At 39.1% G+C, this 72,089-nt stretch overlaps 4 protein-coding genes across 9 annotated transcripts in view; 2 read left to right on the forward strand and 2 right to left on the reverse strand.

The window, feature by feature from the left end:
- Positions 1-2,129: 2,129 nt before the first annotated feature.
- Positions 2,130-5,322, reverse strand: znf706 (zinc finger protein 706). 2 transcript variants are annotated; one of them, XM_038724610.1, is made up of 3 exons: positions 5,168-5,322; positions 3,186-3,331; positions 2,130-3,026 (listed from the first exon to the last, which is right to left on the reverse strand). In XM_038724610.1, exons 2-3 carry the CDS (start codon positions 3,318-3,320, stop codon positions 2,931-2,933), a joined length of 231 nt encoding a protein of 76 aa, XP_038580538.1. In that variant the 5' UTR covers positions 3,321-3,331; positions 5,168-5,322; the 3' UTR covers positions 2,130-2,930. The 2 variants fall into 2 exon arrangements, with proteins under 2 accessions (XP_038580538.1, XP_038580539.1); XM_038724611.1 differs by lacking the exon at positions 5,168-5,322 and adding an exon at positions 4,857-4,977.
- Positions 5,323-13,504: 8,182 nt separating this feature from the next.
- Positions 13,505-31,319, forward strand: grhl2b (grainyhead-like transcription factor 2b). Its single transcript, XM_038725739.1, has 16 exons — positions 13,505-13,524; positions 15,340-15,529; positions 16,138-16,205; positions 17,026-17,404; positions 18,281-18,339; positions 18,570-18,726; positions 19,609-19,720; positions 24,464-24,558; positions 26,802-26,960; positions 27,904-27,961; positions 28,177-28,316; positions 28,492-28,529; positions 28,711-28,802; positions 30,047-30,132; positions 30,230-30,294; positions 30,381-31,319. Exons 1-16 carry the CDS (start codon positions 13,505-13,507, stop codon positions 30,493-30,495), a joined length of 1,833 nt encoding a protein of 610 aa, XP_038581667.1. The 3' UTR covers positions 30,496-31,319.
- A 2,413-nt stretch (positions 31,320-33,732) lies between these two features.
- LOC119907380 (neurocalcin-delta B) lies at positions 33,733-51,801 on the reverse strand. 2 transcript variants are annotated; one of them, XM_038725128.1, is made up of 4 exons: positions 51,607-51,801; positions 39,367-39,798; positions 36,706-36,811; positions 33,733-35,954 (listed from the first exon to the last, which is right to left on the reverse strand). In XM_038725128.1, exons 2-4 carry the CDS (start codon positions 39,742-39,744, stop codon positions 35,860-35,862), a joined length of 579 nt encoding a protein of 192 aa, XP_038581056.1. In that variant the 5' UTR covers positions 39,745-39,798; positions 51,607-51,801; the 3' UTR covers positions 33,733-35,859. The 2 variants fall into 2 exon arrangements, with proteins under 2 accessions (XP_038581056.1, XP_038581055.1); XM_038725127.1 differs by having other exon boundaries at positions 39,367-39,801.
- A 9,818-nt stretch (positions 51,802-61,619) lies between these two features.
- LOC119907139 (probable 2-ketogluconate reductase) overlaps positions 61,620-72,089 on the forward strand; it is a 17,010-nt gene continuing 6,540 nt past the window's right edge. Inside the window, exons 1-4 of one of the 4 annotated variants that reach the window (XM_038724760.1) lie at positions 61,620-61,659; positions 62,007-62,128; positions 70,212-70,590; positions 71,676-71,847. In XM_038724760.1, coding sequence (XP_038580688.1) covers positions 62,012-62,128; positions 70,212-70,590; positions 71,676-71,847 — 668 coding nt within the window. In that variant the 5' untranslated portion in view covers positions 61,620-61,659; positions 62,007-62,011. Of the gene's footprint in view, positions 61,660-62,006; positions 62,129-69,190; positions 69,711-70,211; positions 70,591-71,675; positions 71,848-72,089 lie in introns of those variants that run through there. The other 3 variants (XM_038724761.1, XM_038724762.1, XM_038724763.1) reach the window with 3 other exon arrangements.

Here is a 72,089-nt window from a genome sequence, read left to right on the forward strand (position 1 = left end):
CTAAACGTATGATTAGCTATTCAAGCAATCGTGCTGCAGAGAATGTACTCAATAATCAGGTTTTCAACAGGATGTGCCTCGGTCCATAGACATTGGGTGGGGTTTTAAGTTGTTCTGAAGCAGGCCAGTAAATTGCAGCAGATTTCTTTACTGACCTTGAAACACAAGCTAGTTTTGGGCTCAGACAGACATGATAATAATATAGCAGTACTGTTGCTATGGAGGCCACTGACCAATGTGGTTCAGAACCCTGAGCTGTTTTCCTGAAGAAAAAAAAATGCCTATAAAAAATTGTTCATAATTTTGGCTTAATTAGCCTTAGATGTTTTAAGACACTGGTACATAAAGCCAAAAACCAATGTTTCACAGGTACAGTGAGAGCACTCTCTGGCTTGCCATAGTTTTTGTCTCTTCAAACTGATATATGTGTCTGGAAATAGATGATCTATAGCCAGTGGGAATCTAATTAACTCCTTCACCTAATTAAGACCATCAATTAATTTTGTGCAAGTGCTCATCATTTCTCTGAGCCCTTCTCTTTAATATAATAATAAAATAAATTTAAAAAATAAGGCCATTACACATCTCTCACAAATGAGATCTTGCAGATGTTTGTGTGTGTCTACTTGTATGAATGAACATGTCTTGTGTTTTTTCATTCACAAGTTTACAGAAGGGAAGGAAGGAGGTGGACTATGTGTGAGGAGACAAAGGAACAATGTTGGCTATGACTCATCTAGTCGAGCCACGCAAACCACTGAAAAAACAGGCAGCGTGGCACTGGCTTTATTTTTGGTTCTACTCAATACTCATTATAAAGAGGAAAAAGGCTTGGTTATGACAAATATTCATTTTGTGACCTTTTTTATGAATGCAAGGAAAGCTTGTAACACCGGGAAATGCAAAGCTTTGTTTTTTTCCCTTTTGTCTGTATGGCAACACATCTTTTCAACCACTGAGTCTGAGCTGAACAAATGCACCTGTCACAGCTGGAGGAAATGAATGATCAGCTGGTCGAGTGACTTATGGGTTCAGACAGGATTCATAGTTTTTGTTAATTAGACACACTCACAGTTTGAGTCATTTCCTGTTGTCAGCAGTCAGGCTGGTGCAAGACTTTTATGACAGCTGGTATCAGGCTCTACATCACACTACTGACATTTATATTTTATCACAATTTAAAATATCCATTTCAGATTTGGCACTGGTATTCTTGTCATTTGCATCCTATTTTCCACGTGTAAACCTTTTCCCTTTCAATTTATTACATCTTTTGCATGTTTTTCATACACACCATGAAATAAGTTATCTGCAAGATGCTTTGATTTTGGTTTTATCTCTTATGTATAAGTTTTTTCTTTTGATGACGTTTTAAATGTAGTTATTTTCCTGTTCAGGAATGTTAACTATAACCTAATATGAACTTCAGTTTAGTTATTTAACCCTGAGAAAACCCCCTAAAAAAAAAAAAAAAAAAAAAAAAAAGACCAGCTGACACCAGATGTTAAAATGTCCAAGTGCAGCAAATGTTATAATATAAACTGTGTATAGTTGATCAATATGTCATCCTGGTGAAGAATAATTTATTATTATTACCAATTCTCAGAGAGTCTCTGAGTCAATTACTCAGAGTCTTCCTGTCTCCCTTTCATAATAAGGCTCCCGAGCGGCATAATGCAATAATGTGTACAAATATTCATCATCCATTAATTAATTGCTGCACATTTATAAGTGACAGCTGAAGTCCTTTGAAGAATTCACATTTACATAATGTGAAAAAGAAACATTGACACTGTGCGTGAGTAGAACTGTAGAGAAATGCAGTCAATTTGGAAATCAAATATTGAACCGTCAGTAAAAGTAAACAGGTGAAGACAACCTTTCAATCTCGACAGGGAATTTTAGTCCACCAGGCAAGAAAGCCAACACAGAGTATATGTAACTGACAGGCCTGAGTAAACTCCCATCAGGCCAGTTAGTAAGGATTCTTTCAAATAATATTACCTACTGAAAGACACAGTCTCTGTATGTACAATTTGTCTGTTTCATTATGCATCCTACAAAACACTATCACAGAAAATTTGGTGGTTTATGAAAAGAAACATTTGCAAGGAAAGAAAAAGCAGATCTACAACAAAGTAAAATTTAATAAAATGCTATAATACATCATTGGAGCATACATTCATTTTCCAAGTGTACAAATGTTGCCTTTAAACCGCCGTAAAATTTTCTTGTTAACTGACAAGTGGTGTCGCAGCTTGGAAATGGCTAGCAAAACTTCACGTTTTGTGACCCAACATGAAATTACGATTAAGTAGAAGACAGATCTCAGTAGAAGAGGGCAGACAGTGCTGTGAAGGAATTCCATATTTACCAACTGATATGAAAGAGGGAAAAAAAGTCTGCCTACTTTTGATTCAGTACTCAAATGATTAATAAAATAGATGAGGTCACATTTGCCATTGCCTTGATTAAAGCAAACTTAAAATCAGAATTCTACCACCCAAGCCAAATCCACACTTTGTTTAAGGACACTGTATGTGTTTACCCCATGTGGTAGTCTGGCTGTAAAGGGTTAATCGGACAATCAAGCCACCAAAGCTTCAGATAGAAAGATATAAGAGCAAGCAGCATGAAATATTCCTGTGTGCACAACACCTCAGGGCAGTGAGTAGTCTGTTGAATGAAGGGAGAAATCTTCATTCACCACTTGGTAACAGGGTTTAGCCCCACCTGTATTTAAACACAAGCGAAAACAGGACTGGATGGGAGGAAGCATGGCGTCAAAAGGCAACCTGGTCTGTTCAAGCCTAAATTAACTTAACTGCTTCATGTTGGTTACATAAAATGGTCCTTTGCTGTCAGACTGAGGTGAGTGCAGAATTAGTGCAGGGCCTTGAAGAACTGGGTTTGGTATCCAGGGTGGCAGTTTATGCCTCCACTCCCTCTAACTCAGGGGGCAGAGGGGATTTCGGGTGCTTGCTCTGGAAGTGCTGCTTGAAGGTTTTTGGGTCAGGCATCTGTGACTGCAGGAAGGGACAATATATCCAGCAAACATTATGTTATAATTCAGGGAAAAAGCACAAGCCTTGTATTTGGTTGGTCAACGGATTTTATACAAATCAAAAGCCATTTCCCATCCCGAGTCAGGTTTTGGCTCGTCAGAGCTGGGACTTCATACTCACCTTGCACACAAGGCAGGTGAACACTAGCGCTGCCTTTGCTGCAGTCTTTTGATCATGGCCCTTGGCCTTCTTTGCCTCAGCCTGCTTCTTGGCATTTTTCTGCTGAGACTGAATCTTCTGATGCCCACGTGCCATTTTGGCAAAGCCTAAAGAGGAGGTAGCAAGGACAAAGGATTGAATGATTACTGATAAACACCAGTACTATGGACATAGTTAACTTTGTCTTTGTTGATATACATCTACCATAAACAAGCCAGTTAGTAAAAGTCCCTTAGTAGTTATTTTAGTGGACACAGAAGGGTTGCATGATACCGTGTTTAATGTCATACCAAAGGTAAAGCATGAGTGACACACATGAGATCATCACACATTTAGGTCTATGAGACAGGCAACGATCTCATTATTTTCCATCAGTCTTTTGCAAGGCCAGTACAAAGCCTTTCGTAAAGGCAGCTAAAGGTTTCCTGGATATAAACACTGTACACTGTAAAAGCAAGCAAAGAATAAACAACAGCCAGTCAGCCAGCCAGAGCCAGGCAAAGTAAACAAGATAAACCTCCACTTTAACCTGAACTGAAATTCAGGAGCCACATGGCCATAAAACCTTGAGTTACACAAGGGTAAGAGAAATGTATTTCCTGGAAGAAATTCATGACGACGGAAACTAAACAACATACAAAATGCTTTTCTTAGTGACTCTACAGAGGCCGATTCCAGTGGGCAAGGTGTTGAACAAATAACTCTGCTGAGTAAAACCTACAGCCACTTTAAATTCAGCATATGGACCATTGCAAAAAAAAAAAAAAAACATGCCACAGTTCCAGGTTTTAATCAGCAAAGATAACAAACCAGTCTCTTGAAACAGGACCAGGCTTGGCAGGTTGTTCTACAGATTTATTTACAATTGGCATTTGTGAAAGAGTGGAATCAGGGTGGGGAAACAAGTTCTCTCTTGCCCAGAATTTAAATTATGGATTTTTACTGTGTGGTCTGATGAACTAGTTTCACCTGTCCAGCACGTACTCCATGGAGGGCACTTCCAATAAGATCCTTCCTTCCGAGGTCCGCTAAGAATGCAAGCTTACTACTAGTGTGGCCACATTGACCCATTAAAGTGCCCCAAGGGGGACAATTGAGCCATGAGCCCTTAGAATTTTATACACCTTATGTAATAATACAGCATCCAGCCTTAAGGCTCTTTACAGTTTATAAGCTATAGTGGGGCATTTTCCCAAATTACCACACTGATTGAGAGGGTGACCCCGAGGAGTTCAAGGCCCATGAAGGTCTAGGCACTTGGGAAAGTTAACCACTTTGCCTGTTGGTAGTCCAGCCTTGCTTTACTAGCAACTTCTATAAATAGTATGCTGTTAGTCAATGCAGCAATGTAGTCAGTGTAGCGTTGGTTAGCTTACGAAAAAATTCTGCTAGCCTGCTAAGCACTCAGTTTGTTAACTTGTGTCAACACCATATGTTAACTAGCTGATTTGAAAACGTGTTTTGTCAGTTGTTAGGAGATTGAGGAATAACATGTTGATAAGTCATTTCACTTATATAAGTAACGTTATTCAGATGTAGGGACAATGAAAACATACAGACGAATTAGCAAGTCAACAGTTAACATTAGCTAGCTAGCTACTGTTTTTGTCTGAGATTTTATTTCCTCTCCACCTCTTAGTTTACTGTTCAGGCAAGTCCTCCTGTTGTGCTGAAGTTACCACAGCACATCTGTCTCATTGTCGTCGAGGCCACATTAGTTTCTTTCCTCGTACAATAATCCAGGTTTTAGCTGGAGTCAAGCGGCAGGTGCCTATCAGCTGTAACGTGGGTTAGCCTACATGCTAGCCTTACGCTATCTCGTTAGCTAGCCGGCTAACCGTATGATGAATATTTCCTTCAGCCCATGAGTAACGTTAATCAGGAAAAGTACCGGCGATATGTTACAACTTAAAAAAAAACTTTAAAAAGGCAACCATGCTTACCTCACAAAATAAGAGTACGCGTCGTTTGCTGGGAAATCACACTCAAGAGTGACAGCTGCTCAGTTCACAGACAGCTGAAGACTATTGCTGCATTCAAAGACACTCGCAAGATTCGGGGTTTAAAGTAATTGGACAGTTTCATGGGTTACAAAACGTGTAACTGGACTTTCATTTTTTTTAACCATCTTACAAGGTGAATAAAATAACATGTGTTTGGAGCAGTATACCAAACTGTGAATGTAGTGAATGACCAGATAACACAAATAACCTATCAACATAATTGTTGTCCTCATTGGCGGAACAGGTAATGCAATCTAAGTTTTCATTGTCAGACAAACTGCTTTTATCAAATCTAGGGAGCAAGGTAACGTATGTAGGGATAAACCAAAAACTGTGTAAAAGGAATAAACCCATATTTACGATTATGAGGGTAATCCGTGAATGCACTGATGAATGGTTGATAGCTGACGGCATGCTGCAAATACATGACGTTAGCAATGTTGCCCCCAAGTGGCAGAGTTTGGTTAGTACACATCCACAAATACTGGTAAATCTAGATTGCAGTTTTTCTCAGTTGCTTACACACGTTTTTCTGAAAGCATTTTTCTCATTTTCTTAAAACCATAAATACAAAAACTCATACACAAAACTCCACAAAATGCTTGCAAAAGCAAACACGGCATTCAAAACAACGTTATGTCTTCTCGAAATTAAATTTAAATCAAAAAGAAATCTGGCTGCAGCTGTCTTCTTTTTCAGCCTAGCCACAGCACCTCAACATCGCAGGAAATGTCCTCCCTGGCCAAGCAGCAGAAGAAGTATCAGACAAGCGTGTACTGCTAGATCTGCACATGCATATTCCCATGTCTGCAGAAGGTATACATGTATGTGGATCGTGGTCATAGACCTTCCATCTCCAGGCAGTAAATACTATAAATATTGTGTAGGTAGGAATACAGTTCCCAATCTCATGCATACAGTAAAACACACTTTCTGTTTACAGGACTAGTCCACTTTCAGTATTGTACTACAAAGATCACTGAGTACTGTATTGATATGCAGTACTACAATACTGAGAGAGTATATTTCTAATTCTCATTTTGGAAAGTCTGGACTACGAATGCTATTGCAAACCCACTCAAGTTTGGTTGTACTCTCTGCCCAGCCTCTTTCATTTATAGACCATGGTGACCTGAATTTCATCAGAGATTATGGCTCCCCTTGGTCTTCTTCTTCCTCCTCCCTGTCCTCCTCCTCCTCTTACTCTTACTCCACAAAGTGGAAGAAGAATGATCAAATTGAATGCATGTAGGAGAAGAAAGTCAATACAGTTTTCTTAAACTATAAGATGTTTTTTTATTAAATGTTTCAGGATGATCCCAAGTTGGAAGTTATTGTTTATCCACTGCTTTATTCACAGTGCTGCTGATAAGCATTATTGCATGGCAATCAAAATGCACCTGCGGACACAGGCCTGGAATCTGAAATGTATTCACATGTTTAGTTTAGCTTTGAATAAATGCATTTGGACTGTTTGAATTTAAATATTTGATCAAGGTGATGCTTTTTTAAAAAGAGCATCTAGTTTAGGGAGCACATACATTTCTTACTTTTACGGGTGTAACACATACACTTAAAGCTATAGACACTGCCATGCAGAATACCTGGAGATGCTTTCAATTATTTATACACAGGAGGCAGTATATGTGATGAGAAGTCTATTATCAAAATTCACCAGGCCTTTTTAAGGATTTTATTTTATCTGTCTTTCCATTTTGCAAATCTATATTATGTGTTCAGTGTCAATTTATCTTCCTTGAGAAGCAATTTATAACTTTTCTTACATTTGGGAAAGTGTTTACCAAATTACACCAAAAATAAGCATTTTGGCTGTTTTTGCTCTTTATTACTTGCTATGTGCTGCTTGTGTTGCACTTTACATAATTCTTTATTATCTTTGATTTTTCAGCTAAATAGCTCTTGGTATACAGTGCATGCAGTACTCACCAGCTGTAAAGCGATGACATGTTTCCTAAAAGTGACACTAGGGGGCAGGTATGGAGGGCTGGAGTGGGTTTCTGTGTGTGTGTGTGTGTGTGTGTGTGTGTGTGTGTGTGTGTGTGTGTGTGTCTTATGTGAGATATTAGTCAAACATCATAAAATCATGTTGTGAGTGTTGCATCAGCATCTACTTCATGTTCACCGCTGGGCTTCACAGACATTGAGAGATCCACACACCCACAACAACATGAACATAATACTGATGTACTTTGAAATATTGATATATGCTTTTTTTCAACAATATCAAATTAAAGACGTAACTGTATGTACTGATGATCCGGAAAGTCCTGTTTTTATTAACATCTATATTTAATCACAGCTATGCAAACACTGCTGCAGCATGACCTGTAGGCCTACGCACCATAATGTGGCTCGTAGGACTGAATTAGATATTTATCTTTTCTATCTGTGACTGTGGTTTTGCTGTTTGGTGGGAACAGTGGAGCTGTTCACCTCCGCTCAGTATTTGACTAAATTCAGCTAATATGTAAATTAAGCGCAACTCCAGTTATCACATGATGGAAACCCAGACTCACATGCTGCACCAAAACATCAACCAGTCTCTAAAGAAAATATTCAAATCATAGTTTTATACATCAAGTTGCAAGTTACATTAGTTTATGTCTTTGTCAGTCATGTTAAACAGAGGTACAGAAATCATTGTGCGTGTGTGTGTGTGTGTATTTTAATTCACTAACATTCACAACTCGTTCCTGTTGGAGATCTTCCCGACAGTAAAGGTGTCATGACTTTCTCCAGAGAAATTTTATCATTGTGAGAAAAGTCTCCAGCCAGCCATTGTGTCCCCGTGCACCTTCCTGCTTTTTTCCCTCCTTATCATAAGAAAAGAGAGACAATCCTTTCACCTTTCAGTCTTTTGTGAAAGAGGGAAATATCTCTCAAGAGAGAAGGGTGTGATTATGCTTTCAGAAGGGGGGCAAAAAGTAAAAGAATTGAGGTTGGGGGGGGGTTGGTGGTGGGAAGGTGGGCTGACAAAAGCCGCACATTGCTCAAGTTCCCCCACCCTGGAGGTTGTTGTGCAGGGACTTGCTAGCTTGGGTTTGGGGTGAGGTTGTCCAGCCTTAGGGCCTGTGTGAAAGCAAATCTTCCAGGTGTCAGCTATTCAATAGTGGAGGAGAATATTACCTGGCTGTCCATTGTGCGTATGAATAAGCAGGGGTTTGCCGCAGACAGCCTGAGATATTTTCCCCGTTCCTCCCACCACGAGGGCTTTCAGGTTCACTTTCGGCTCAGCCAAGTTGTTACTAAGGGATCCTTTTGCTGTAAATTATCTTTTAGCTGTCAAACAGCAGTTTCTGGTTTATGTCTTTAACAGCATGACTACATATCTAAGGTCAGCTAGTCTTGAAGAGGGTGAGCCAAGGTCAAATAGATTCTTTAAGTTGCATTTTAGTGTGGAGACCACTTTGTTCGGCACCTGAAACTTGTCCGGCAACAAAACTTCACACAGAGAGGGAGAAATGGTGGCTGTCAGGGGTGAGTGTGACCTCAGTGTCTCTCTGGAGGCTGTTGAGGGAAGAGGAAGTTGGATTTCATCTTCCACATTGGCCACTTCCTCTCCCTGCACCCACCCCCCACCCCCCTTGACGCTTTCCTTTTTCTTTTTTTCAAACCAACAGGTTTTGCCACAGTCTACTGCTGCCGCTGCTGCCACAATGTTGCCAGACCAGTCGGGCTGTACACAAGCCATGACACTGTCACAACACATCCACATGCCAGTAACTTTCACTGTTTCCTTTAGACGCCTTGTACCACGTGACTTGATTGACATATGTATAAAAATCAACAAAGAAACCACCAACATTGCACACCAATCTATCTGTGAGGAAGAAACAAACTTTTTTGTACAAACTGACTGCTTTCTTTCTGCTGTTATGCAATGCAAATGCATTCATTGTTTGATTAAAACTGACCCTGAGCTGCCCTGGGAAATCACATCAAGAGGGCAAACCATGCCTTCAGGGGGAAAAAAAGTTAATTTCTTACCTCCACACACACACACACACACACAGTTACACAGAGTGCAACTGAAGGAGAGGTGAGGTCTGTTGTCGGCCCGACATAAGCCGGTCAGACAGAGGCTGATTGTGAAGGTGGTGACAGCACTCGCTAACCTCACTAGCAGCAGCTCTCTGATATTTGGACTAACTCGCTGTTAGTGAATAGAGTCAACAGCATTGGATTGAATGTCAGGTCCAGCACAAGTGAATTTCTGATTTATTAGACAATAAAAGGATAGCAGTCATGAGAATACTATGTATAATCTATAAGGAAGTGCCTAAAGTACATGTAAAATGTACTCATGTCAGATGTATGATACTCTGCTCAATGCATAATGTTTTGTGGGACATCTTTGTGTAACAGAAATATATATATTTTTTATATTTCTCTAAACATCCAGTGACCTCTCAGATATCCAGGGGACCCTTTGGGGTGTTTCAGGTTGGGAACAGCTGCTCTGAAATGAACTTGATTGTGTCAATAAATTTAAACACACACACACAGATGACAAAGTAAGGAAGAATCTTGAATAAATGATTGGAGAATGAATGCAAATGCTTCCATAGACATTATTCACCTTTTACTCTTTTTTGTCATCTGTTTAGTGATGTGGATATTTACCTGTTCACAGTTTATGGCACAATTATTAACCTGTGAATCTGCCCTGTTAGCACAATTTTAGCTCGTCTCACCTTCCTCCATCCCAACCTCCTGTTTTCTTCACTAGTGACTATCTGGAAGACAACACGTCCCCACACACCTCTCTGTCTCAGCTGTGAGCTGCTGTACTCAAACAGGTAGACTCAGACACCTAATCCTGGCCAAGTCCAGACAAGCTGCTTCTCCCTACGAAAAAACTCTTGGTATGTAGGATACATCTTTCACCTCTCTCACAGAGTGGGACACACACACACACACACACACACGCAGAGGAAGATATTCAGTGGCTCTTGGCCCCTGACTGTCCAGTCTTGCCCATGTCTGCTTGTGGCAGCTTGTAAGGTAGCCTTCGCACTAACTTATCATACTGCCGCATGGCAGACATTCCAGCTGGGAGAAGTCATGTAGGCACAGATAAGAGAAAAGCTTATACATAACCATTATTTTGATTTAGCCAATCCAAACATACTTTTCACTCTGTTTTCTGAGTAGAGTTAATGATTCATGGGCACGGACAGACTTGAGACAGTGGGCCCCTGGGTACAGACATATAAAAAAACCAAGCCCCCACAACCCTGACCCGGCCACCCCCACCGCTCGTTTGCAGTTGTTTTATCGATCATTGTGGTGGTTTTGCATCTTTTTGTGGTAGTTTTGTGTCTCACTGTAGATGTTACATATGTCTTTACTGTAGATTTGCATCTTTTTGTGGGCATTTTGTGACTCTTTGTAGTTGTTCTCTTTCTCTCAGTGGTAGTTTTGTGTCTTTTTGTAGTTGTTTTGCATTTCTTTGAAGTCATAATATGTCTCTGTAGTTGTTTTGTGTGTCCTTGTAGTGATTTTGCATCTCTTTAAGGTACTTTTTATCTCTTTGTATTTGTTTTGTGTGTTTTATAGTCATTTGTCAAACACAGGGGCCAAGGGGCCTGTGCCCAGTAGGCATATTCAGTAATCCATCCATGTTCATGGGGAAAAGTGGTAAAGTTGAAAAGCAATGCTTTGTGTGTTGTGTTTATGTGGTTGTTAGAAAAGGACTCCACCTGTATTTATCTAGCAGTTTCATTTAAACACACACATAGAGAGCTCAGTAAAGGCCCAGGTGCTCTGTAAAACAAATTAGACAAGGGAGTATAGTAGTGATCATCCACTGTGCACGCAAACAAACGCTTGCTCTGCACACACACACACACACACACACACAAACACTACTGACGGTTAAACTGAATCTGAAACGTAATTTTTAGATTTCCATACAAGAGTGCCTGAAGGCATTCATAAACAAAAGGCCTGCATTTTGTCATGCAAACACCTTCATAAGACATCAACTGTTTTCTGAAAATTTGCAGAAAGTTTGTCTTTCCTGCATTGTTTATATACAACTCGTACACTCATGTTTGTATGTAAAATGCAGCAGTGGTGGAAGAAGTACTAAGATCCTACACCACTGTCAGGCAAATGTAGAGGAATAAAAAGTACATTGCTTTCCTCTGAAAGGTAGTAGAATTGAACAGTAGTGGGAAAAGTACTCTGATTATTTAGGTAAGTACAAGTTGTTGGACCTTTCTCTAATCATTGTTATTTTGTGAAAATTTAGATTGAGTTTTATCTGTAAAAAATTTGATATAAAAAAGTAAAGTATAAGTACCTAAAATATGCACTTAAGTGCATATATTTCAACTGGTGTTTCCGGCGGTCTTTACAATGATGTTTTGAACTGAATTGTTTCTTTGTTAACTGTAATAAAGAACAGTAAGTAAGTAATAAAGCTCCTGAAGATGAACAAATATTGATCGAATTCTTAACCATTAGCCTACAATCCATACCAACTTTATACATTATTTTGCAGTAATGGTAATGATAATTATGTTTATTTCGAATATATGTAAAAAAAAACAAACAAAAAAAAAAAACATCCGACAAGAAAATGAAATCAAGTAAACAAATCAAAGTGATTAGAATAATAAATAAATTAACAATAGCTACAGCCAAAGACTTTTAAAACTCTCATTACATATTCGAAAAGGAGTGGGAAGAAAAAGAAAAACATTATTTAATCCCACCCGCTATCCACTAATCAAAAGCTTACAAATAATCGACCCACGTTCCAAATATTTACATCTACTTTGTTATACCCAAAAGCAATTCAAAATGTACATCAATTATTTAAACAAGAAAATAAAAAATATAATAGGAAAGAATAAATTTCAGCAACTCAGAAAAAAATTAACACAATGAAACTGAAGATAATTACTAGCCCCAGAAACACTCGTTGATTATTCACCCCCTTCTTCATCCCAGTAACCCTTGAAAACCATATCTTTATACCTGATTTTAAACTGATTTATGTTTGGACATTGCTTTAGTTCCTCATTAAGACTGTTCCATATCTTTACTCCAGAGCTATAATCATGTACAGGATTTAAACAGGCCCTTTATATTTTGAAGTTTTAGGTTCTGTTTCTAATTAAGGTTTTAGTGCTTTATAAAATGTTTCACCATGTTATTGTTTATCTAGCATTGAAGTGTAGGCTACTTTTGTTGTTTTCTGTTTGGGATTAATAAAGCCCTCCACCTATATATCAAGAACACTAGTTAAAACAACAAAGAGGAGGGGGAAAGGTGTTTAGGGTCATTATAGTCACCAATACTTGCGCCCCACCTCAGCAGTGCACCAGCATTGTATGACACACACACACACACACACACACACACACACACACACACACCTTGTTTGCTCTAGCAGGGTAATCCCAAACACTGGGATCTCCTCATACAATGGCTTCATTAAGGGGACAATGGCATTGTGTCAGCTAATGACAAGGCTCCTCCCTGCCTTCTGTCTGCTCTGAGATTACCTAAAACAGACACACAGACAAGTCATTATGAATATTTAGAGGAGGAAAAGGTTAAATTAGTGGCTGTAAGAGGAAGAAAATCCGTGGATGTGTCAGTCTAGGGCCATCTATGAAGCTGTGTAGTCATGCATCCAGTCCTGCCAGTCAGCGGTTTAGCAGGCATCTTTTAACCTTCGTTGTTTTTACAAATGTCTTATTTTCCAGAATAAAATTAAGTAAAAAAGCAGACAAACTTCCTAAACGTAAAGCATAGCAGTTGTTAGTGTTGTTTTCTGTGTCATTATGGTGCCTTCAATGCTGTCTTTTCAGGTGAGGAGGGCCTCTACCTGCCTCTCTGACGCACTAGCCAATTAGAGCCCAGCTCCGCTCTGCAGCGGCCAATCGGCGGCAGACTCGCCCTCACCCTCTCAACTCTTTTACAGTGAAAGAATTTCACTCAAAGTTGACCCTCTGCCATTAAAGCAACGGCAAATATTATAATTCATGGCAGCAGGATATGTTGATATGTGTCATAATTGACCACAAGACAAGCAGAGTGATTGGCTGCCGCGGACAAAAGCGGCTTCACCTGCCAGGTGGAGCGGAGGAGAGACAGTCGGAGAGAGAAGCAGGGAGAAAAGAAGCGGGGCGAGAAAAGTCGACTTACCTGTAGCCCAACTTCTGGCAACTCGCTCACTCTATTACCTGCTCCGACTTGAAAGTCCAGTTTCACAAGGAAGAATCGTAGAGGAAGCAAAATATGTCACAGGAGACAGACAAGTAAGTGATCGAGGCAGCGGAGAGGATCTGTGATGCTTTCAACTTACAGAGAAAACACTTTTTAAAAGTGATTTTCTCTTTTTATTTTATCGATTAAAAAATATAAAAATACGGCTCTGGGCAGTAAATGGATTTGGTTATGTTACTTTTGAAAGTTTAGCACAAAAATTGAACTTTTTTTTTCCTGGAGGAAAAGTTGACAAGTAAACTTTGCACCGTGGATTTCGTTAGAGCTGAATTCGCCATTTTTGACTGATGGAAAAGCCTTCAACGTGCAAGGCCTGGATTTTATAAACACTTTCATGTCTTTGAATGAAAATAGAGATTGTAGCGCTACTTGTTGAGTTTAGGCCCTTCAGCGAACGATGGACTGTGAATGAGGACAGTTTGTGTTGCCTGTCGTCCAACTGAGTTGTTTTGTAACACACCTTTATTTATATTAAAGAAGTTATAGCCATTGAACTGTACTGGAAGCTACTTCTAGGACAATAAAAAATAAGCATTTTTACTGACTTTTAAAAAGGGGGATTGTGCTTTTGAAAAATATTTCTACTCTGCTTAATTTTTTATATTTTCTTAAAGATCAGAAACAGAAATCTCAAAATGTTACAAAGCATCTGTTACAATTTGACCTAATCCCATTCACGATTTGGCATACATTTTTTCAAAAGTCTTAATACAGTTATAAATGAGAATAACTGTAAAAATCTAAATTACTGTATAATATTAAAAATCTAAATTACTGATGAGAGTTACTTAGATTAGGCTATTATTGAAATAATAATCTATTTGTGATTGAGAGCTATTATTATTATTATTATTATTATTGTGTGTTAAAACTACTAAATGTCTCTAAGCTCTAAATGTGGTTGCTTGTTCAATCATAAATATCTCCTATAATGTAGAAGTCTATACCTGCATGTCAGCTCTCTACTTGCAAGTGTGGTTGCCATGGAGAAGCTGAATTTCTAATGAACCGAAGAAAAACAGTTTGATTCGCACCTATAGTGACAGGGATGACACTATAAAAAGCAGATAAATAAATGTAAGATGTGAAAAGCAATAAAACAAAACTTCTATAAGGCAGAAATAGATAAACAGATTGATCCTGTGTGCTATTTCTTACTCCCCCTTCTCTGCCAGTAGGCCTACGTGTTTTTTTATAAAGTTTGCATCAGTATGACATCACAGATTGAAGGTGGGACAAATGGATTTGTCTTTTGGCAGGTACACCTGGCTGGAGTCAATGCCAATTATAGAAACCACAATAGTAATTCAAATTAGTTATTTCATGTTGTAAATCTATTGTTTGAGTATCCAAACATGCAGTCAATTTCACAACCAAGAATATTCATGAATAAAATTTCCTGTTGAAATTGATTAAAACAACATTGATTCAAGCATTTTGTCATAGCCACAAACAAATGGACAAAAACCAAACTTGCATGTGGCTACAACAATATAGCTGACTATACATTCAAGACTTTTCAGGAAGGAAAAGCACTCTGTGTTTAACTGGTCTGTGATCTCGACTTAAGTGGTACTAAAGACTATATAGACATAAAGACACTAGACAGTTAAATTCTATAATAATTTTATCACTTATTTGATGTAGAAAATGATGACAAATGACCAGATCTGAAAGTTTTGACTGGAAAATTCTTACTTTTTTAATCAGCAAGCAAAAAAAACAAAACAATTTTAAATAGTAGAAAGCAATTACATTTGAGCACTTGTGATCCAGCATATTATCTAATCTATGTCCACTTATACACCCTTGAATTCAAACGTTTGCTGTGTTTGTGTGCCTGTCAGTAAGCGTCTGGTGGTGGTGGTCCCCAACGAGAACTCCTTCCCTGCAGTGCGGCGGGCCTACACCAGCGAGGACGAGGCATGGAGGTCGTATCTGGAGAACCCGCTCACTGCCGCCACCAAGGCCATGATGAGCATCAACGGGGACGAGGACAGCGCCAACGCCCTGGGGCTGCTCTACGAGTACTACAAGGTGTGGAAAAATGATCCAATCTCAGAATGAAGAATGAATGTATAACTTAAATGGAGATTCCACCGAAGAAGACAATGCTTTTAATAATTCAGTTCACTACATGATTCTAAGATGAAACTCATGTAAATAGAGCAGCCACGATCAGCCGATTAATCCATTAGTAGGTTGACAGAAGATTGATCAGAAACTATTTTCATAATTGAGTAATGGTTTTAGTCATTAATAATCAGAAATCTAAAACCTTTGCTGGTTCTAGCTTCCCAACATGAGAATTTGATGCTTTATTTTGTCTTTTATGATAATAAATTGAATATCTTTGGGTGTAGGACTGGTAGTCAGACAAAATAAGACATTTGAAGGCATCACCTTGAGCTAAGGGAAATTCTTTATTAGTATTTTCACTTATTATTAAGTATTATCAGTAATTTTCTGATGAACTGATCAATCAAGAAAATTATCTACAGATTAATTGAATAATCATTAGGTGCCCTCTATTCACATCACACTGACTGTTATTCATAACTGCAATAAAACTACAAATACGTTAGGCAGAGGCCTTTAGTTAATTATGTCGACCAACATAACACATCCTGCATTTTTCCTTCCAGGTGCCTAAAGAAAAGAGGCTTCTTTCGGTTCCCAAAGTGATTGAAATGACAGAGGAACAGGAGAAGAGGTCAGTGAATTTGGGTCTCTCAGTGCACATGTTCAGACAGAAAGATGTGGAAAAAAATGCGAAACATATAGTTGCAGACCTTTCCCAATGTGTGTAACTAAATCCTGGAACTAAAACACTTTTTTCCATAACATAATAAAGAACTGTGTACTGAGGATAATAGTGAAATGAAACAAGCACTTCTAATATTAATGTGTGTAAATATCACGGACGAGTGAGTCGTTTCACTTGAAGCACTGATACTGAATGAAAAAGTTCTGGCTGGACTGAGGCCAGTAAACGTCTCCTGATCCCTGCAAAAAAAAGAGAAAATACAAAAGAAATAATGACATTATGTGTCTCTGCTTTTGGAAACTTTTATCTACAAGTAAAAGCAACTTATTGAAATTAGGGAAACATTGCCCCATTTTCAGGTTGAGATTGGAGATGTATTTTTCTGAATGGAAGTGTAAGGATGCATAAGATAATTAAAGGTGGAGTTTTGTTGTAAATAAACAATAGTTTACATTCAGTGTTAGTCACCAAAAGTTATAATGTGTATGCTTGCATTTCCTTCCTAATAGAACACTTACTTAAGACCTACATTGTTTACATCCTTGTTTACTTGCTGTCAGTCTTCTTCTTGGCGTGTTATCACCACCTCAGATCAGTAGAATAGCATGAACCCATTGGTAGTTGTATATCATAGTTTGTGGGATCAGAAATAATCTCTTAACACCACAGCAAAAAATCATGGTGTTAAAAAAAACCATTCAATTACATTACGATCAGCATATCTAAAATTCATCCCAAATCCTATATCATCCATGTTTTTATTCAGGTCTACTTTGCCGAGCAACCCCAGCAGCCAAAGCGAGGTGGAGACGGTGGACAACCGAGTCCAGGTCCTCAAGTCTGTTCCCGTCAACCTGTCACTGAACAATGAGCACCAGGAGACCAAACAGGAGCAGTTCAGCAGCTTGACGACGGCGGTGGCGTCAGGGGATGGAGTCTCGACAGCTGTGGCTGTGGTGAAGGCCGAGATGTACACGCCCATCTTTATGACGGGAGGGCATCACTACAGGGTGGAAGGAGAAGAGTCGGGCAGAGTGATCTATGAACAGAGTCCATATGAGGTGACCACTGTCAGCCACAGTTCGTATGGGAAAGAAGACCAGCAGAGTCCACCTGAGAGCCCGTATGAAGAAGAGAGGGATGATGTGAGAAAACAGACACTGTGTTATTACAGTAAAGGAAAAATATAACCTAAAACTGTTGGGGGTTTAGAGGGAGGAGGGAATGAAATAGAATGGCAATTTTGAAACCGACTTAACTTATCCCGACTCTTAGACATATTACATCATCTTCTTACATCAGACATAACTTATGATAAGGGATCACAAGTAAACAATGCTTCATTTAAAGGGGACACAATCCTAAAAGGTTGGGTACCACTGCCCTAAAACACATGTTTTATGTTCACAAGTAGATATTCTTAGTGTCAGTCAATTTTGGTGTTAATTCCTCATAATCAAACCTGTCAGGACTCGATCGCAGACTTTGCAGAATGCAAACAATGTATGTTTTGCTTTAAACAACGCTCTCACTTGCTGTTATCATTCTGTTACTATTATTTCCCTCCATCTGCATATACAGTACAACCACACCTGAATGAATGATCAGGTACAGTCTAATGGGTTTTTGAAAGGCACTATGGGAAATATAGACAGTTGTAAGACTATGGGAACACCAAAAAGAGAAAGTACAGCTCTAGAAGAGTGAATGTCATATGCTAATGATCTTTAACAGTACATGCTCGGGTTAGGGTGAAGTTGTTGTTTAATGGTTTGTGAAGACAGATGTTTAAATATGATTCACTGAGAGTCCAAAGGTGCATTACCTGAACAGGAATCTACAAGTAGTTGTTGAATGTGTTCCCTGTTTGCCTGAGATATCCATGTCGTCACTCTGATCTTTATTCATGACAAAACTGTTTTCTCATCTGCACCATTGTTTAACCAGTTCCTCTCAGGCAAAATTAAGTCATTGTGCCCAAATAATTTCCTCTTTCTGTGTGTTTTCTGCATTCTCAACAGAAGTACCACACACCTTCCTCTCTGGCTACAGATGACTTCTTATTTCACCAGGAGGGAGTGTAAGTCACTCAGAATACAATCACTTAGTCTGTTCTTTATTACAGCACAATTATCTGTATTTGTTACAGTGTGAATGTTCAAAAAAAGGGCCATTTTTAAATCAAAACACTGACCTGACGTGATCCAGAAAGGAATGCAGAAGGGTGTGTTGTTGTGCACCCACCCCACCTTATATCTAATCACATATCATTCTCTATGGGTGTGTTTGTGTGTGTGTGTGTGTGTACAGTGACAGCTTCCAGTACACACTGGATGCCTCTCGCTCGCTGCGCCAGAAGCAAGGCGAGGGACCGATGACCTACCTGAACAAAGGCCAGTTCTACGCTGTGACGCTCAACGAGCTCAGTGCCAGTAAACGGCTCCGTCACCCCATCAGCAAAGTCCGGGTGAGCTGCTCAATCTAGTCTCATGACTCTATTTTTTTTACTTTAAAAAATTTGTTTTCTGTTTTATTTTTGACAGCCTTGATTTATTTTTTCCTGCTATTTCATAACTGCACTTATTTTGATTTAGCTGTGGTTAAAGGACCTATATGTAAGAATTTAGATTTAAAACATTCAAAATGAACTAAAATGATCAATGGAATGCGAAGAAATCACAGTTAAGTCATTATGTGAAAGATGTCTGTGTATCTGTTGCAGACATATGTACTGAGTTAGCATGCCAACCAGCTAGCCTCAGCCTGTGCTCACTCATGATACCACTTTGTACCTCAAAATGCAATAGGGAGTCACTGTAGTGTCCAGTCAGCCCTCGGTCCAACAACACTAAAGTGGTTTTCTTGCCAGGTTTGGCTCCTGGCACCCCAGGCTGACCCTGCTGTAACCCTGAGGCTCAGACCTCCAGGGGTGTGCTCTCAATGCCCCACATCTCTCTGGTTGTTCTCCCACTTCACACTTCTCCTGAACCTGACGTGTCTTTGTTGTCCACGGTGTCCTGGTGGGAGTCGCTGTAAATAATCTTGTTACTGTATTCCCTTTTGTCAAACTGGCCTCCGTTCGCCTCCAAGGTTTAAAACTTGAACGACTGTTCATGTTTCTTGCCTTGTTTTGTGATGTTGCTGCATTGCCAGATCTTCGAAATAACTTGGTTGGTGCCAGTGTTATTATTATTAATTATCCTTTATTGAAGTCACAGGAGACAAGAATCTCATGGGATTTAACGCTATCCTGTAAGTTACAATGCTCAACGGTCCATCCCAAGCCCAGATGCTGGTTCAACTGAATCATCTTGTCCTTTTTCCTGTCCTGTCCCTTCCCCTTTCTCAGAGTGTGGTCATGGTGGTCTTCAGTGAAGACAAGAACCGAGACGAGCAGCTGAAGTACTGGAAGTACTGGCACTCTAGGCAGCACACAGCCAAACAGAGAGTGTTAGACATCGGTAAGACTTCACTTACTACTGACTTTGTCTTCTAAAGCTGATGATATATGGGGCAACTTTTTGAGCAATGTTGCTGGGCAATCTTGCTGGTGGCAAGTCCAACTATGTTTTGAACGGATAGTGGCGGGGTGCGGCGGAGTGGTGGGGGAAGGGGGTTACGGTAGTAATCTTCACTCATTACCACTGACGGCAACATTGCCCAGCACCATTGCTCTAAAAGTTGTTCCGTGTATCATCAGCTTAAGATGTTCTCCATGTTTATATGTGAACAATCAAATTTATGAATCAAAACATATGAACTAAAATGCAATGACAGATTTATGTTATTGCAAATGCTGGAATGCACTCAGCTAATAAAGGCATGAACAAACTGAGAGCAAACAAGCCCCCACCCAAGTGCCTGCCTGAAGCTGTTCAGCTACCCACCATCAGATACACACACACACAAACACACACATGCACTTGAATCTCATAATGTCTAGGTGTTGCAGCATAAATCCTTTAATCTCCTTGACACTGCCTGTGAGATTGAGCAAAACACTGATGTGAGAAGAAAACTGATCATCCAAAACAACCTGACAAACTTTCTCTTTCTATCAGCATTTCCCATGGATGTATGCTGTCGATCCGAAGCCTCATATTTGTATCTTAAAACGTTTGACCTTTTGTTGTGTTTTTCGGTTGATGGATTTGAATTTGAGCTTTCCTACGCCTTGTTGAATGAGTGTGTGTGAGAACCTTGTAGGCGGTTTGCATTTGACAAGCTTGGGCCTGCTAACCAGGCGGAGAACCAGAGGTATGTGGGAGACTTGGGGTGGATGGGAGACATAGACATACATAGACAGCTTGTTGGGACAGGGAGAGGAATGCTAGCCACACTGTTACCTTGGCTGGCTTTGGTCTGTTGAAAGTTATTCTTTCTTAATTTAGATCTTTAGATCTTAATCCCTGTATTTACATGAACCAAGACAAATCAGCCTACAATTCACACGCATTTTAAAATCCGCTACAACAGTGGTTCCCAACCTGGGCGTTGTGAGATAAGATTGGACAACAGCTGGCCTGGCTCTGTCCAAAGGCCTACCAGCACCACTAATGTTCACTAATTAACTACTTACCAAAAAGTATACAACCACAAAATGACACTTTATTTTGTTTTGACTACAGATTAAACAAACAAGATATAAAGTAAGTGAGCTTCAGAGGTGCTTGTAGGTGGATTTCTGTTACCTTTGGTCAGAGTAAGGCTAGCTGTTTTCACACATTTCCAGTCTTTATGCTAAGCTAAGATAATCACCTGGCTATAGCATCATATTTATTGTACTTACACAAGGGTGGTGTCAATCTAGCTCTTAGCAAGAAAGCCTATTTTCTCTCATGTCACATCTCAGTATTGACATGACATAACATTTCTCTCTAAAGCTGCCAGTAGATCCTGCTAAGAGAAAGTGTTATCTTTTTTATCTTGTTTCAGTATGATTCCCTTTCGCAGCCTGTTTTGCATTTGCCAGTGTAATGAGTCTGTTTGTTTGTGCGCATGAGTCATAGAGAGATACTGTGCATCTACAGCTTGAGCCACGGGGCTGAAATATTCTTCCATCACACTGACACATGCACATGTACACACAGATTGTTATCTTCTCATACAGTAGAAATGCACACATGCTTTCAGCAAGTACAGACATGGTTTCTGAAGACGGATTGCAAACAAGGATGCTAAGAAACTGCTTATCAGGCTAAAAATACTTAAGGTGTATATACCGTGGCTACAGTGCAAAGGTTTTAGGCAGGTGTGGAAAAAATGCCATCAAGTTAGAATGTTTTCACAAATAGACATGTTATTTGTTACTATATTTATAATTTAACCAAATACAAAGTAAGTGAACAGAAGAAAAATCTAAATCAAATCAATATTTGGTGTGACCAGGCCTTGCCGTCGAAACAACATCAATTCTTCTAGGTACGCTTGCACAAAGTCAGGGATTTTGTAGGCATATCATCAGTTGTTTGACATGACAGTTAAACCAAACAGGTGCTAATGATCATAAATTCAATATGTAGGTAGAAACACAATCATTAACTGAAACAGAAACAGCTGTGTATGAGGAATACAACTGGGTAAGGAACAGCCAAACTCAGCTCACAAGGTGAGGTTGCTGAAGACAGTTTACTGCCATGATTGAGCACAGCAACAAGACACGAGGTAGTTATACTGCATCAGCAAAGTGTCTCCCAGGCAGAAATTTCAAGGCAGACAGGGGTTTCCAGATGTGCTGTCCAAGCTGTTTTGAAGAAACACAAAGAAACGTGCAACGTTGAGGGCCATAGACTGCAGCAGATGAAGACACATCATGCTTACTTTCCTTCTCAATTGGAAGATGTCCAGCAGTGCCATCAGCTCAGAACTGGCAGAAAACAGTGGGACCCTGGTACACCCATCTACTGTCCGGAGAAGTCTGGTCAGAAGTGGCATTCATGAAAGACTTGAGGCCAAGAAGCTAGATATGGAGACAAGGCCAAGCAACTCTACTATAACATGGTACATGGTACTTGGTCAGAATGAGTGGTCTCCTCAATGCTGAGAGGTACAGGCAGATAACTTATTCATGCAATACCATCAGGCATCTGATTGGCCCCAAATTTATTCTGCTGCCCAAACACAATACAATGAAAGTCATTAAGAACCATCTTCAGCGTAAAGAAGAACAAAGAGTGCTGGTAGTGATGGTGATAGCTCTGATCTCAATATCATGGAGTCTGTCTGGGATTACATGACGAGAGAGAAGCAGCTGAGGCTGCCTAAATCCACACTATGGGTAGTTCTCCAAGATGTTTTGGTCAACATACCTGCCAAGTTCCTTCAAAAACTATGTGCAAGTGCACCCAGAAGAATTGATGCTGTTTAAAGACTGGCCACACCAAATATTGATTTGATCGTGTTTTTCTTCTGTTCACTCACTTTGCATATTGTTAACTGATAAATATAATCTATTAAAATGTCGATTTTTGAAAGCATTCTTACTTTACAACATTTTTCCACACCTGCCTATAACATTTGCACAGTAATCTGTGTGTATATATACACTACTGTGCATTAAGCCACCAACACTCTGCTCCTCAGAGCCAAGTCGGTCTGTCGTACGATGCAGACTGTAACCTGAAGCTGTCCAGCGAGCTGATTTCAATAGCGGTGGACGGTTTGCTGGGGGTGGGGGTGGGGGTTGTCATGCCCCTGGGCGGTCTCACAGAATGGATCATTTGAATGGGGATGTTTAACGGGGGACACTGGCTGAGAGGCAAGTTGCTGCCTGCCTTGCTGCTTTGTGCACCTGCTAAAGAACCAGGAAGTGTCGCTGTAACGGCAGGTTAGGATGATGGAGGAGGTTAGAGGTCACTGAAGGAGAGGGGGATGCGCTGAGATGTGACCAACAAGCTGCTTCTCTAAAGACTTTTAGAGAAAAAGCCCAAATCATGAGGACTTACACACATTTTTATTCTAGCGAACTAAAGCTAACAGTATTTTTCTTCAGAAGTGCTTGTTTTATAGTCAAATAGGTTCAGAAATCCCATCCCCCCATACCTTTCCAATGTCGGATTAGGGGCGGCTGTGTCTGACTATTTCTGTAACTCTGTGTCTAGCTCACTTTTGGTTTCTGTTTTCAACTGAGTGCAACACTATGGATACCTTCCAGGTCACACTGAAAATGTGACCCATTATCCCCGTCTATATTATTCTTATTGTCAACATATCCCATGAAGACCAAAACCAAAGATGCACTAGTCCCTTGTAAATCTTTACATAAAACGGGTCACACATATGGAGGCTCGTGGCTCGAGGGTGCGGTTTAATAGTGTTTGAACACCAGAAGATTTCTATGGCACAGAGGAATAAGTCTGTGGCTATACAGGCAATACTTTCAGTTTAAAAACCAGCAGACTAAGGTTGTGATTTGGACATCACTGACCTAAATCAGCTCTGTAACGTTACACTCCCATTAGCAAACACTGCTGTTACTTAAACTTTGACATACTGAGAACTCCATATGTCCAAAATCGTACTTCTTCAGGAGAAAAACAGTCCTTCTTTCCGCTTCAACATCATCACCTGCACTTCAGTTCACACATGTAGTTAAAGTATTTTCTTGGGGTGATTCTAACTGTGGCAGATCACAGTCACTTGTTGCATGCCACTAAGTTTCTTTTTATTTAAATAAAACCACAAGGCACATATGTGCCTTTTTGCACAGTATACCGGTTTACTGGACGACTGACATTAAAGGCCCTCCAGTTACAGGTCACACAGGTCAACAATAGTCAGCCAATGCTCTCACCTGACTGGTTTTTAATATGGTTCTCAGAGCCAGATAGCCCCCTGTGTTTCCTTACACTTCCTTTGAAGCCTTTGAGATTTTGTTTGACCAAGCAGATAAGGTTTTATCTTTTATCTTAAATTGAAGCGTGCCATTTGATTGCTTATCTCAACAAACAATAGCTACCTACTTGTGTCATTTATTGACTAATTTTGGCTGTGTATGGAGTTTTTTTTGTTTGTTTTTCGGAGAGGGTCCATATGATGCTTGGTTAGGCTTTTTAAACAGCACATATCAGGGGTAGTAGTAAGTAAGTTAAACTTGGTGACTCCAAACACCCATCCAGGACACTTTTTGAGAATGCTTTTATAGTTATATTCGAAAGGTTGTTGGGATTGGCAAAATAAACCCACCCCTCTGTTTGTCCTCACAGCTGATTACAAGGAGAGCTTCAACACAATTGGCAACATTGAAGAAATCGCCTACAACGCCATCTCCTTTACCTGGGACGTGAATGAAGAGGCCAAGGTATAAAACACAAATATTACGTCTGTCACTGCAATTTTCTTAGAAACCGGTCTGCTATATTTATTCCCGCTCGAGGCCGGTTGTAGTTATTAAAAAAAGCAGCGGGACAGGTTTCTTTGTGCTGATTCAAGTGTTGGCAAACAAATGGCTTGACTCGCTTGACAAATTAACCGGTTTTGACTGTGATGCAAACACCACACCTGTCGACATCACCAACACTCAAGCTCACTAACATTTTGTTATAATGCAAAGAAAATCTCATTCACGTCGATTGGTACAGGTTTACGACTGTGGGCCATAAAGCTGATGGGCAGTGTTGTGTACTTTTGCTCTGTTTGTCTTTGTGAAGCACAGTCCATTGTGGCCACTCCTTAAACCGAATCACTGTTTGAACTCCAGAGGCCCCTAAGGGCCAACACACACCAATCCCCAACCCCACCCTCTGTTGTTTTTTTTGCCCTCATTTCTGCGTGAATGCGAATGACTGTGTGTTGTGTGTGTTATGTGTTCTTTCATTGTAATAGCAGCTCGGGGGACAAAGACGTTGCTGGAGGAAATCCAAGCACACGTATCTGGGCCAATATTGACTCTTTCTCTCCCCACAACTATCCCTCTCTTTCTCATAATCTGTGTGACGATTGAGCTTAAATATATCTGCTGCGGGAACAAGTGTAATGCCCAGGTAGTTTATTTTACATGCTTCTCCTGTTGTAGGTCTAAAAAGGAAGTGGAAGGAATTAGTCAAAATGTCAGTTTCAACAAAGGAAAATTAGAAGTTGGCATAGTCTTTCATAAGAAATAAGTCAAGTTTATTTTGTAGGAATTGTATGGTTTTTTTTACCTAATAAATAATAATGTCTCAGGAAAAGTAGTACAAGTTCTTGACAAGTGATCTAGACCTGTAAAGTAAATAGGAGTATCTGGCTTTCGGTAAGAAAGAAATACCTGAAGTGTACCAGAGCTTAGAATCTACAGTACAAGTTCTGTACTTCACGTATATTTTGAGGAAGAAGCTCATATTACAGTTTTGCCTTTATGTCGTAGCAGATATCAGAAAATGACGAGAGTAACAAAGGTCTCTGGTCAGACTCAAACAAAAGAAGTGGGATTACACGGCCACAACTTTTAGATAATAGACACAAGAGTGTACTAAGCTAAGCATATTTTTCTCATTCATCATATTTGACTTTTATACCTAGATCATCTTCACACATGTTCTTGGCATGAGTTAGAGGGCTCAGGTCAACGGAGTTAAATCAGTCATAAATAGTGCTATATGTGATATATGTATTTGCTGGCGAGACACTTTTTGAGATGATCACTCCGCACATGACACAGTGCTAAAGTTCAAGAGTGTCATATTAAAAGAGTCCGTACACTCAGCTTTCAGCCACTAGGCTTCTTCATCATGGTACATGTAAAAAGGGAATCCAAAGCTCATAATGGCATCATATAGACCACGTCTGTGATTTATAATGCAAATATATATTGGGAATTCAGCAGGTATAAAAAGACAACAATACCACAAGAAGAAACATATAAGATAAACATTTACACATCGAATAAGATAACCAACTTAAAATAACTATGCACAGTGACAAGTACCAACCTAAATCTCACTGCACTGTGATATTGTGCAAACACTGCGCAGATGCATCAATGTATAACAGATCACCATAATAATAACAGATTACCATAATCCAATTGTAGCTTTCAAGGTCTAAATACATAAAAAAGTACCTGTAGATAGCAATTTCTCAGAAACCCCTAGTGTTGAGAAACCATGCAGTTACATGTAATTTTGATTTCTATCTCTCAGGGTTTTGAGTTATCTAAAGCGCCTGCTACCACCCAAACTCAGCAGAGGTGAACAGCCACTTATCTCTCCAGAGACAATCTCTCACTCAGGATAATACATGGCTACTATATCTTTGGTAAACAAGTATCCATCAAGCATTTGAAACACAACATACCTCTCTGAGCGGGAGTACCGTACTTCAACCACAAAGAAATGGAAAAATATCCAAAGATTTTCATTTTGTTTTCAAAGTCATGCTTGTAAATATTTCGAGTTGTTGTGGATGTCTTGTTGGGTTAAATTGTGAATTAAAACACTCCTTTAAAGAAAACAGCCTAAGGAAAAACAAACTTTTTATTTATTTATTGCAACACCAAATTCATAATTGCACTTTAAAGTGAAGTATGTAAACCTCTCCCACACTCCCTCCTCCGTGTCCCCACAGATCTTCATTACAGTCAACTGTCTGAGTACAGACTTCTCCTCTCAGAAGGGCGTGAAGGGGCTTCCTCTGATGATCCAGATCGACACGTACAGCTACAACAACCGCAGCAACAAGCCGCTGCACAGGGCCTACTCGCAGATCAAGGTCTTCTGTGACAAGGTGAGAAATCACTTCTTCTACATCAGGTATAAGTATCTGGTTTTAAACTCTTGTCAGTAAATCAATGTCCATTTGCTAATGCTAAAAAACATTTTTAGGCTTTACTGTGATGATGGAAATATGGTTCGTCATTATGGAAATATATTTTAAGTGGATTCAAATGTGACATCGAATCAAAGGAGTAATATTTCCCCAAGGAGTAATACTGAAATTGCTTTTTATATGACAAAGAAAAGCAGCAAATCCTCAAAGGTGAGAAGCTGGAACCAGATAATAATTTGCATTTATGTGTAAAAAATGATGTTGATAATAAACCAACCAGGGGTCTCCTGTCATTATGAATCTATGTTTTTATCTGGTTTGAAATGTGTCCTCCTACAAGAGGAATGCTGCTTTATTTCAACCTCCTCATCCACTGTGAAATTTACAAACTGCAGTTTGCATGAGTAGATAATGAGTAGTTAAAGTTGCTCTTACATGAAGCTTTAACTGGTGCAGCAGTGTCCTTTTAAAAGTAAGCCTCCAATTTGTGTGAGAAATAGATCTCTGGATTTGTCTGATCCATGTGACAATAATGTGAATTTCTAAAGTTTGTGTTTTTTTTACCTTTAATGTCTCTTAAGATTTTGTGTGTGATTGAGTGTTGAGCTGTTGAAATATTTACCATAAAGTGTGTTTGATGGTGTTTGAGTATTCAGGTGGAATGAGGGAGTTAAATCATGAGATCAGTCCTCCCTCTAGTGGTCTCACCTGTACAGTGAGCCTCCAGATACACCTGCAGTATGCACCGTATAATAAAAAAAAACTTTATTCTCCCATTCGACTTTACTGAGACTTGTCTTTCCAATAGAAATAATGTAGTGATTGCTCACTTTGTCAGGGGAGAAGTGTGTCGAGACAAACAGGTGTGTTCAAATATGTTTTTGTTTGCTGTTTTCCTCAGGGAGCAGAGAGGAAAATAAGAGATGAGGAGAGAAAACTCTTCCGCAAGAAGTCAAAAGGTTTGAGTGTCATGACATAATATTTTGTAAAAGCATCTAAAAAAGCATAGAATATTTAAGATCCAGGGTTCAGTATGAGTATGTCAGTATGTTGAATACAGCTCTGTGTCCTGCTTGTAATTGTGACTACAAGTTATTAATTTGTGTTTCAATGTGTTGCCTTTCGGTGGCAAAATCTGTTCTTTTCTAAATGTTCTCTTTCCTCTGGTGCTCAGGGAAAGATGGAGGCGTAGGCGTGTTAACCATTCCCAAGAAGTCCGACACCACCTATTTCAAGACCATGACCGACCTGGAGGTTCAGCCCGTACTTTTTATACCAGACGTTCACTTTGGCAACCTGCAGAGGGCCGGACAGGTGGGTCACCTCAACACACATTCCTCTCTAGAAACAGGAGTTGAGGGAAGGACTAAAGGAATATAGTTACATTGTTGTATTGGTACCTTTACTTAAGTAAAATATCTGCACACTGTTTTTGTTTGTGCCTAAACCTTCAAACTTTACATTAATACATTTAACACTTCATTTCCAGGTGTTTACCTTCAACACAGAGGAGATTGAGAGAGAAGGGTGAGTGTCAACAGGAAATTAGTATTTTCATTTACATGTCATACAAATAGAAAGCATGCAAATGAAAGCAGGTACAGATACCAACCAAACACATACAGAGGGAAGTGCAAGTCACTGCAAATGCAAACAGAAATGCGTGTGTGCGGCACATGACAAACGTTTGTTTCGTGTGTGTTTTCAGGAGCGTGCTGGTGAAGAGGATGTTCAGGCCGTCAGATGAAGATCTGTGTCCGTCCCCTCACAAGCAGATCAAAGAGGAGACGCACAAGAGAGGTACAAGACGACTGCTTCCTCCTCTCTGTGCATTGTTTATTTTAGCTGACTTGAAGAAATGATCAGTGCAGACTAAAGCCTAAGCTTTTTAATGATCTGAGAATGGTGAATTGGTAAGTTCTGCTCAGTTCAGCTCAAACTCCTTTGGTCCAGTTGTAATACATCAGGCCTGAGGAAAAATATCAGGCTGTAGGGCAGCTTTTGCATTTCAGTTTTTGTGTCTAAGGACACATATATTGGGTGGTGATGGTGCAGTGGATAAGACACATGCCTTTGGTGTGAAAGACCTGGGTTCAATTCCCCACTGTGACACATCCACCGATGTGTCCCTGTGCAAGACACTTAATCCCTTGTTGCTCTAGAGGCGTGTGACCTCTGACGTGTATAGCAATTGTAAGTCGCTTTGGATAAAAGCGTCAGCTAAATGTAAAAACACTTTCTGCTTACAGCTTCTCAGATGTCAGGATTAGCTTCATGTCTCTGTTTCAAACCATTGTAAATAAGAGCTGCAACTATTACATTCTTATCAACTAATCTGTTGATTGTTGACAAAACAATCTCACCGCAAGATCTCTTTAATGGCTGTTGTGGAGCTGTTCTTCTGTAGCAGTGGTCATGGAGTTGTAGAAGTTCAAATTTAAATCTTTTGGAGTACTTAAAGGTTGTTTAAGGTCATGTTGGCGTAACAATTCAGATTGAAAGTTAATTCTTGGCTATGGAAAAAGATGTTAGTCAATTTAGTCACTGTTCTGGAGCTTTCAATCACACCACACAATTGTTTTGCTTCAAAACAAACAAAAAAGTTATTATGTTTCATATAGTAGTTGATATTTTGTTGCAGATCTGTAAATGTATTCATAGTTTCAGCACTACTGTAAATTGTTATTTATTTTTTGGTGATTTTACAATACAAAATTTGTATAAAGACATTGTTTTATACTCTGGTAACTTGTGATGGCATTTGTTCTTGGTTCTGGTTGTATAAAGGTTTAATAACTAACTGATTAACAGAAAAAGTGATCAAAAAATCACTTGATAATAAAAATAGACATTAATAATTAAACCAATATGACGGACCAAAGCCACATTCCCTGGACAGTTAATGTGACAAACACCCCAAAAAAGCCTGAAAGTTTGAGTTTAATATTTACATATCTTAAGTGTTGCACTATATACACACTCCAAAGTAAAAAACAAATCTGTAGCTAACAATTATAGGTTTATTTTTCCCCCTTTCTCTGCAGTGCTCTTGTATGTCAGAAAGGAGATGGACGAGGTGTTTGACGCTCTGATGTTGAAGTCTCCTACGCTTAGAGGCCTGATGGATGCTGTGAGTGTTGTCTTTCTGATTACCCGTGAGAGTGCGAGGCACAATTTGTTTGCAGCAGAGCACCTGTTTACAAACTGCTTTCATTTATCATGCATAGATATCCGAGAAGTACGGCGTGCCCACAGAGAGGATAGCCAAAGTGTACAAGAAAAGTAAAAAAGGGTGAGTGTGGAAGCAGATTGCAGTTTTACAGCTATCTTGATTCCTTATGTTGTGGTGAAATTAAACTAAAGTGTCTTTGGTGTCAGGATCCTGGTGAACATGGACGATAACATCATTGAGCATTACTCCAATGAAGACACCTTCATACTCAACATGGAGAACTATGCAGATGCCTACAAGATCACGCTGACGGAGATCTGACAGCTCATGAGCCGACCTGAAGGGCTCCAGGTTGAGACGAAACAGATGCTGTGACTGCTGGTTGGCTGAAATCTATGAGGCTGCTATTGATTGGCTGATAAGCTGACTGACTGTATTGGAGACAGTCCATTGGTGGCGTTGCACTGACGCTTTGAGGTCAACAACGATACACCTGATCCCTCTCACACTTACTATTATGAAGCAAGTCGTATTTTCTGTGCAGGAAGAGGACGACGACACACGTAAAAAGAGGACATTATAGAAATTCCTATGAACTGGTTATATTTACTTTCTCGTTGTATAAATCGTCTATGTTGCGAGGTTAAATGATGGAGTACAGATCCATGTCCTCCACTTTGCTGAATATTTTGTATAAAAGAATTTGTACTTTAATTCTTATCCTGTACAGTCTTGTGTTTTTTTGCCAAATAATCTTTATATTCAGTATATGGTCCTAAGTAACTTAGCAGCTTCTTTGCATGCCAGCTTTTGGTTTTGTTAGTTGTGTTATTATTTATTAATGCTTTTAATGACAATGTTTTGCATTTCTTTAGGAATTTATCCAAGAATTTCAAGTACTTTACATTTCAGTGACTTTTTTCATAGTCACCCTCTACTACTCAAGGAGTTTTTAAATGGCTTATCTCTATTTTTCAGCCATGTTGTACTATTTACATGTCAACAAATAGCCTAAGTGTTTTTTTTGTAGGACCTTACATGAGATGGTAAATTCTGTAAACAACTTAGGGTGACAAATGGCACTTGGTTGTTGTGTAGTGCTCATGCCCTTGTATTGAAAAATGAATAAAGATATAAACATTCAACGGTCATTTTTAGAAAAAATAAGACTTAAGAGTCTACAGCCATAGTCTTTTCTTTAACTCTTGAGAAAACACTAAGATCTGAATAGTATATCTTTTTGAGATCACTCCAATCTGAATTGTTGCTCCTGGAACCCCTTAGGAGAAAAGGATGAGATGAAGAGAGATTGAGGTTTTCAGACTTAGGTAAGACAAATGGATACTGAATTGAGATTACAATAGGATAAATGAAAGTAACAGATGAGATCTCATCATTGTATCTTCTCGAGTTCATTATTTGTCTTGCTTATTGCTCCTAAAAAGCAGTTGGGAGCTGAGATGTTCGTGAGCTTAATTGTATCACATTACTGTCTATGCTTGGAGAACCGTGCTGGAGGCCCTGAGCTGGATTTGAACCCTGCTCCTGCTGTTCAAAGGGCAACAACGCTGGCGCTGTGCCATCCAGCTAAAATGATAAGTACAGGACTGATTGTCTTTAAATAGAGTACAATTTTCCTTTACTTAAAAAAGGAGAAATACCATATCCACAATTAAAGTCCTCAAAATTCTAGTCAAGTAAAAGGTATAAAAGTATTCCATAGTGAATGTACTTAAGTATCAAAAGTAAAAGTCCTTATTCTGTATGACAGATACATGTTGAATCTCAGTTCTTGCGTGCATTCGGTCCTTAATGAATGAATCTCTAAACATCATGTCAAAGTATTGGGTGTTCCAGTTATGTCGGCTGTGACCTTAACCAATTGGAAAACATGACATTTGAAAGTGCATTATTTTCAATGTCAAAATTAATTTTTTTTTTCTATTAATTAACAATAAATACGATAAGGATTTGAAATTAAGGGGAGTAAAACTACAAACTCCCATAAAAAAGAAAATACTCAACATTTGACATAAGTAGAGTACTTGAGTAAAATAACCCCTAAGTGGGGTCAGTAAGACAAAGCTGAGAAATATCTTGGAGCTTTTTTTCCGATCCACGTTCTGGACTGAAATTACAGTTATTTAAGATACTGTAGAGATATCATCCTTTGATCAGAGTAAGACAGAGATGAGTTTTTGCTCCTGAGGCCAATATGAAAAACTGAGACATATGTGACAAGAATCATGAGATCCCAGGAGTCATAGCTAAGGTTTTCTTTGAGCTCTTTCTATGATCTCATGGTCCAATGTTCAGGAGACTTAAATAAGACTTATTTAAGATAAACTAGAGATCTCATCCTTTGATCAGAGTAAGATATAAATGAGATTTTATATGGTTGTTTCTCCTGAGATGAATTTGAGAAGTGGGAGAAAAGGCCTTTGGTCTCATCTTGGTATTAAAAGCAGCTCATTTGTGTCTAGGAGAAAAGAAGGAAACAACTATGAGATCTCATCTTGGATTTTGCTTTCCTATTCAGCTCTAAAGGCAAGGCACAGGTGTCTTTGAACTAAATGCTAACTTACATACAAACATGTGCAAGATGACAATGGTAAGATACTGATGTGAACTCCAAAGGCAAAGCGCATTGACTACAGAAATAATGAAGATGAGAAAAAAGGGTTGGCTGACAAACAGATGACATAAAATACCTTTATTATATGTATTTTAAGACAACTGGACACCAAATTACAGGAATTCAACTTGTCAAACCTGAGACAGCAGCACTGTTGTACTCTGCTAAGCTAAGTTATCTTTGGGCCAAACTCGTTTAGCTGTGTTTCTTCATTATGAGATTTAGCTACTGTCCCATAGTCAAAAGTCAAAAACTGTTAATTTAACTTCAGTTAGAATTAGCACTGGTTATGTCCCCAGTTAGCAGATGTTTTTGCTCTTTCTGTATCAGAGCTGTTTTGATATGGTTATGTCAAAAAGTCAGTATCTCTCTGAAATCAATTTTGACCAGATATTTGTTCAACACTAAGTTCACTGTGTTCAACATTTTAGTTTTTGTCATGCTATATGCAATTGCTAATAAGCACAAACTGGAACTGAGGCTGATGAATGTCTTTAGTTTAGCTGGTATCTGCTTATAAACCGAAGTAATGGAATAGATTTTGACCTGATGGTGTGAGGCTTTACAGGCACAGGTTTCTTTGAGCCAAATGTCAGCATGCTAACATTCTCACAATGGCAATGCTAACATACCAATGTCTAGAAGAAGTTAGAATGTTCTGCATTTTAGTTTAGCCTGTTAGCAGCACTAAATAAAGTACAGCTGATGATGGAAATGTCAGTAGCTTAGCAGGTATTTGGCCAAATATTTTTTGACCTGATGATGGCACGAGAAATCCATTCTATAGTTGTTGGTATTTCTTCTGATAAATGAACTTATTGTAACTCATTTTGGACAAAAGCATATGCTGAATGCCCTAAATGCAAATGTCATTGCATGGTCCAACTGACCAAGCAACCATCCCATGAGCCATGACAATCAGCCATTTTCCCATTTTGTCTTTATTTGAATAACAAAATGGACATCCTACACAGAACACATAATGCAAGTTAACAATACAAAATCTACAAAATGATAGTTACAATGTTTTTTTGTTCGAAGGGTATCAACTTTAACAGTATAAATGGATACAATACTGTTTTTTTCTTTTATTGAAATCATCTGTATTTGGCACTTGACCACAAGATGCTATTGAAGTGAAATGTGTGACTGAAGTACCTGATCATCTACTTGAAATGTGCAGAAACCCAGAGAGTTCATCACAACTGTCCCCCCCCCAAACTCATCATTAATCTGCCTGTGAAGACTACTGTATCTCATGGTGTATTCAGACCAGCAGGGACAGGCAGGTGTAAATTAAGCAGAATTGAAGCAGTAAAATGCTATCAGTAAGTCCTGCAAAAACACAGTGAGGTTTGGTGGATGCTGCCATTTCTTGCTACCAACGTCAGTGCTTTGTTCTGTAAAGTGTCTGTTACTGTGCATCATAGCCATAAAAATATCTGTAATCCCCATCATCACAGTATCAAATTGTCTTATAATTACAGTGGTATTTGAAATTTGGAGGAACAAAGTGCACACTCAAGAAATATAAAGTCACATTTGCACAAAAACGTGAGATTTGCAGAAGTTACCGTTGTACTTTAATGACGCATACACCATTGGGAGACTGTTTACACACAGTTTACTCTCAGTACAGGAAAAACGTAATGACGGCCAATGTTTACTGGCTTCCTGGTAAATATGATGTCAGTAGTGGGGGTGGGGCGCTTCGGCTCAAGCTGAGATCTGTAATAATTTTCTCTCAGTGTGGCAATAGATATGCAAAGCTGAATGCATAGCAATATGTGTGGTCCTCTCCTTTTTATCTTCTCTACCATAAATATATGAGTGAATATACTGTACAACTTCTTTCATATCATATTCGTCAAGAAAATAAAATGTTTATCATCACATTCCAATAATTTATACGTCAAAATTTTAAAGTGAATTTCTTCCACTGCAGCAAATCGCCACAATGTTATCAGAATAAAAGAATATAAGTACATACTATATATTCAGAGAACATCTAACTTTTTGCTGATACACTTGTTAAACAATAGCTGAAGAAAGAGAATCACAGCTCGGTTTATATGCATTTTTTCAAGTTCATGTATTCATCAGTAAAATGAATGTGTGAATGTGTGTGTTTATGAGAAGTGTGTATATTTGTGTGTGCGTGTGTGCGGACACAGAACTTGGCATAAAAAGTCACTTTCAAAAAGAACAGATGGTTGTAATCTGTAGTCAAAATATTCACCTTCATTTAGAAATCTGAGTCAGTTTTGGTTTGATGTAACATTTCTCCAAATGAAACATGTCTTCGTAAAAAAAAAAAAAAAAAAATCATCTTTCATCCTTTCTTAAAATCTTGTATGGCTAAAATCATATTCCCAGATCTCCTGTATACGTAAGCCATACTGTAAGCTGTGAACACTTGGAAGTCCCAGTCTTACATACTTAATTTCATCCAGTGTTAACATGGACTTAGACTGCAACACTTTGTCCATCATCACACAACAACCCGAGTCAGTTAAAGAAAACAAAATGAGCATGATTCCCTTTAAACAAGGAAGAACGCTTTCAAAAAACAACAAATAAGAGAATAAAAAGAAACAGCGAACTTGGATTCGGCTCAATGTACCTCACGAATCTGTTGGATTTTCCTCGCTGGCCGTCTTCTCAGACAGACAGAGATAGCGCAGCTTTGATTCAGTGTTTAACAAGTCTTTGATGGGATTTCAGTCCTTTGGGTTATATTTGTACCATGTATGAGACCCGTGTTGTCTGTAGCTTTTGACCAGGCATAGAGGCACATGTACAGTATGTGCATGTCGGCATCTGAAAGAATGTATTTGCATCAGGCTTTGGTATTTGCAGTATGTACAATTGCATGTTGGCTACTGTGTGTGTGTGTGTGTGTGTGTGTGTGTGTGTGTGTGTGTGTGTGCACGCACATGTGCCTCTATAGCTCAAGTGATCAAATGTCAACAATCTCAGATGGGTCAGCTGGGAGAGATCTTGAAAATCTGTTAAATTAAATCAAAACTGCAATGGGAAAAGTCAATTTTCTACTGCCCAGCACTGCTGGGATCACACTGAAGCAGCCGGACGATGGAAGGATCGTTCTTCGCTCCCTCAACAAACTCCTCCAGGGAGAGTTTACCTGAGAAAGAGAGAGACAGATTAGAGCTTATTGTCTTGTTTAATCAAATTAAATCAAAATAAAGAGCACATCACCCTGAGCTGATGAGACAGTTATTTTAGCAGGTCTTTTAAAAACTACTCATTGCAAATCATGTTTTGCAATTTCTTTTATTTATTTAAATGGCTTCAAGTTAGACCGCGAGTGTTATCTAGAGATTTTAATCAGTGTTGCTAGATTGGGCAATTTACTGCTTTTTTTTACTTAACTGGTTGGGTTTGGGGCTTTTTTAGAACTATTTGGCCAGTTTCCCATGACAAAAAAGGCTATATTCCACTAAATCAGCCAATTTTCTCTTCCGTGTGGTACAATACAAAATTTACAGGGCACTGAATACAGTAGGCTCGACATGCAGAGAACAAGAACTGATGACCAACAAAACCAAATGTCATTTCAGTTTATTAGAACTGGGTTGAAAAAATTTTCAAACGTGCTAAAAGCCAAGTAAAGCTTACATCTGTTCACATAACAGGAGTATTATAATGTTTAATTATAACTGGGAAACCTTTATCACAACTGGGATGGTTGAAGGTGCTGATCTGGTTTTTATGTCAGTCAAACCTGGCAACACTGAATTTGATTAGGCTGATGGAAACCCGTAGAATCACAGGTCACTGTTTTCATAGGATAGCTTTCCAAAGTACAATTTTTAAAATTACATTCAGTCATAGGCTTTAAAGAGGTTACTGTGGCCGAGCTGAGGAAGGCTTACCATCTCTATTTGTGTCCATCTGCCTGAAGATCTTGTCTGTGCGTTTCTCAGGTGTGGCCTCATCCTCAGGCATCTTCATCACAGAGGAAACCATCTTGTAAATAGCCTGGAGACAGAGAGAACAGAGACGAAGAAATGTTTAAACAGAAATATTATTATTAGAAGTGGCATATGAAAACGTTTATGTTTCTCACTGCATCTGTAAAAACTGTCAACTTATCTCTTCTGAGAGGAAGAGAGATTGTTTGGCTCTGGGGCAAGATTTGACTATACAGAAACAAACAGGAAGTATTCATATCTAGAGGATGTAGTTTAGGTTGTAACTAGATGACAAATCAAGACAAGCTAATGTGTAATGTGCCTTACTGTTTAGGTTTTCTGAGATATTAAAAGCAGAAGTGGTTAGTTTATTAATATTGCTGCAAAATGTTGTTTTTCAACCTTTCACACCTGCACCATGATTCTTCATGTCTTTTATTCATCTCCTTTCATTACTACAATCGTTCTATTTCACACTTCAACCTGCAAACGTGTGAAATATTCGTCATAATGATTACAGCAACACACCAGAGCAGTGTGTGTGACCGAGCTCCCACCACAACACACGCATACATCACATAGAGAGTGGTAAGGGTGGTTACAGTCTGGTTACAGCCAGTGCTGCTCACCAGCATCAGAGGCTGCAGGGGAGGAGGGGGGAACTCCGGTGTTTTCGGAGAATTACTAAGCTTGTCTATTAAACACGAGGGGCATCACTTACTTTTATTTTCGTTGGCCAACTTTTGAACTGAACCTCAAACTGAGTATTTGTTTGCTTACTGGGATATAGAAAGATGGACTCCTAGGGTTTTGTATTGAGCACTTACTGTATAACACACTGTGGTGAACTTTGCTTGTGGTCAGTAGGTAGGCTTATCTGATGATATAATATCATATTATTTAATGCCATGATTTGACTCTCAAATTATCTTTCTCATATTATAGTTTGATATTTCTTCTCCACCATTGCTCATAATAATAATTCATGCAATTCATGCATCACCTAATTTCATCATAACACAGGCCTGGCCTACAAGAAAGAACAGTGTATGTTTAATCTAGCTAATATTGTGTTGGTCATACTATAGGATACACTTGATTTATTGCTTATCCATTTTGAATAATTCAGAAGGTAAAGAGCTTAAAAATTTATCGCAAATTAAATCGGAATATTGGTTTAAAAAAAAATCGTAATTAGATTATTTTCCAAAATTGTTCAACCCAAGATTCAATTGATTGACAGACAAATAATCAATTACTAATTTTTAGTAGTTTATCAAGCAAAAATGTTACAGCTTCTTTAAACAAAATAAATTTGAAGATGCCTTGGATTCTGGGTAATTGTGATTACTTTTAAGGGATGTGGGAAGTAAAGGGGCTGCAGCAACTCCTGAAATCAGGAAAAAATATTTGTTTCACCCCTGTTTTACTGGGAGATGCAGGTGCAGTTCACCAGTATTTGAAGTGGGTTAGAGGTTTTATTTGCTCGCGAACACATTGAGGTGTTTTGAAAAGTTTAGAGTTTTCCAAGTGAATCAAAGTAACAGACGTCGGGGCACTGATCACTCAGACAGACCCCTGTAGAGAGTTTAGTCTAGTCAGCTGCAGTTAGAGTATGAGAGGTAACTGTAATTACTGCCAATGATGCACATCGGTATCCACGCTAGTCTTGTATAAAAGGGCTGTATCCTCACTGCCCTGCATTACTACAAACTACTGAATGATGAACTGGTCATAGGCCACATCACGCTCGGTCTCACTCCTTCAGCTGCAACTCCTTGCAGTTTGTCTTCTTGCCTCTGTAGTTGGCTGCTTTTGCATACAGTATTTTAACAACCATTTGATATAAATTATCCTGGCCATTCAGCTTAATGCAGAAAGCCATGAATCAATTATATAGACTGAATATTTTGCGAGTGTACAGTATAAAGGCAGAAACACACCCACTAAATTAACACAGACAACGCTATAAATAAAGAACACTGAGAATGGGATTACACATTCTTTGGCACTCTGCTCAATTTAACACCATGATGTGTGATGTAAGAACATGTGCACGGGATTGCCAGTGTGTGTGTGTGTGTGTGTGTGTGTGTGTGTGTGTGTGTGTGTGTGTGTGTGTGTGTGTGTGTGTGTGTGTGTGTGTGTGTGTGTGTGTGTGTGTGTGTGTGTGTGTGCGTGTGTGTGTGTTGAAGCTCTGACAGACATCTGAAGCATTTATCCAATAATTTCCAGAACTGCACAGTTGCTGGATGTGCTGAGTCAATATGAGAATCAGAGGAGGACCACCTGAGAGGAACTGCTGGTTTCTAAAATTACACAGCGGCTGGTTTTCCTGCTGTGGGCAGTCAAATGGTGCAGAACACAGAAGCAGAAGGATATATGATGTAGCAGCTGGTGTGGATGGCTGAGCAAAATGTTAATTTCACTGCGGGAGTAGTTTTAGGACCAGGGAACATGGCGTTAACAGGATGGCATGCAATGGCCACCGAAAGACTATATAAAGCTAAAGAACCAGAAAGTCTGAACAGTTGAGAGAACATAGGAGAGAGGAAAATAAAGATACGAGGAGCCAAAACAGACACAGACCAAAAACAAAATGCTCCAGAACTGTAAACCCACCGTTACGATCTCCAGCATCTCGGCCTTGCTAATGTATCCGTTCCCGTCCAGGTCGTACATGCTGAACGCCCACTTCAGCTTCTGGTCCAGTCTGCCACGGGAGGTCACACTCAGAGCAATGATGAACTCCCTGAAGTCTATAGTCCCGTCTCCATTGGCGTCAAACGTGCGGAAGACGTGTTCGGCAAACTTGGAGGCGTCTCCGTAAGGGAAGAAGTTGGCATAGATCTTCTTGAACTCCTCCATGGAGAGCGCGCCGCTGGGGCAGTCCCGCAAGAAGCCCTTGTACCACTCAGTGATCTCGTGTTCGGTGAAGTCCGTGTTCTCAATGAGGTCCTGCATGACATCAGGACGGAGCTTGCTGTTCTGTTTGCCCATGGTCGCTGCGTCTGTTGAGGTTGTGATGTGATGTAAGGGCAGCGGCAAATTAGACTGCTAACAGTGAGGAGGAAAAAGAGAGAGAGAGACAGAAAAGGGTTGTTAGCAAAAATATTTTGATACAAAAGTAGGAGGGAAAAGGAAAAGAAATGTATTGTTAATGCACTTTCACACATTAAAAAGCTGGATTAACTTCTCTTGTAAAACGGTTGCAGTTTTTTACATAAGTTTTTGCTTTTGTTGAAATACAAAATAAATCCACTCAGGAGACACAAAAAATACAATTTAAACCTGCAAAAACTGACTTTGCAGTATGGTCAGTGGAACAAGCTGCAAACATAACACTAATATATTATCATCTAATCGATATTCACCCTGCTTTCAGGTGTGGTTTTGGTCTCTACCAGCTCCTGACAGAAATATGTGCATCTTGAGCTGCTAAAATCAAGGTTGATGAGAGAGATGAGAGTAAACCAAAAAACACATTCAATTCACACTAAAACAATCCATGGAGCTGCAAAGGTTGGTGACAATCCTCACTACGTGTTTGTCACTACGAGTGACCCATTTCACTTGAAACAGTCATTTGATGTGTTCTTAATTAAAAACAATGGTTTGATTAATGAGGGCAGCTTTAATCTAAAAAGAAAAACATATACTTAATGAGTGGGGCAATCACTTAGGCCATCATCAACTAACTAAATTGAGACATGATGCTTCAGGATCTGCTCGGCTTATCACATCGGCTAAGTAATTTCCTGTGGGAAAACCCTGTAGGGAGTTTTGAGACGTCAGTTTGTCCTAACATTATGTGCACTTGAGCTGCTGTCACGAAGAGCTGTTATTGAAACTTGGGTAGAGGTGTTAACCAGGTCGTGGTGAGACATTCTTTATATCATCTCTTTATATCAGCTTCACTGTCACTTATCAAAGCTGTACTTTTTGCCTTAATTTTATCTTTTAAAGAGGATACTTTAGTTGACAGTTTGGTGTAAGCTTCAAGATTCTTTTTATCTTAACTGCGCTCCATCTTTTTTCATTTAGTTTGTTGCCATTTCATGACAAAATGCAAATAAACCTTATCATTAAAGTATTGACAGTACGCCAGATGAAAAGAAAAGTAGGGAGATAAAGTCAAGTATGCGGTCTTGTGCACGTGCACAGCAACCGAAATATTTTCATGGTGCACAACCACAATGGATGCACGACTACACCCACATTTACAGTGTAGCAAACGCGCTGTTGTTTACACCGAAGCATGGCAATATGTCTGTGCGTGCATCACTGCAGATGCACCTTCCATTTCCTGCAGGAACTACGATGCTGATGCCTCAACACACATACACATGCTCTCTATTAATAGTTGTGATATTTTATTGGCCTAGTTAGATGATTGGTGCGTCAAAAATCATCCTACTCTCTAAAGAATGAATCGATGCAGAAAGTGAACAGGGAGCCTTTAACACTCAGAGGATATGGTTCATCATCTGACCCTGCAGCTAATTTGCTTAGAACTTTCACCTGTCAGACTGCTAGCTGCTGCTACTGAGCTCTCCAAGTTAAAAGACAAGAGAGAGGCTATTCCAAGCTTAGCCAAGGCATGTTCAGAACGGGAACTAAAGATCTGTCAAATCTGTTTTTCCATTCAATGTTTGCCCCTTTTCTTTCTGTAAGAGCTAAAATAAGAAAGGGATAGTTCATAAAATGAAAACAAACATGTTCTCAACTTATGTGAACCACCAGCCAAATTTACCCTAAGCCCTTAAGTTAAGCCTTCCAGGATCAATTATCTATTTACTGACCCTTACAACACTCATATAGGTACGTATTTTAATATGGCTGTCTAACCAATATCACTGTAAGCTAATGTAGACTTGTTAAGACGCCTTTTAATTTGTATACTGTTCTCTCTTTCAGCTGATACACTAATTGTCATGGCTGATTGAAAAGGGAGCTGACGTCATGTTAAGTTCCCTGGAAAGTGGGAGCGTCAGTGGGAATATGCTATTTTTGCAGATAATGATAAAAAGTGCTGCTACAGTGACAGATCCAACGGGAAACACTAACATTTTAGAAACATGACTACTCTGCTCTAATTAATTTTACATTTTAGGTGAAACTGTTTGAATATTTAGATTTGTGAGGAAGTGGTTTCCTTTTGAGCAAAGACAGTCTTTGTCTCCCTTTATTTCATACTCACATGTTCCCCAAACAGCCAGCTATAATCCTTTAATTAACTCAGAGTAAACAAAGGGCTCTGGGGAATGCGGCAGCCACCTCTCTCTGAGGTAGCTGTTACCTATAGTTCACGTCAATCTCAGAATAAATGCTGGAGCAGCTTGACAAAATTAACACCCGTTTACAAGCTCATCACTCCCGGAACACACAACAGCAACAGCTACGCAGCAGGGGTCCATTGTCAACTGTTGATACACAGACTGGAAGTGTGTCTGCCTTTAAATTACACAGAAGCAAACAGTCTAGAACTGAGGGGGGCGACATGGGGACTGTTTACAATTTAATGTTAAAACCTGAGATATCATCTAATGATACGTTATTGCAGACTTATAATGCACGGACACTGTAGAGCTGCATTGGTTAAGTTGAATCGAACAATCATAAAAAAGCAAAAATACCAAACATTTGAAGGGTCCAGGTGTCAAATGTGAGAGTTTGCTGCTTTTCTTGGTCATTTCATTGTAACAAATTAAATACGTTTGGGATTGGGACTGTTGGTTAATAAACAAACAAGACATTTAATGATATCACCTTGTGCTCTAGGGGCATTTTTCACTGTTTTCTGTTTTATAGATCAAATGATTAACAGAGAAAATAATTGGTAGATTAATGAATCATTAAAATATATGTTCATTGCAGCCCTGGTAAATCTGCCACAGAAATATTGCCAACATCTGCATTTGAGAGCCCATTAATACACCCATGGTACACCCACACAGGTATTTTCAATAATTTTACCTGACCTCATCTCAGGACTGTTTGTAGACTGTGCTTAATAACAAATACTGTAATATTTAATTATGGCTTTGTTCTACTGAAGTGTCCCAGGAGCCATTTCAGTGATCCAGCATGCACAATATCAAGACCCTGGCCTGATGGGTCCTATAGGGCCTTAGGACTGGGCATTAAAACAATAATCATAATTTTCACAATATAAATTTCCTTAATAACAATATAACAAATGTTCAATATATCTTCAATAAATGTTTGATTTAATTCATTTGGATCACAAACAAATTGGTATTAAATCTTTCTATTAGGATATTTATTTCGTTGAGGAAGCAAAAATATGCCTTTAAATCTGAAAGAAAGAAATATAGTTTTGACATTTAACGTGATAATTACTGATTTCGAATGGTATATTGTGCTAAAATTTTTGGCCATATCGCACATGGACTGCATCATTACTGTATTATTTACACCAGTGCTTTTCCTACAGTGACATGTCAAAATGTCTGCTGCAAAACAAGGTCCATTTCAACCTGATCAGAAGGCTAAGCAGATAGAATAATCCTAAACATGTGTAGGTGCGTGTACGAATACCTGTTGCTTTATGCAAGATCTGACTGGCTGTATCCAAAGAAATCTCCATCTACGTAGACAGATCGTGGAGAAGGTAGGCGTAAAAGGCTGTTTCCCACTTCCTTATATACAGTCCATTGATAATTCATGTGACTTCACCATAGAAAGTAAACATACCAAAGAACATGGCCGTCGTACCAAAGTTAGAAACCTCCACAAACAAATCACGTCTTACACTCATGTGCAAGAGTCTTGTACAGAATGTAGTCAAAGCCAGTTACACCCCCCCCACACACACACACACTCTCTCTCTCTCTCTCTCTCTCGACTCTGTTCAGCTAATCAGTCGATGTCATCCTGAATGCCTCCATTCATTTCATTCAAAAGCTAATTCTTTGTCTGATGCTGTGGCCGGGGCCGCTACATACCGTGCTATCTGCATTTTAATTGCTAAATGGATTGTGGAGCGTTGCATGATTATTGAGGCAGCATCGTCATGACAACTGAAAGTAAAATCATGTTGTTTCTGGCAGTGAGTGGACAAAAAACATTACTTTACATAGCCTCTTTGACTGACAGTAGCATTTAACTGCACTTTCTACTCAGACTGGCAGCTTGTTTAATTGCTTGCTTTTAGCTGCGGTCCTAAATCATACAGAGTCCTTTCAACCAGATGTTTCCACATTAACGTGGAGCCGACTAAAATGTTTCTCTTCTCGTCACTCCAAATGAGCGAGGGAAGGTTAATTAGTGTTGTTCTTAGTGGCTTTACAACAACAACGTGACATGCGTTACAGGATATATTTAGCCAGAAGTTGGACATGTGTTTATGTATAATAAAGAATATTTTCATTATTGATCTGATGACGACGACTTTGTTTTATTGTTTAGTCATTTGAATAGTGAAAATGGCAATCACAAGTTTCCAGAGCACACCTTTAAATAACAACACTCTAAAAACTAAAGATATTTAACTTACAATGACAAATTCTCACATTTTAGAAGCTAGAAAGAACTAGTGTTTGGCATTTTTGCTTAATAAATTCCCTAAAGCAAAATTCAAGTTAGTTTGTCTATTAAATAAAAGATTCATCTATTATATGTTTTGGTGTCTTTTTAAACTAAATTTTATAGTACATTCAAATATAAAGTGCCTTTTGCGAAACCCAAGGACATTACCTACAGAATACAAGCAAGAATCTACATTAATAAGTTATATTAGTAAATAAAAATGATATTTTAGGTGTGAATTATATTAAGTTTTAAACTCAACACGTGTAAAACACTGCATCCTCCGCAAAAAGGTTTCCTTATTTTTTACTTGTAAGTAGGCCACTGTTACAGATGAAACAAACAAAATGATTGGTAAATGAGTATATTAGTTGATTTCAGAAAATGAATCACACGGAATGCTCTGTAATTACTACAAGCCAAGTATTTTACTTACTAAAAACATGTTGCAACACACATCTTGGCATAGTTTCTGTGTGGAGTTTGCAAGTTACTCCCTGTGGGTTTTCATTTCCTGCCACACTCCACAGACATGCAGGTGATGTAAATTTTCATTGTTCACAACTATTTCTCTTGTTAACACTTGGCTTTGACCTCCTCAAATTAGCATCCATAAGAAACACAGTAAACATTTAATACATGGTTTATAGCACGATATGATGTAGTTGTGAGCAATATAAGGCAATTTTAAGTGTTTATTAATGTGTAGTATTATATTAACTATAACTTCTAAGAAGCAACAGTTCCAAGTTTATATTATTACAACTTTAATATATTGACATTCATTATCTGAGTTATTGAGTTAAACACTTGAGTCAAACACTTACACATAAGGTGCTTGCAACTACGTTATTGTATGTAATAAACAAATTATTAAATGTTTATGTATTGCTTGTCCAAGATAAATGTGGGGAGGGTTAAAGTAAAGTGTTGACTTTCTTCTTCCTCTATTCTTTTCAACTGAAGACTAAAAGCTCAGTTGGCAATTAATCACAGGGTTGGTAGTCGTTTGTGTCGAACGTAATGTAACTTGACGTCTAACACCGCACCCCATCCGTCTCTCTGGTGGCTGAAGGTTTCAGTGCATTTTGAAAGAAGAAATGACGGGATGAGAGCTCAGACCTCCACTGAACATCCCTTCATCTAGTCACCCTAAGAATTCCACTATTTCTGGCTCTCAGAAATCACTGCCTACAATTAACCGTTTAACCGTTAAGACTCTTACCTGCTGCTGCTGGCAGACCTTTGATGGCACCGTTACATAACCGAGGCTTTGACAAGTCAACAGGTCACGTGGATGAGGCAGATTTCTACCTCAACCATCTCCTCGGGTTTAACTTTCTGAGCGTGTCTGAGAGGAGAACAGGCCTGAAATAACGGTCTGTGACCTCAGCCTGTGCAGGTATTAGCCAGCAGAGAACAGACCGTCGCTTACAGTTTTTAACAACACTGACAGTACCCACAAAATCAACCTGCAGGGCTTTGTGACAGACTTAACTCCTAATACCGGCAACAACAAACTCCGCTGCATCATACTGTTATTCAACTACAGACAACATCATCAGTGGCACAAACTGAAGAATTTAGTGATTATGAAGATTTTTCAACCCTTTTTTACATCAACAAAATATTAAGCCTGCAACAATCAATTATTTTCATTACTGACTCATCTCCAGATTCTTTTCTTGATGTATGTAAATGGTTTATAGCTCGCCAGAAAATAGACTTCAAATGTCTAGTTTTGTCTGACCAAAACAGTCCAACACAATAAAAAAACATCTGGTTTTTATTTCCATTAAATGTAAATGGTATCAAATCAAAGACAAATGCAATAAAGCAAGCATTTTGGGTGTTGCTGAAAATGTGTAATATTGGTGCCAATGCCGAAACGATACTTTTACGATACTGTTGTTTCGGTGAATATGAACATGTTTTAATAGTCTATGGTTTTAACAATTTTTTCAGCTAACAACATGCACAATGCTCAAGTAATCAGTGTTACAGAACTTTACCTAAATAAAATATATTAGTGTGGAAAAAAAGCTGCCTGATTTGAATTGGTAAGTATTTGAAATAGAGCTGAAACGATGAGTCAATTAATTATTAGAATATTTTAAACGTAAAGTTCTTTGGAAGCGATCTTAACAGTTGATTAATTGTTGAAGCCCTCTTTCCATAAAGTGGTCCCAGCTTCAAAAACATAAATATTTTCTTGTTTTATTAATCTTATATGATGGGATAATGAATATAGGTCTGTTGGTCGCACAAAACAAGCCAGTCAAATTAGACTGTGACATTTTATGGATAAAATAATTAATGAATGGACATAAAATAATCAGCATATGAATCCCTTCTGAGAATAAATAATTGCTAGTTGTAAGTAGACAAGTATTTGATGCCGTCACATTTCCGTCAGTACTCAAAATGTAACGAGGTTTGTTACCCCGCCTTGTTTAGAAGAGACGTCCTTTTTTAACTACAGACATGACACAACAGAAGACAAAATCCCACACAACTGCGTAGCCAATAGTTTTGCACTTCATTACTCATTCAAGGTCCTCCACATTCATCCGAGAACATCTTGTTGCTCACTTAGTGGGAAGTGTCCATTTATATCCTGCAGGTAAATCTTAACCCCAGGGATAATCCAAGAACAGAGAGAGCAGGAGACTGCTGGGAGGAGGAGAGGGTTGGGGGGAGGTCAACAGAGAGAGCCAGGGTGAATGAAAGAGACCCGATCACAGATAGTGAAGTTAATGAATGATACATTCATAATGCAATCTGATCCGTCTGTGACCAGGCTGCGGAGCTGAGGGCAGTCATTCTCCACCTGAACAGGCAAGCAATTATTAGACCTGCAAGAACTGAAATCCAATATTCACACACACACACACACGCACACACACACACGTGAAAATTAGATATGTATGTTTCATCTCAGCTGTGATAAGATATTAAAATCCATCTCAGACTAGACAGCTCCAGCCTAGGACAGAGTGGAACAACCCGAGAGGCTGCAGCTCAAGTCAAAGCTGAATGTAATTTGGATTTCTGGCTACACCACACACACAGACTCGTGATTTTGAGTAGGCCTATTGTGTCACAACCACTCTCTTTCTTCACTGCTATTTAAGTGAGTAATTGACGCATGAAAATGTACAGTCAAACCAAAACGGCAGAGCCTTGCAAGCCCACAGGTGTAACCTTGTGTGTGTCATTAGCATGCAGTTAAGTACAGTACAGGTTGACAAAAAGTGACATGGTGGCAAACATTCTACTTACACTAGTAAGATCCAACAGCATTTCAAAGACTCAACTCTAGGCCATCATCTACCTCTGGTATCCACTCAAACACAATTTCTCCAATTAAACAATTTCTGTTCTCAACGTAAAGTTCAGCTGCCTATAACTAGTGTTGTACAACTAGTCTACCTACAACTGCCTACAACTAGTGTTATCACAACCACTTTCTTTCTTCACTGCTATTTAACTGCCTACAACTAGTGTTGTAGGCAGAAAGCTTGTTCAGCATGTGTTATAAAAACAGGTTAAAGGTTAAAATGTCATCACTCTCACATGTCTGGCAGTATTGAACTCAGAGGCTGCTGATTTCTCACTTCTTTTTTTTTTTTCCACAAAGTCTATAAACGATGACCTGCAGCTCCACCACATACTTACAGAATATCTCAAGTCGTCTTTACTGTCCCTCCGCAATCACATGTCTTATCAGAAGTACTTATCAAAACCATCGAGCGCTGCTTCGGCACGGCATAGCTTTGGGGGCACCCCGCGCTCACGTTACAAGTATTGTGACGAGCGCAGCTCAGTACAGCATGCTTCAGTGGCTCATTGAATATCATACTGCAACTCTATCTCCTGTGCTCTTTAGTGTAAGGTCAGAGCTGGTCTTGGAGTCTGGGGAAACTAACATCTTCAGCAAGAAGCTTTGTTCTGTTAGGAAAACGGGAATCCTGGGCCACCAGTAAAAGAAGGTTTTAGCAATTTAAAACTGAAACTAAGTGACAAAGTATTGATATATTGAAGATGAAAGTAAAAATAAAACTCTACAACAACTAAAAGTGAAAGTAATCTTGCCTGGTTTTTAAATCTTACCAACTTAAATTAAAATAAAATAAATGAAAATGTGACTGTTTGGCAGCAATGAATGTTATGTCTTAACACTTTTCAATCAACAAGGACTGTGTTTGTATGATGCCAATAATATTCAGTTTAGAGCAGAAACAAGTAGTCAATTGACACAAAATTAATTGGCAACTATATTGATAATCAATTTAGTGTTTTCTTTAAGGAAAAAGGCTCAACATATCTGCCTCTCAAATGTGAGGATTTACTGCTTTTCTGTGTCATATGTGTCACATATATTTTCTGTGTTGAATATATTTGGGTTTTGGACTGTTGGTCGGACAAAACATGCAATTGCCTTGGACTATGTGACACTGAGATGACAATTTTATGTGTTTATGAAACATTTGGTATACTAAATAACTCATTAATCTGCAGGTTAATCGATAACGACAACAATCATTCGTTACAGTCCTGAGCCAGTTTGGCAGCTTCCTCCACAAGAGAGCAAACATAAAGACAGTTTCAGATCAAACTCTTAAAACACAGACCAAAAATAGCCACCACTTCCTCTAACACCAAGTAATGTTTGTGTTTGTGTTTATTACAGCACCGCATTAATAACCACCCCTGTCTGTCATTTCAATCAACATCAGTGGAATCTGAATATTTGGTGCTTCCACACAGCTGGGACTCAAATATCGTTACAAGTGACGTGGTTTTGTTTGACCAGAAAAACACCAGCTGCACTATGAGCTTGAAACACGTATTTAAAAAACACTCTCCTTGATGATGTCTTAAACCACGTCTTGACTTCTGTAAATATTCCACCCATCCATCCTGCTTTTCAGAAACCTGAGGCAGCCACTTCATCATAATGCAGCACACATGAGCTCCCATTGTCAGCCGGAGAGCTTCATGCGTCAAGGCGCTGCAGAAAACCACAATCATGACAGAGAAGTCATTATGAGGGAGCGAATGAGAACAAGATAAAAAAAAGTATCACTGACAACAACTGCAAGAAGGCAGGCAGAACTGCACAACAGACTCCGGATTGGACAAATACACACACACACTCAGAAATTGTCACCGATTGCACGAGGAGGGTGCTGTTTACTTTGCACTGGATATCTAAATATGCCTCTCTCTGAAACAGCCTGTTGAAAACACAAAAGGCTACAGAGATGGATGTGTCAATCTGTGTGATGACTAAAAGACTCCCACTCCTCTCTGCCAGTGATATCTGCTGCACACAGGATGTGTGAAATACAGCTTTCTATCCAAGGAATCATCTGTGTGACACGCCACAGTCTCTGTCCTACCGTGTCATTCTTTGTCTCCACATTTAAAGGTCCTTCCCTCTCCATTTTCATCTTCCACCCATCCTTGCTTTCTCCCAATCACTCTCCCACTCTGCTTCCTCTAAAAAGGTCTAATTCAATTCAAAAGCACACAGACTGCTGCCCAGACAAGCATAACTACAGAGGATGCTGCCAGCACAGTCAGTCTGGCCCAAAGCAAGCCCACAATAAAGCAACGAAAATAGAACATCTGTTCAAATATAGCACACATTTGTAAGAGTTCAGCATCTTGAAAATGTTTGGAGAGATGCTTTTGACACCAAGGGGGCTATTATCTCAATTCCACCCTCACGTCAGCACCTCAACAGGTCTTTAAATTGTCTTGCTATGTTGTGTTGGCTGCCCTGAGATGGTTGAAATTTCCTATAACCACTTGGAAGCCACAGAGCTTCAAAGACAGCAAAAACTAGATGTAATTTCAGAGTCTTTCTCTGTGTGAGTGAACGTCTTTCCTCTCATTTCCTGCATCAAATGTTTCTTATGATCTTAACAACTCAACTTAAGCTGTTGCATTTATTTTACAATCAAAGTGGGTATCCTGTTGATGAACTAATCAAATCATCGACTAATTGCTTCATCACTACCTGTACGTATTGTATGTAAATGAAATATCTGTATTTGGGACTGTGCTGAGATAAAACCAGCAGATTGAATGCCTCACCTTAGGCTCAGGGAAACTGCGATGGACGACTTAGCTAAAATAAATTAACATCAGAATGACTGGAGATAATTAAATATGCTCTAGTTAAAACATGTCGCATTAAATATGTTCTGTAGTTGTGCATGCAATTTGAAGACTTCAACGTGGGCTCAAGGATACTGTTAGTTACAGCCCTAAAAACAAGGAGAAGCTACAAATCGTCACATTTAAAGGGCTGGAACGTGCAAATGTTTGACATTTTTGCTCAATACATTAATTAAATCATTAATAGATTATCAAAATCATTTGTCAACTGTTTGATCTTTTCAACATTGATTTATTTAACCGCTTTCCTCCTTTTTGAGAACTAATGCGAAGATTTTCCCCTAGATATATATACCACTGATGCTGTATGCGGTACTAGCTCTTACTAGTATTTATTGTCGTTTGTAGATCTCTTATTTTCCTGATGCTTTTAGTCCCTCAAATGTAAGTAGCTTTGGATAAAAGCATCTGCCAAATGAGTAAATGTAAATGTATTGAACTGAAGCTCCCAGGATTGTCAGTTCATTAAAGTGAAAACACATCTCACTGCTACTACACTGTACACTGACTACATAATGAGGGGTAATATTACAAACTCTACCAAAGCCATCCCTTCCCCTTCACAGTAAAACTAGCATTTCCACTTCACTTGTCAGGGTAAGGCTGCACCAGTCCTATAGCTCCTCTCTCTTGCTTTAATCCCCTGACTGGCTGTATTTGCTGAAATGAGATACCCTGCCTCACTCAGCCTTGTGTGGTGGTGGTGGCAGGATTCCCTTTTCACTTCCTGTCCTCACTCATGCTACAAATAAATGCGAAGAGTGTAAAGACAACAAGCAAGCTCCTATCCGGCTCCTCTGAGGGGCTCATGTGGGACCGAAGAAGGAGCCACATCCGATTAAGTTCGGCAAAGCTTTATCTGCTGCCACTAGCATCGAGTAACGTGAATGCTGCTGCGCTGCAAAGCTATAGGAGAAAAGAGTGTTTCCTGTTATATTATACAGACAAATATGAGTGTTAGTAAAAGTTTCTAGCTGCAAGGCAACCGCTTCAACCTGAAAACGCATCTCACCTGAGCTGGAAGCAACAACTAAAAAGCAAAAAAAATAATTTAAAAAAGTATCAGGAAGCCGACAGACTGCAAGAGAGGGAGGGGCGGACACAACCCTAGCGACAACTTACCTCGCTTTTAAGTTTATGTGGAGGTCCTGTTAAAAGTCTCTCTAATAGTCCATTACCTCGCGGCACCGGTGCTGACAATACAAAGTAACAGAGACAACAGCAGCGAGGCAACAGGTCGCAGGAGCTTGACTGTCCCGGCTGCTCTCAGTCCAAACTCTAGCAGTGTTTCTCCCGAGCAGCTGCACAGACTCTGCTCTCCCCGTGACGTCAAGACCGCCCGGCACGTGGTGCGGCTGCAGTGGCCAATGGGAAGCCGCGTTGTTCTGGCAACAGGCACCCGGCACCTGGACGGCGATTAGCTTGTGAGGATTTACACAGACGTTAGCGGTTTTCAGACTCATGAAAACATGGTTTTAATATCAATATAAGTACTAGTAGATCTAAATGGCATTGTAGTGAATGTGGCGTGGTTAATAATACTTTTCAAACATCTGAAGATGAAGAAAATGTAATAGTAAAGACAGCCGCACCACCACTGCAGAAAAGCTTTTCCCCTACAAGCTATCAGACTTTTAAACTCAAATTTATCCTCAGCACTGCTCCATTGATTAGTTTATTTATGGTTACCATTTTATGATTGCTATTGTATTACTGTATATTGTCTGCCACGTAGCAGAAGGGAGTTTCAAACTTAATTTCACTTTGCAAGCTGTTGTAATGTGACAAATAAACCTTCCTTCTACCTTCTATAAAATACACTATATATAGTTTTGCTATTTGTGTTTTGTTCTTGTGTAGTTTTTTTCTCTGTATTAATCTCTTTTTTGATTTCTGGTTTAAGCGTAGATCTCCTAATTTCTACATTTCCTTTGCTCTGTCTTCTCAGAAGTTTATCGGGTTAGAGTTTGTAACATTTCTTGCTTATAAGACAAAATGATATAAAACCCCTTAGCAGCATTTCAGATATTTCAAAAACTTAAAATAGAGGTTTAGCTGTTTGTACCTTATACCTGCCCACATTCTTGTCTCTAATAATGCATTTCATGCAAATGCATTTTCCAAACATAGTTTTGCATGCATCATGTGTGTCTGATCAGCCGTGCTGTTTCTCCCCTAATGAAGGATATGATCAACCTAGTCCTTTGCGGACTTCATTTTAAATGCTTTACTTTATTTGCATTGCATTGCCATTACCTCCAGTTGATATGCTTTGTTGAAGTAACAACATAATAAGCTTACTTATTTCTGAGTATTGCATGATGATGATGAGAAAGATTATGGTGATGATAACAACCATGCATTTGCTGTGGCTTGGTACAGCTGTTCCCATGCAGGCACATTGGGAGCCATGCTTTGCCTAAGATGATTAGTGGAAGTCAAAGCCACAGGACTTATTCAGACGGTGTTCCAGGGAGCACTTTCTTTATGGCCTTTTAAAGTACACTGAGAACCTCTCCCTCCCGTTGAGTCAGCAAAATCCTGACCACAATGCATTCAAAAGCTAAACATAACAGGCACGTTTTAAATACCTGAAATGTGCATGATGACACAGGCATCATCTTAGCTTCTGTGAGATAAATGTTCATGTTGCACTTTTGGAAGGTTGCAAAAGCCCAAATTAATGGATAACTATGTTAAAATAGCTATAGAATAAGTGTATATAGGAGTCATATCTCAGCAGAGGTGCTTTCAGGACCAATGTCCCTTGAAATGTTGGTGCTAAATATTCTTAAATAAACCCTGCCATACCCGAAGGTTTAGTGAACTAAGATGCATACGAATGCATACAACAAAGGTGACACATGGATGCATCAAGCTAAGATTGGCAGGTCATGCTGCAACAATGTGAAAAAAAGTATCATAACTGGAGGGGTCATTTTATGTCTTTATTACAGACAATAGAGAAATGAGAACAAATGAGGGGGAGAGAGATGCAACAAAGGTCACAGGCCATGCCCAAACCGGGGACGGTCCACGGCCCGCGTCTTTACCCCTAAGTCACACGGACACCTACAAAAGACATGATCCGACACAGGGAGAAAACACAAACTTTTCTGTACATACAGAAACTGCACTGTACATGCAATCTGTGGTCATACTCACAATAACATAAAAATAATGGTTTTATTTTGTCTGTAAATTTAGTTTCACATATGTCTCTCATTTATGCCATCTCTCTATAATAATTAAAATTACAAAAAAGAGGACTTGGAGGTTTGAATCAATAATGCCAACTTACAATAAACACATGCAAAAGCTAATGAAACATCAATAAATCAATGTTTAATGATTGAACAAATAGCCCCTGATCCCAGTATCAATGCATTTTCAGGCTGAGTAATTCATGTGTCATGGCAGCATTGTTTAAAATTGTAAAATTGCGTCGCTGGCTTTAACAACATTATTATTCACTCTTAACAGATGTGAGAGCTCATCAGTGAGTTTGACCCCGAGGGAAAGTCCCTGAGTACTGTGGCGCTAGCACTGCAACCTCTGACTAATAGCTTTGCATAACATTGATCTGACTGGCTGAAGAGCAAACCCAACTCTGCACTCATCCATACAAACACACACACACACACACACATATACACTCCAATGAAGCCTGGTCTGCCATAGCTCAAATGCCAAGAGGCTTTGAACTGGAGAGCCATCTTCTAAATCAGCTGGCCCATGGCTCTACACGGATTCTGTCATTAGGTAACAGCGGCTTTAAAGACAAGGCTAAGTAGCCGCTCGTGGATGGAGAGCCACTGAGCTGCACAGTAGAGGACCAACAACCTCACCTCACTGATTATCTATTACCTAACCAGAAGGAGCCAACCTTCTGCTGATCTGAACCCGTTGGGGAGCTAAGATCTCTGGCAGCCGTTCCCTGGCTGAAGACCATGATCTTATTGCGAAAAGGTCTCTGAAATTTACACATTTTTAACATCTCCACACTAAAATTCACCTGTAAGAGTGCATCATAATGTCTTTCTTTCTGTTACTGTTCTCTTTTTATTGCATGTTTCTACAGACTCCAAATTGCTGAGCAATATGTGATGTTGTGATCTGGTGTGAGAGTGGTTACATATGTTTGATGAAGGTGTCCCCTTTATCAAAAGACACAAAGTGTGGGTCACTGGTCACCAGAGAGGGGCAGGTGGTCCTCAGAGAACAAGGCCGCTGAGTCGACCTGTGACTTCACCACACAGCTCTGTGCGTCATGAGCAGCAGACTAATGCTCAGGCTGACTGGATTAGCCATCTGAATTTATCCTCAACCAGGACACGCTGTTGAGCCTCTTCAGAACCACCAGAGAGACACAGGTGTGGACTGTGTGTGTGTGTGTGTGTGTGTGTGGTCTCTGTTGTGTTGCTGCAAGACAACGGCACCTGCAGGAGGAGAAATCCTCTAAACGTGTCCAGGAACAGCCCAGGGACAAAACCCTTGAGTGGGGCGCTGAGTCACTGAAGACATATGCTTGTCCACTAACAAGTTCACCAGGCTGAGTCTTCACATGGTTCATGTTGAAATAATCAGACACGAGATGTTAGCACAAACACAAGAACAGTGGCAAAACACATTGTAAAGGAAATTATGGCACTTTTCCCACAAGACAGCACAACCGTTTGCATTTTATTTATGATGCAAACACTCAAAGAAAAATACAAGCAAACCTAACCTTACATGCAAGTCCACTTTATTTTTTAACTAAAGTTACAAAAAGATGATTATGTCCTCATTAAACTAGATCCTGCAGTTTCACCACACACTAGGATCCTGAATGGAACATGTTCAGTGTTTGGAGGACAGCCAATTATTACTGTAATACCAGAATTATTTGATTAAATTCTCCATCAATGTAAAACAATGTTTTAATAGAAAAAGAAACAACTTATATGTAATTTAACAAAAGCCAACATCCTTCTAAATTGTTAAAATCATTCAATTTATTCAAATACTGTAAAAACAATTCTGAGGTACTTGTACTTTACTTGAGAACTTCCATTGTAAAAAGGTGCATTGAACAAATGCATTCTCCTTAAAATACAAACAAACACTCCCCTTTGACCTCCTGGTGTGACATGGGCCATACTTCCATGTTTGTTTGTTGATCAGAGAAGAGCATTGTCAACAACATCCAAAATGCTACTGTGTGACGAAGCAGAGATATAATTGCTGTGTCTCCCACGTGAGTCAGCACTTTGCTAAAAGGCCTCCCGCTGTTCGCTGTGGCAGCAGATGGAACTGCTTAACAAAAGCCAACATCCTTATAAATTGTTAAAATCATTCAGTATATTCAAATACTGTAAAAACAATTCTGAGATACTTGTACTTTACTTGAGGACTTCCATTTTAACTACATTTCAGAGGTAATTGTTGTACATTTTTCTCTACTACGTTTATTTTTTCTTTTGATCAGTATATGAAACAGTATGCATTATTAAACTACCATGAATTAAGAACTTAAAACGAGCTTCACCTCCACCAACTGCAACAGTAACTTGCTGTTTAGACATTAATAATGATTAAATAATACAATGATTAATAATATAACACTCACATGGGCCATTTTCCTGCATAATGAGTACTTTTACTTTGCAAATGTTAAGCTGATTTTGCTGATAATATTTGTGTACTTTTTCTTAAGTAAAATTTTGAATGCAGGACTTTTCAAGGTTCAATGTTAATTTAATTGTCATTTACACTACGGTTGCACACCCTTCATGCTACACTCACAGATTTTTTTAAAATTAGAACTGACTAAAAATAAAAACAATATATACAGTTACTTATATACATATAGTATACCTATACACAGAAAGCATGTACAGTATGTGCAATATCAGTGTAATATTTAAAATTACTCATTATTATTTGTAATTGACTATTTTCACACTATTGTATTACTACTTTTACTTAAGTAAAATATCTTAATACTTCTTTCACCAGTGTATAGTGGTTTAATGCTGGGAGAACTGCCAGCTGTTGATCACAGGACTGTGCAGGACTGTAGCCAAAAAGGTAGAAGTGCCCCCACAATGTATACAGAAAAGAAAATTGAAATGAATCTAAAATTACATTTCTAAAATGATAAATGCAACACTGTAAGACATTTCAAATTAGTTTAACTTGGAAAGGCAACTTCACCTGTTTCCTTGACTAGTCTATATAAGTAACTAGTCTAACCGACATAAATTTCTGCATTAATATAACTCACAGTTTCAAGTTAAAGCAAATTAACCACATTTAAACTACTTTCAATTTCAAATTAAGAGGATTTTATTTCCAAATTTGTTTCAATTTACATGTATAAAGCCGCTATGAACTGCTGCTGAGACATTTGAGTTAAAAGAAGTAAGTGGACATAACTAAATGGGGCTGTAATTATTTACAGTGAAGCAGCAAAAAATAAGGCACAACATAGGATGCTGCTTCTGGTTCAAAATAACCATTTAATTAGCTTTTTGTTTTACTGCAGTTTACTTCTGCCAGAAAATACAAGAAAGTAGATATGACGCCACAGCACTAACACCATTTATGAATCCAACAGCAAAGTCATCTGCATTGTGTTGTTTTATTTTTATCTGCCCAGAGGAGGCAGAGTGAAAAGCAACGACACCGTGACTTCAAAGAGCTCTTTGGCGCCGATAAGCTGAGTCAGGATGAGGCTGTGGACTCACGTCAGCAATGTATTATAGAGAGGCGGAGTTTACTTAAGGACTCTTTACCTCTGTGTCACCTCTGTGCTGTACTGTGACAACTCTGACACCACAGGTCAGGTACACGTCCTCACCTGTCTGCAAACATGAGACTATGACATGCAACACAAGAAATTCTGTCATGAGCCGTGATAAAGAGTTTATTAGGAGAGGTGGTGTTGAAAAAGGTGCATTGAACAATTAAGTGTGTGATGCATTCTCCTTAAAATACAAACACTCCCCTTTGACCTCCTGGTGTGACATGGGCTGTACTTCCATGTTTGTTGATCAGAGAAGAGCATTGTCAACAACATCCAAAATGCTGCTGTGTGACGAAGCAGAGATATAATTGCTGTGTCTCCCACGTGAGTCAGCACTTTGCTAAAAGGCCTCCCGCTGTCCGATGTGGCAGCAGATGGAACTGGAGCTTGGCTGGAGATCTGGCTTAATGAAAGCCTAATACACTCCTGGCCAGTATAGATAGAGGGAGGAAGATTGTTGCAGCCTCAGATGGAGGAGACAAAGAGAAGGCCCGGGAGGGGGTGGGAGGATTGGGATGAGAAAAAGTGTGGAGCTGAAAGTTTGGGGGAGTACCCAGGTGACAGAGAGATGAAGAGGTAGAGTGGGGAGAGATGGGAGGAGTTGTCAGTCCAGGTGCGGAGGAGAAGCAAAAAGACAGAGGTAGGGATGAGGAGCTGAAGGCAGGAGAGGAGGAGCAGATACTTAAAGTTAAGGTGAGACAATTATGCAACAGTGTGAAGCAGGTAAGCTGCTGATCTGCAGCTACCTTGCACACATGGCCTCCGGCTGAAGCCCTGCAGGAACAGACACGTGCACACACGAATTAATGAATTATCTTTATTGTCATTACACTCATATATAAATAAATTTTGTATGGCTTCTCTTGATGTTGGTTAAAACATAATACATAGTAATAATAAAGTAAAGCAAATAAATAAAACAAGGAAATAACTAATTAATTCAACACATAAATAAGCAGTGCCCTAAAAACAGCAGTAATAACAGATTACAATTTAAAAAGAATGACAATATAGCAGTATTAGGAGCTTAATGTTTTACAGCCGTGCAATCTTAAGACAAATGGGAAACTCTAGTGCAAGCGTGTCACAGTCTTCGATTTACACGAGGGTTTGTCACATGCAAACACACACACAACACATGATCACATCACACAGCCAACTCCTTAATAATCTTTATCGAAGAATGACAGAGTGACTGGAATCTTCTTCAACAACATTTACTTGCAAGGAGTCAATACATGCACTACAATTAGTACAGAATTGACTCAAGAGATTCTCTCTACAGTCTGTTTTTAAGCAGTATGTTAGTTGGTTACACCCATAGTTTTTCATGTCATACAAAGTAGTTGATAACCTTTTTCTAGGGTGCACTATGTATCTCACCCGTAGGCCTTTTCTGTCTATATCTGTATATAAGTTCCTGCTTTACAAGTTCACTGAAAGTATTAAGCACTTCCTGTTTAAGACAGGCTTGCAACAGTTTAAAATACTTAAGCACAGCATATTTTTCTAACATTAACATTCACCAAAGCTAAAGGGCAGGCTGCATTTTAAAAGTCTGATTGGTGATTTCATGACATGTATTTACAGATCATTTGAGTGAAAGTTACACTCAAGGTGTCATTGAGCATCAGAGAGTCAGACCACAGAGTGATACAGTAGTATAAAAGTGATAATGACAGATTTCAGGTGTGGAAAAACTAAAATCTAAAAGTTTAAAGGCTCTAAATTCACATAAACTATATTACTACTTCAACCTAGCTCTAATCAGAGATAAATAGGCCATAGTTAATAGTTAATAATATAATATAGTTCAAATAAGGTATTTTCAAACAAATAGCTAAAATATACTAATGTGTTAAAAGGCTACTTTAATCTTTTGCCATGTAAAATGGTCTTCACACAACTGTGTGACTCATTACACATGAGTTTCACATTATGGTTCCCAAGCTGAGGACAAAGACCACGCGAAGAGGTCCCAACATAAATATGACAAGATGATAACAAAGGAAAAAAATATGTTCCACATAATTATTTAAATCTTATTATCTATAATAATCTATAATAATCTATAATTCTTGCTTTTTTCTCGTGAAATACTCGATACTTTTACATGAAAATACTTCTGATGAAAGGTATATACATCTAAGTCACAACAGAGACAAGAGACAAACACAGTCTGCTTAAATTAATACCACGCACAAAATTATATGTTTTCATTTTTTTATTGAACACACCATGTAAACAGTGCAGGGTAGAAACCCTTGTGAACCTTGGATTTAATAATTTGTTGAACCTCCTTTGGCAGCAATAACCTCTACCAAATATTTCCTGTAGTTGTGGATCAGACCTGAACAACGGTCAAAACAGTTTAATTTCAGCAGTATTCGTGGGATGTCTTGTCTGAATTGTTTTCTTGAGGTCATGCCACATGCCACATCTCAATCGGGTTGAGTTCAGGACTCTGACTGAGCCACTCCAGAAGGTGTATTTTCTTCTGCTGAAGCCATTTACTTCTGTGCTTTGGGTCGTTGTCCTGTTGCATCACCCATTCTGTTGAGCTTCTATTGGCACACAGATGGCCTTACATTCTCCTGCGAAATGTCTTGATAAACTTTAGAATTATCAACTGAGGCAGCGAAGCAGACCCAAACCATCATTCCCCCACCACCATACTTCACAGGTGGGATGAGGTTTTGATGTTGGTGTGCTGTGCCTTTTTTCCTCCACATATAGGGTTGTGTTGTCCTTCCGTGCAACTCAACTTTGGTTTCATCTGTACACAGAATATTTTGCCAGTAGTGCTGTGGAATATCCAGATGAAGGAATCTTTATTTTGGACAGTGACATCTCCGTAGTGTCTTCCCATGAACTCCATTCTTTTTTAGTGTTTTACGTATTGTAGAGTCGTCAACAGAGATGTTAGCATGTTCCAGAGATTTCTGTAAGTCTTCTGCTTTAATGGGCCCCACGAAGTAGATCACAACATGCAGAAAAGGTTGGACACAGTGTAGTGCTGTTGTCTGCTAATTCTTTTGATATACAAAAATTTAAGTAACCCCACAAACAAGCAGTTACTGTTAAGTTTGTATTCTCTTTGAACCCAACAGCAGAACAGACTAGGAGTAAGGTGGAAAATTAACAATTCAGGTAGCCTAGTTGGGGTCATCCAACCTACACAAAAGAAGCAGCATAAAAGCAGGCAGCTGTGTGGGCTGTGAAACACAGCTCAAAGACGGAAGCAGCAAACCTTCAGCAATAATAAAATAAACCATTCAAACCCCATTCAAACCTCAAATGCATGAAGTCATTGCGCTGCCATACAGACAGACACAGGTTAATATATTACTGTCACCTAGTGGTCACATGTTCAAATGACATCCATATACATCCTGTATACTTCAGGTTCAAAGGCTCTTAAAAAGTGATAGTTTGTAATTATTGAAATTGTATTGAAAACTTATCAGAAGCACATCAGAGCTCTTTGACTGTTTGTTAATGTGATAATAACTTTATGTTTCTGCAGCAAAAGTTGATTTTTTTCTCTCTTTAAGTCAAGCACTTCACAACCACTGTTTAAAAATGCTGTATAAATAAAGTTTACTTTATTCTTTTTTGTGGATGAGCAAACGTTTGCTACACTTTGGCTAAGGTTGGCAGTTTTGCCAAAAAAAGGCAATAAACATTTGAATGTGAATTAAGGCACATGTTGCTTATCTATGTTGTTGTTGATGTATGTTATCATTCCTCATAGTCCTACAATTTGAATTTAGAATTTGCATATGTATCATGTGATTATTTGTTTGAGTTGATGCTAGAGTCCATACTTTTTGTACATGCTTCGTCATATATTGGTTAGTTAACTGCCAGTTTGCATACACTTCAATTACTCTAAATGGAATTATTATTTGCTGCTATAGCTGCTTAAATTTCCCATTAAGCAAAAGTTTCCTCAAATCAAATGAGACAGACAGGGGACCAACCACAAATACAAAGAGGCGGAGAAAACAGCAGAAACACAGGGGATTTAGGAGGTGGCACCGCTGAGAAAAAAAAGTGAACAAACAGTGTACTGTCTCTTTATGGGTGGCTCTGTCAGTCTTGTGCAATCACCAACCTGAAGCTTCTGCCTGCCCGGTTACTCTGCTTAATGAATTACTCCTCTCCTCTCCTCTCTATGGACGACCCTCTGCTCTGCTTTCAGATCAGCTTCTCAAGTTTAATCTGTTTATTCTTCATCTAAAGCAAAGGGGAGGTAAGATACTATCAAAGACCAGTTGGCATGCCTTCATCTGCCCCCTCCCCCTTGACCCCCAGTTTCTGCTCATTCTAACTAACAGGAAACAGCAGGGTTGAGATAAACCTCATCAAATTCAGCTCAAAAGGTGAGAAATCAACTAACTCTAAATTAGTTTTGATGCCATTTAAAATATTTAATATTTTTGGATCATTCAATACATTAGTTAGTTTGGGATTGTTTAGTTGACCTACAGGCTTCATGTTAATAATTTATTCATAGCAGTTTGACCTGTGGACATTTACTGCATGCACATTTCTTTACAAATATAACATATAATGATTTGTAGTGTAAACACTTTGTTCTCTTGAGGATTATTTGCACATCACATCAACAGTAATTATTGATTGCCACCTTACAGATAATCATTTCTGATGTGCTTTAATTTTTGCCAAACATTATAAAACACTAGTGACAAAATTGTTAACTTGACAGCCAAAATGCAAAGTCTCTGCTGTGTCCTGTATACAAGGAGACTGTGGGGTCCAGCACGAGCATCCTGGCTCCTTAAAACGACAAACATGCACAGATCTTTACGCCAGCTGCAGCACAAAAAGGTACTGTCGAGGGGCCTATAATGTATATTTGGGGACAAGCATGATAAAAACTTTGGATGGGGGTAACAAGAAATGGATGGGTACAGTGCTTCGGGTCCATGGTCAAGGTCTACTTGAAGGAGAATTATAAACTTTTTTTTTTTACAGAAGTCTGATTATACCATTGTTGGGGTTATGGGATGGGAGGGAGAGATGGAGTATTTGGTGCAGGTTGGATTGTAGGGCTGAATTATGGTCCCATTGGCTATTTAAAAATGCAGACATACAGTTATTCTAATTACCAAATGCAACTGGTTCAGTTCAGTGCAACCAAATATGTTTAAAGGGAAACTCCACCGATCAAGTTAGTTGTCACGAGAAGAACTACTCAGCCTGTGAAAACAGTAGTATAATGTCTTCTGTGGCTCTGAATGGATCTTTCCAGAGTCTGAGAAAATAGCTCGGATGATGTCATAGTGACGTGATTATCGTGGCCACATACAATTTTTAACACACAGTACAATGCATGTCCTTATTAGGATGCAGTGGCCATTATGCAGGGCTAGGGGAGCAGTTAGGGATTCAGGGTCTTGCTCAGAGGCACCTTCTGCAGTGAAGCCTGCTGGACTCTCCGGGTCGCCTGTTCGAGTCATCTCATTATACGTATCTACACTAAAGCAGTGGTTAAACACTGAACTCAATCTGAGCACACTTACAGTATAGAGAGATCATAATGAAAGTGACCTACTGTTTTCCCTATGCCCATTGTATGAGCCATCAATAATAGTCGTATGTTTTAAATAAATAGCTTATTGGCATCTTCAACAAGTTAAAGTCAGACATGATTTATGATTCCTGTGTCAAATTCTCCCTGCTCTCACAGCAGACTATACTGCAGTGATATCTCATGTTTCAACTGGATCATACAGCTACATAGCCTACTTAGAAACACTAAACATGGATCTAGTCTTTCTCATAAATTTTCTCATGAAGAGTAAATGCCTGTTGAAAATAAACAAAAATCATTAGTAGTAGTAGTACAGTAGCACTGTTAGAGGGAAAAAGCTCTTATATTGAAATCCTCCACATTTCCTTAATAGTTCTTCCTGGTTCAGGAGAAGAGAGAATCCGGAACAAGCCACACCTGTGAGTGTTTCATGCACCTCCAAATACTGCTTTTAAACGCTAATAATATTATTTGTGGGGTCCATCAATGGTGTTAAATCATTTGAAGTATATATTTTATGACCGTTTAGAGTCTTTAATATTTTAGTACACTTAGTAGTACCATAACTTGACATTCACTAAATATATGTGGTAATAACGCAGTTTGATCAATGACCACAGCAAAGTGTCTGAAAAGGACCTAAAGAGGTGGATGCTTAATGCGGCAGATCAAATTTTATAGGCTACCTGCCGAGATTTGCATCCACCTCTTTTCTCAGCATAAATGACCGCTATCACCCGCGAGGTGCACGCAGTTCTCGGCAGGCAGGCAGAATTCGGCACAACACCGGTCCATTCACAGCTATTGCAAGATTTTAAGTTCCTGCTGAATTTGTCATATGTTACCAGCTAGTATTAATATCATTATTGTTTATCAGTACCTGTGAAATTAAGGTAATTAATGACAAGTGATCTGAGTAGCTTGAGGCATCCATCTTGGAAACTGGTGTGACTTCCACCCCCCACTATTCTCACCCTATCTCCCACCCAACCCCCAGCTAAAATATATATATTTTTTTACAACTGATAGACAATTAAATGGCAACTATTTTGATCATTAAAGTCATTTTTCATGTAAAATATTTCACGGTTTTCATGGCACACCATAGGCGTTTTGGTGTCAGAATCAAAAAACGAAAAACCAATTAAAAATGACCAAGGTACGTTTTTCGTTTTTGGCGATTCATTTTATTGTTATTTCTTTTTGAACAAAGAATGAAGAGAGTCTGTGAACTTCAGTCAATTCGTGTTTCATTATAAACCAAAAACGGAAGTCAAAATAAAAGTAGCCCATGTACCATGTAGTTAGAAAGGTAATTTTATACTAAAACTAAACTAAAATAACATTTAAGTAAAACTAAAGTAGCACTGGGTGTGAAAAAAACACTTTAGTTAACTGAAAAAAATTTAAATAATAAAATAATAGCTCTGGCTGTTATAGAGAATTAAACATTTTTAAAACCATTGGTGACCTGTAACTTCAGATTAAGACAATTGAACTAATGTTATATTTAGCTTAGGATAGCAGTTAGCCTATTTAAGTTTATATTATTTAATTAATATTTTAGTTTCTTAAAATATTTGGAGACCTTCTTGCATTGTGGAAGCTCAACCAGCAGAGGTCTCTCTGCCCCTCTTCTGTGCACTTGAGCTGAAAAAAGCTTGTTTTTACCACTGAGCTAATCTGTTGAAAGAACTGTTAATAAAAACACCAAGACTTTTTACAAATGGGCAGCAGTTTGAGGATATTGGGCCAAGAGCACTGTTGTCACCAGAGACATCGGGCTCCCCAAAAGTTACAACTTCAGTTTTTTTGTCATTTAAGTTTAAAAAAGTTCAGTGACATCTAGTCTTTTACTTCATGTAGACATTTTCTCAGCACTTCAACTGAGTTTGTTTTAGTATTTAAAGGTAGGTAAATTTGGATGTCATCTGCAAAGCAGTGAAAGGAAATGTATTTTTGGAAGATTGATCCAAGGGGCAGCATATATAGTACAGCGAGAACAAGACTGGGCCTAAAATTGTAGTGACAAACCTTTGTCATTGCCTGTAGTTTGACAAAGCAGAGGGGGTCCAAATTGTGCTTTTTCAGGAGGAACTGTACAATGGCCTTTTTAAAAGCAGCCGGAACACACCCAGTTGAAAGTTTATCAAGTTTAAAATACAAGGCCCAACAGAGTCAAAAACATCTTTAAAAAGCTTGGCTGGAAGGCTGTCTAATGAGCAGACCGAGGGTCTTTAACTTTGGACCGTCTTTGACAAGTCAGAAAGGTATTGGCATAAAATCTTCAAAAACAGCTGAACATAAAAAGGTATAATACTGGGATCTGGCGCAACACAAAGGGTTAAGGCCCAGATACTGGACACCTTATCAGTGAAGAATTTACCAAATCTGTCACACAGAAGGGCACTAGGAATAATGCCAGTATGTTCAGGGGGGTTGATTATCCTATTTAAAACATTAAAAAGGACATGAGCTTTGTGACAGTTGTTTTGCACAAGGTTTGAGTCTTTGCAGCTTTCACAGCGTCCTGGTAGTTAGATGAACAGTCTCTTAAAATCCCCAGAGACACATGAAGTTTGTCTTTTTTCCCCCCCATTTTCTCTCAGCACGGCGACGTTCCCTTTTGAGAGCACGAGTAGGGTCATTGTGCCATGGCACTCCATTTGAGTTAGAGCTCCTGTGCATAAATGGTGCTATTGAGTCAAGGATTTCTGTGCACGTGGAGTCAAATAAAGTAACCAGCTCATCAATGTCCAAATTTGAAAAGGAGGCATCCAGTGACATTAAAGGAGAGGTGTCGAACGCTGCAGCAAAAAAGGAAGCCGTAGATGGATTAATTGCGCGCCGTTGACGCATGGGGACGCACACTTTGCTTTGAGGGCACGGCAAAGAAACAGAAAACAGGACAGGCATGTGGTCAGAAATACCTGCATCAGAAATGTCCTTTGGGACATTTGGGACAAGACCATGTCCAAAAAATGTCCCTTGTTATGGATCAGGCAGTTTACAGACTGAGTAAGGTTAAAAGAATCTAAAATGTTTAAAAAGTCCTTGACCAAAGGCTTAGAAACACAACAAACGTGAATATTAAAATCACCAGCAATTAAATGATCGTAATTAAGAGCATATTATAAATATGTATAATACATTTTTATAAGTTAATTCTGTGCTACTTCAGGTTTTGGGCAGTTTTATAACTACATAAGCTCAAACAGTAAATCAACAAGATGTTAATGCCAATGCTGCAGAGATGCTAAAGGATAAAAGCAAACTGTTACAAAAGCACAATTGCCACCAGAATGTCCTGACACCACCACCACCCACAGGTGTGCTCCACCACCTAAAGACAGCAAGTCACATATATAAAACACCACACAATAAGGCTCAGTTAAAGGCGCACACACACACACACACACACACACACACACACACACACACACACACACACACACACACACACACACACACACACACACACACACACACACACACACACACACACACACACACACACACACACCACACACACACACACACACACACACACACACACACACGGCCCATCCCCCTGAAACAGCGTCTCATAAAAAGAATCCCCATTTAAAATCAGGACACAAAAATCAGCAGTTGATCAGGCAGGCAAAACGGCAGTGGCTCAACCCTCAACTAATGCAGTAAATCATCCACCCATCCACCTCATTCAAGGAGCAGATGTTTAAGGCAAGTTAATGTATCAACCTCCACGGCCATCTCTGTGGTGAACTCTAGCAAAACAGGCCATGCAGTCTACAGGGTCTTAAAGGGGGCTTAAAATGTCTGTAATAAAAACAAATTAAAAAGTGTTCACAAAAATTGGATTGCATACCATCCAAAATCCTAACCTGCTCACTGACCACACTACAACACAATGCATCAAGAGAGATCCTGAGTGCTCTCTGAACATCAACTCTTAATGAGGTAATTGTCTCCAGGTGTGTGCCTGCTACTGGAGAGGCAGGGTGGAGCTTACCTGAGAGGGTGAAACTAGATTGTGGCATTACCAGGCCGAAAGCCATCACAACAAGAAAATGGAAAACCACACAGGCTAACTAATTCACTGATATACAAGCTTAAATTTAAACAGCTAGCCTTGTTATCAAACTCGAACCATTGGTTAATATTTAGTTTTATCAGTGTTATTAAGCAGCTAGCTATCAATACACAAACATGGTAGTTTTTTTGTTTGTCTTTTTACTAAAGGGGACTGGGGCCAAACTCCCCTAAACACATGAGAAAGTCTGAGTACATTTTCAGTCTTCTCCCGAGCAGCCTTTACTGCCAGTTAACAATCTGAGGGGTCATCAGTCAGATGAACACCAAGCTTTATTTGGACATTAAGCATTTCATTCACAAACACCTCGGAAGAAAAACCTTCTGGATATTCCCTCTGTCACATCACAGAATACCAACAGCAACTTCTAATGACATTTTCTCACATCTGATACAAATGGGCAGATTCAGAGCAGGACTGAGTTCTCTTACTCTTAACATATCAAACATGTCCCACAAAACAAGCAATAGGCAGCATTGCATCAGTCCGTCCACACACATCCCTCACACTGTCTTAATGTTGCAACATGTCTGCAAGTATAAAGAAAGAACCACATTGACAGTGCTACTAAAGGTGGGTGACCCGGGTAGGGTCGACAGGTTGGAGCTGTGTCTAGTACAGGTCACCCATGTATTTCAATTCCCTTATGCACAAAAGCAGAGCCACAATTACAAGGTGTTGTTGGTTACCATAAATCATGATGTAAATATCTGAAAGTGACAACAGGGCCCTTTTCTGGTGCTGGAGACAGGAGTGGTGTTCTGCTTTGTCCTGCCAGTCCAGCATTTATTTGAACAGAGAGTGATGGTAGGTGATGGAACCAGCCTTGATACTATCATCAGTCCTCAAACCCTGTACAGGCTCACATCACCAGTCTTGGGACTCAATTTGACTTTTATGTTACTTTACACAGGTTTGAACAGTGCATAGCTTTCCCTGATGGCTCATTAAACAGAATTAAACCCAAGAAAGGCAGTAAAAGACTTGAAGCTAGAGGAGATGCTTTTTGACTCTCAGTAATGCTCACCAGGTTTCACACATAAGTATGCCTACATAACTAATGAGAACTACAGGCTGCATTAAAAATATTTACTCTACTTAACTAATATAATAAGTATATTACACTGGAGAAAAATGCAAAGGAAAATAAAAAGTTTACAACTCCACAGATTTGTTTTGGAAGAGTTTTGTTTTGACACATAACAGTAGATGGTGGAAGCTGAGAGTTTTTAGCAGCTATAGCACCACAGAAAGAGAAGCTGGGAGGCAGGTGAAGTTCTGCACACCCTGCAAACTCAGTGATTAGCTTCTTTTGGTAGCAGTGCCAGCCTTCTCTTTGATATAAACACAAGTCAAAAGGTCAAACCCTTATTGCCTGTTGGCGACAATGGTCTTACAAATGTTTAATTCTCCCTAACAGCCAGAGTTTTTTTTTTTTTTTTTTTTTTTATTTCAGTCAATTACAGTGTTTTTTTTCCACCCCCAGATTTAGTTTAGTTTTAGTCTAAAATCACCTCTTTAACTACACGGTACATGGGCTACCTTTATTTTGAAGGTTTTACCGGTTGCTTTCGCTTCCATATGAGGAATAGACCACGTGACTTCCGTTTTTGCTTTATTCTGGATTTATTGTTCCTAAATAAAAGGTTTGTCACAGCTAAATCAGATGATTGTGAGAGTCATTCTTTTTTTCATTATTGCTGAAGTAGTTGCCTTTACATCCAAAGGTCTAAAGATCTGTTGATCTTAACTGTGGACTGTTCATTCATTGTAGACATTGACAATGAACTTCAGGATGTAGCTGTTCACAAATACTGTACAGTATGTAGCCTAAGGAACAATCCTTGTCTTATAGCAGACTTAGACCATTGAACTGGTCACCTTAGCCATCATGCAACAATTGCCCCCCATGAGAGATTTGGCAGGAGTCGCCACTGGTCAAAATGAGAACCACCACTTGATTGTCAAAGTATTATTACAGTTCTTACACGATACAGGGCTATATATAAAAATTTGAAGCAATAATGTTTTCATTATAGCGACTTCTTGAGGAAGGCAGTAATACGCCAAGAAGCGTCTAAACTGCCGTAAATCCATATGAAGAAGAAGAAGAAGAAGCGCTCCAGTAATGTTAAGTAAGCTGGCAGGGCTGTTTTATGCACTTTAAACATTGGATGAACAGATTAGCTTAATACTTAATACTGAGTCATTCATAAATTAATCATGACAAAAAGTTATGATAACCGATTATTTTTCCATGAGCCCACTCTGTTATTATAACATTAAGGTTACCTAGCTTATTTGGTAGCTTGTTTAACAGCTTACTGGAACTCATCTTTTACAGCTAGAGATGCGCAGATTGATCACCTGGGGACTGAATTGACCGTTTTCGCTTGCTCGGCCCCGACCAGTGACGTAGTGTCAAATATCCAATTTTTTGCCTGTGACCTTGAACGTTATAAACACGCTGCACGGCGCCACGTGTCACGTGTGCACAGACAGTAACCGCACGTCACAGCCACACACAAACACACACAGGAAGACGCAGCGCTATCTATTTACTTCTGCAGAGAAACACAGAAAGAGACGCTGTGGATATTTTAAAGCAGGGAGCAGGTAAAGCAACAGTGAACAGAGCTGTTGGTGACGATGTCATTCATACCGCGGTGGTCTCTATCGGTAAATAACAACAAGCCTCCACCACACGCGGCTCATCTGCTGCAGTGGAAACAGAATCGCGGGTGAAAAACCAAACGCGTTCTTTTAAAAATTACAAACGGCAGGTCAGACCTTTATATATATATATATATATATATATATAATGTGTGTGTGTGTGTGTGTAAGAGACATCCTCTATCCCAGAAGAATAACTAAATTACTATGTGGACGCAAGTTATTTAGGATAATATGGCCCATGGTGAACCTATGAACTTAAGTCATATTAAACAACTATTGCTTTGTGTTGTTGGACAGAAAAATAATAGCAAGACTTCCCTCTGTGTACATGTATCCTATAGGCCTACAAGTACAATTTTGGTTGCATTATTTGTGTCCCCCCTCAAAAATTGCTCTTATGAAATTTTATGTTTATCACAAACTAATTGCCACATGGTCAAACTGGAACCTTTGAGCACCCTGGCGGTCTGGGGGGGACCATGGCAGTTGCTGACTTTTAAGTTGCCATTTTAAATTCAACCATACTCCATCCCTTCATCGCCATCTCCAGGACATGAGATGAGCTACGATGGGTGAGTGTTTGTCCCACTGTGTTTTAACTTCTCCAGGTGATGGAGGACAACAAGCCATGGGCTCTGATCTCAGAGGTGGGTGAACAAGGTTACCTTGAAGAAGTCACTGACATAATGAAACAGCACTTCAAAATCATCTGCCACAAAGAGTTCCTTCAAAACCCCCAGCTGCACGGGCCTAAAATCCAGGCCATGTTCGTGTGGAACGCCTGCCCTTCAGCCGAGCCTTCACTGCTCAGTTCGCTTCCCTCGCTAAAGGTGGTCGCCAACGGAGGAGTGGGCATCGACCACCTGGATGTGCCATACATCACCAGCCTCGGAGTGAAGGTGACCAACACGCCTGGTGTGGTGAGTGATGCCACTGCAGATTTGGCAATGGGTCTGCTTCTGGCATCGGCACGGAAGATCGTTGAGGGTGAGTCAACTCAGGTCAATTTTATTTAGATAGCCCGAAATCATAAATCGTAAATTTGCCTCAAAGGGTTTATTGATCTATATGACAAAATGCATCCTAAGACTCTTGAGGTCAAAGGTTAACTGAATCTTTACAATGACAAAACAGAGACTTACATCTTTTTCCACTTAAGCAGCTTTGAGAGCAATTCTAACAAAAAGAGAAACACAAAGTGCTCATGAATTGTTGGTTGCCAAACAGGAATCATTCAGACTTTAAGGAAAACTCTTCAATTTGGCAAACGTCAAGAAAAACCTTTAGATTGACTGAGGGTCAGTATAAGAAAAGAAACCCCAGTTTTTGTATATAATGGTATAAAAATCAATGGTTAAGATATAAAATGGTCTTAAATAAATGAAAACAGGAGTAGTACTGTCTCAAGTATTTTATAAAACAATCTGCAGTTAAAGCGAGAATTCATAAACAATAAAAATAGCCTCTTGCTCAATTTAATAAACTCGAGACTTTTCCTTTAAATCTTTACTTGGTCTAGTATGACCAGTTGTGCTTATGTTAGCGTATATTAGCGTATGTCAGCAAACTTAAGGTGCATATTGCTGTGAACCAGATATTACTGAGTCAGCTTAACTGACTAATCTACTTGCATTTAGTTGTTTAGTAGCCATGAACCATTCCATGCCGTAACTGGCCACAGTGGCTGTTGTAAATAATGTCATTCAAAACAGTATTGGTTAAAAACTGTCAATGATATTTTATTCCAATCCTCTGTTTATAAATAACAGATTTCTTAATTTGTAAAATGATTTAAGCCTGTTCACTTTTAAGTCCATTAACTAATGATTCTTCATTTTGTCTCCTGTTTTGTTTTAATCTATTTTTTAATTGAAAGACGACTAAAAGACAAAGCAGTAAATGTGATGACAGAAGATAAATATGGAAATCAATTCATGAATTAATTATTAAATGCTGAAAACACCCTTCATATCCAGTACACAACTGAGAATAATGAATAATGTAGCAACAGCAGTACAGGCTTTGATAAAAACATGGTTGAAGGATTTTCTTTTGGTCCTGTTTTGCCACAGGTCACCAAATAGCTGTGGACCCAAAGACCACCCATATACCAGAAAGCCTGATGGGAATTGAAGTCACAGGGTCAACTCTGGGGATTATTGGAATGGGCCACATTGGCTGCAGAATTGCTCAAAGAGGCAAAGGATTTGACATGAAGATCCTGTATCACAACAGGACCAGGAGGTAAAAGTTTTCTGGCGAATATTTACCTTGATTCCCTTAAAAATATAAAAAAAATAAAGAGAAAGGTGTAATCCACTGCAATTCACTGCATGTAAAGGACCAGTGTTTCTAGGTAACTTATGGAAGAAAAATCCTTCCGAAAAAAAACTGGTAACCTGTAGATATATGTATAGAAATATCACTACTGTAACCAGATATCCAAAGAAATTGAACATTTTAAAGCAAAGAATCAACGAGACAAT

Source organism: Micropterus salmoides, unplaced genomic scaffold (assembly GCF_014851395.1).
Source record: "Micropterus salmoides isolate LMB-PRFRI ecotype aquatic unplaced genomic scaffold, ASM1485139v1 Ms_hic_scaffold_17, whole genome shotgun sequence".
In the NCBI taxonomy this organism is placed as follows: domain Eukaryota; kingdom Metazoa; phylum Chordata; class Actinopteri; order Centrarchiformes; family Centrarchidae; genus Micropterus; species Micropterus salmoides.

Coding starts and splice junctions, on each gene's coding strand:
- grhl2b (XM_038725739.1), top strand. CDS start 13,505: ATGTCACAGGAGACAGACAA. Junction 13,525..15,339: donor ATGTCACAGGAGACAGACAA/GTAAGTGATCGA, acceptor TGTGCCTGTCAG/TAAGCGTCTGGTGGTGGTGG. Junction 17,405..18,280: donor ATGAAGAAGAGAGGGATGAT/GTGAGAAAACAG, acceptor CATTCTCAACAG/AAGTACCACACACCTTCCTC.
- znf706 (XM_038724610.1), bottom strand. CDS start 3,320: ATGGCACGTGGGCATCAGAAGATTCAGTCTCAGCAGAAAAATGCCAAG. Junction 3,027..3,185: donor TCACCTGCCTTGTGTGCAAG/GTGAGTATGAAG, acceptor CCCTTCCTGCAG/TCACAGATGCCTGACCCAAA.
- LOC119907380 (XM_038725128.1), bottom strand. CDS start 39,744: ATGGGCAAACAGAACAGCAAGCTCCGTCCTGATGTCATGCAGGACCTC. Junction 36,812..39,366: donor AGATGCTGGAGATCGTAACG/GTGGGTTTACAG, acceptor CTCTGTCTCCAG/GCTATTTACAAGATGGTTTC. Junction 35,955..36,705: donor GATGGACACAAATAGAGATG/GTAAGCCTTCCT, acceptor TCTCTTTCTCAG/GTAAACTCTCCCTGGAGGAG.